The following is a 66,774-nucleotide window of genomic DNA, read 5'->3' as shown; positions in this document are numbered from 1 at the left end:
GGTAGGATTTAGGGTTAGGGGTCAGACATGGTAGGATGAGGGGTCAGGGTTAGGGGCCAGACATAGTAGGATTTAGGGTTAGGGGTCAGACATGGTAGGATTTAGGGTTAGGGGTCAGACATGGTAGGATTTAGGGTTAGGGTTAGGGGTCAGACATGGTAGGATGAGGGGTCAGGGTTAGGGGTCAGACATGGTAGGATTTAGGGTTAGGGGTCAGACATGGTAGGCTGAGGGGTTAGGGTTAGGGGTCAGACATGGTAGGATGAGGGGTCAGGGTTAGGGGTCAGACATAGTAGGATTTAGGGTTAGGGGTCAGACATGGTAGGATGAGGGGTCAGGGTTAGGGGTCAGACATGGTAGGATGAGGGGTCAGGGTTAGGGGTCAGACATGGTAGGATTTAGGGTTAGGGGTCAGACATGGTAGGATTTAGGGTTAGGGTTAGGGGTCAGACATGGTAGGATGAGGGGTTAGAGTTAGGGGTCAAACATGGTAGGATGATGGTTAGGGGTCAGACATAGTAGAATTTAGGGTTAGGGGTCAAACATGGTAGGATGAGGGGTCGGGGTTAGGGGTCAAACATGGTAGGATGATGGTTAGGGTTAGGGGTCAGACATGGTAGGATGAGGGGTTAGGGTTAGGGGTCAGACATAGTAGGATTTAGGGTTAGGGGTCAGACATGGTAGGATGAGGGGTTAGGGTTAGGGGTCAGACATAGTAGAATTTAGGGTTAGGGGTCAGACATGGTCTATGAGGGGTCAGGGTTAGGGGTCAGACATAGTAGAATTTAGAGTTAGGGGTCAGACATGGTAGGATGAGGGGTCAGGGTTAGGGGTCAGACATGGTAGGATGAGGGGTCAGGGTTAGGGGTCAGACATAGTAGAATTTAGGGTTAGGGGTCAGACATAGTAGAATTTAGGGTTAGGGGTCAGACATGGTAGGATGAGAGGTTAGGGTTAGGGGTCAGACATGGTAGGATGAGAGGTTAGAGTTAGGGGTCAGACATGGTAGGATGAGGGGTTAGGGTTAGGGGTCAGACATAGTAGGATTTAGAGTTAGGGATCAGACGTGGTAGGATGAGGGGTTAGGGTTAGGGGTCAGACATAGTAGGATTTAGGGTTAGGGGTCAGACATGGTAGGATGAGGGGTTAGGGTTAGGGGTCAGACATGGTAGGATGAGGGGTCAGGGTTAGGGGTCAGACATGGTAGGATGAGGGGTTAGGGTTAGGGGTCAGACATGGTAGGATGAGGGGTCAGGGTTAGGGGTCAGACATGGTAGGATGAGGGGTTAGGGTTAGGGGTCAGACATAGTAGGATTTAGAGTTAGGGGTCAGACGTGGTAGGATGAGGGGTTAGGGTTAGGGGTCAGACATAGTAGGATTTAGGGTTAGGGGTCAGACATGGTAGGATGAGGGGTCAGGGTTAGGGGTCAGACATAGTAGGATTTAGGGTTAGGGGTCAGACATGGTAGGATGAGGGGTCAGGGTTAAGGGTGGGTGGGTGAGTGAGTGAGTGTGTTTTTTAGTGATGACAGAGTGAGTGTGTTTTTTAGTGATGACAGAGTGAGTGTGTTTATTAGTGGTGACAGAGTGAGTGTGTTTATTAGTGATGACAGAGTGAGTGTGTTTATTAGTAATGACAGAGTGAGTGTATTTATTAGTGATGACAGAGTGAGTGTGTTTATTAGTAATGACAGAGTGAGTGTGTTTATTAGTAATGACAGAGTGAGTGTGTTTATTAGTGATGACAGAGTGAGTGTGTTTATTAGTGATGACAGAGTGAGTGTGTTTATTAGTAATGACAGAGTGAGTGTGTTTATTAGTGATGACAGAGTGAGTGTGTTTATTAGTGATGACAGAGTGAGTGTGTTTTTTAGTGATGACAGAGTGAGTGTGTTTTTTAGTGATGACATAGTGAGTGTGTTTATTAGTGATGACAGAGTGAGTGTGTTTATTAGTGATGACAGAGTGAGTGTGTTTATTAGTGATGACAGAGTGAGTGTGTTTTTTAGTGATGACAGAGTGAGTGTGTTTATTAGTGATGACAGAGTGAGTGTGTTTATTAGTGATGACAGAGTGAGTGTGTTTATTAGTGATGACAGAGTGAGTGTGTTTATTAGTGATTACAGAGTGAGTGTGTTTATTAGTGATGACAGAGTGAGTGTGTTTTTTAGTGATGACAGAGTGAGTGTGTTTTTTAGTGATGACAGAGTGAGTGTGTTTATTAGTGATGACAGAGTGAGTGTGTTTATTAGTGATGACAGAGTGAGTGTGTTTATTAGTGATGACAGAGTGAGTGTGTTTTTTAGTGATGACATAGTGAGTGTGTTTATTAGTGATGACAGAGTGAGTGTGTTTATTAGTGATGACAGAGTGAGTGTGTTTATTAGTGATGACAGAGTGAGTGTGTTTATTAGTGATGACAGAGTGAGTGTGTTTATTAGTGATGACAGAGTGAGTGTGTTTATTAGTGATGACAGAGTGAGTGTGTTTATTAGTGATGACAGAGTGAGTGTGTTTTTTAGTGATGACAGAGTGAGTGTGTTTATTAGTGATGACAGAGTGAGTGTGTTTTTTAGTGATGACAGAGTGAGTGTGTTTATTAGTGATGACAGAGTGAGTGTGTTTATTAGTGATGACAGAGTGAGTGTGTTTATTAGTGATGACAGAGTGAGTGTGTTTTTTAGTGATGACAGAGTGAGTGTGTTTATTAGTGATGACAGAGTGAGTGTGTTTTTTAGTGATGACAGAGTGAGTGTGTTTATTAGTGATGACAGAGTGAGTGTGTTTATTAGTGATGACAGAGTGAGTGTGTTTATTAGTGATGACAGAGTGAGTGTGTTTATTAGTGATGACAGAGTGAGTGTGTTTATTAGTGATGACAGAGTGAGTGTGTTTATTAGTGATGACAGAGTGAGTGTGTTTATTAGTGATGACAGAGTGAGTGTGTTTATTAGTGATGACAGAGTGAGTGTGTTTATTAGTGATGACAGAGTGAGTGTGTTTATTAGTGATGACAGAGTGAGTGTGTTTATTAGTGATGACAGAGTGAGTGTGTTTATTAGTGATGACAGAGTGAGTGTGTTTATTAGTGATGACAGAGTGAGTGTGTTTATTAGTGATGACAGAGTGAGTGTGTTTATTAGTGATGACAGAGTGAGTGTGTTTATTAGTGATGACAGAGTGAGTGCGTTTATTAGTGATGACAGAGTGAGTGTGTTTATTAGTGATGACAGAGTGAGTGCGTTTATTAGTGATGACAGAGTGAGTGCGTTTATTAGTGATGACAGAGTGAGTGTGTTTATTAGTGATGACAGAGTGAGTGTGTTTATTAGTGATGACAGAGTGAGTGTGTTTATTAGTGATGACAGAGTGAGTGTGTTTATTAGTGATGACAGAGTGAGTGTGTTTATTAGTGATGACAGAGTGAGTGTGTTTATTAGTGATGACTGAGGGTTTCTGTGGCTGCGGTCCCCGGCGTCATTGCCGTCCTGTGTGAAATGTGTGAAAGTTAGTGTATAAGCTAATGATCCATCATGTATGACATTCCTTGGAGTGTGTAAACTTAAATTTTGTATTACCATAGCATGTTTGTATGTTCTCTATAGTTATGTACTTGAAAATGTATCAATTTGGGCAGATTGATACAAAATATTGTCCAGTATTGCAATGCTTCATTGGATCAATCTTTCACACACACTGCTGCCTAAACTGCAATATTACATTATGGCCTTTCTCTTGCATTTCAAAGATGATGAATGAAAAAAAAAATATTAGTATTGTTTTTATTTTTATTATCTTTTACCAGATCTAATGTGTTATATTTTCCTACATTAATTTCACATTTCCACAAACTTCAAAGTGTTTACTTTCAAATTGTAACAAGAATATGCATATCCTTGCTTACATATCCTGAGCTACAGGCAGTTAGATTTGGGAATGTCATTTTAGGCGGAAATAGAAAGAAGAGGGTTCGATCCATATTAAGGAGCAACAATAAAATAACAGTAGCGAGGCTATATACAGGGTATTACGGTACAGAGTCAATGTGGAGACTATATACAGGGTATTACGGTACAGAGTCAGTGTGGAGGCTATATACAGGGTGTTACGGTACAGAGTCAATGTGGAGGCTATATACAGGGTATTACGGTACAGAGTCAATGTGGAGGCTATATACAGGGGGTACCTGTACAGAGTCAATGTGGAGGCTATATACAGGGTATTACGGTACAGAGTCAGTGTGGAGGCTATATACAGGGGGTACCTGTACAGAGTCAATGTGGAGGCTATATACAGGGGGTACCGGTACAGAGTCAATGTGGAGGCTATATACAGGGGGTACCTGTACAGAGTCAATGTGGAGGCTATATACAGGGGGTACCTGTACAGAGTCAATGTGGAGGCTATATACAGGGGGTACCTGTACAGAGTCAATGTGGAGGCTATATACAGGGGGTACCGGTACAGAGTCAATGTGGAGACTATATACAGGGGGTACCGGTACAGAGTCAATGTGGAGACTATATTCAGGGGGTACCGGTACAGAGTCAATGTGGAGACTATATTCAGGGGGTACCGGTACAGAGTCAATGTGGAGACTATATACAGGGGGTACCGGTACAGAGTCAATGTGGAGACTATATTCAGGGGGTACCGGTACAGAGTCAATGTGGAGGCTATATACAGGGGGTACCGGTACAGAGTCAATGTGGAGGCTATATACAGGGGGTACCGGTACAGAGTCAATGTGGAGGCTATATACAGGGGGTACCAGTACAGAGTCAATGTGGAGGCTATATACAGGGGGTACCAGTACAGAGTCAATGTGGAGGCTATATACAGGGGGTACCAGTACAGAGTCAATGTGGAGGCTATATACAGGGGGTACCAGTACAGAGTCAATGTGGAGGCTATATACAGGGGGTACTGGTACAGAGTCAATGTGGAGGCTATATACAGGGGGTACCGGTACAGAGTCAATGTGGAGGCTATATACAGGGTGTACCGGTACAGAGTCAATGTGGAGGCTATATACAGGGGGTACCGGTACAGAGTCAATGTGGAGGCTATATACAGGGGGTACCGGTACAGAGTCAATGTGGAGGCTATATACAGGGTATTACGGTACAGAGTCAATGTGGAGGCTATATACAGGGGGTACCAGTACAGAGTCAATGTGGAGGCTATATACAGGGGGTTCTGGTACAGAGTCAATGTGGAGGCTATTTTCAGGGGGTACCGGTACAGAGTCAATGTGGAGGCTATATACAGGGGGTTCTGGTACAGAGTCAATGTGGAGGCTATTTTCAGGGGGTACCGGTACAGAGTCAATGTGGAGGCTTTATTTATTTTTTTATTTCACCTTTATTTAAAACCTCTTAAGGATCAGCCACTTTTTTTTTCTCCTAAAATGACATATCCAAACACTACAGGCTGTAGACTAGTCTATGGTTAGTAATACAGACTGTAAACTAGTCTATGGTTAGTAATACAGACTGTAAACTAGTCTATGGTTAGTAATACAGACTGTAAAGTAGTCTATGGTTAGTAATACAGACTGTAAACTAGTCTATGGTTAGTAATACAGACTGTAGACTAGTCTATGGTTAGTAATACAGGCTGTAAACTAGTCTATGGTTAGTAATACAGACTGTAAACTAGTCTATGGTTAGTAATACAGACTGTAAACTAGTCTATGGTTAGTAATACAGACTGTAAACTAGTCTATGGTTAGTAATACAGACTGTAAACTAGTCTATGGTTAGTAATACAGGCTGTAGACTAGTCTATGGTTAGTAATACAGACTGTAGACTAGTCTATGGTTAGTAATACAGACTGTAAACTAGTCTATGGTTAGTAATACAGACTGTAAACTAGTCTATGGTTAGTAATACAGACTGTAAAGTAGTCTATGGTTAGTAATACAGACTGTAAACTAGTCTATGGTTAGTAATACAGACTGTAGACTAGTCTATGGTTAGTAATACAGGCTGTAAACTAGTCTATGGTTAGTAATACAGACTGTAAACTAGTCTATGGTTAGTAATACAGACTGTAAACTAGTCTATGGTTAGTAATACAGACTGTAAACTAGTCTATGGTTAGTAATACAGACTGTAAACTAGTCTATGGTTAGTAATACAGGCTGTAGACTAGTCTCTGGTTAGTAATACAGACTGTAGACTAGTCTATGGTTAGTAATACAGACTGTGAACTAGTCTATGGTTAGTAATACAGACTGTAGACTAGTCTATGGTTAGTAATACAGACTGTAGACTAGTCTATGGTTAGTAATACAGACTGTAGACTAGTCTATGGTTAGTAATACAGGCTGTAGACTAGTCTATGGTTAGTAATACAGACTGTAAACTAGTCTATGGTTAGTAATACAGACTGTAAACTAGTCTATGGTTAGTAATACAGACTGTAGACTAGTCTATGGTTAGTAATACAGACTGTAGACTAGTCTATGGTTAGTAATACAGACTGTAGACTAGTCTATGGTTAGTAATACAGACTGTAGACTAGTCTATGGTTAGTAATACAGACTGTAGACTAGGCTGTGGTTAGTATCTTAACTCTACAGGCTGTAGAATAGTATACGGATAATAACACAGAATGTAGACAGTATCTGGTTAGTATTTTACTTACTATTTGTCATATTTAAAATAAAAAATCCCTTCTATTGTTAAAACTGCATTGTTGGTTAATGGCTTGTAAGAAAGCTTTTCACTGTAATAATAATACGTGTTGTATTTGGCGCATATGACAAATAAAATTAGATTTGATTAGATTTTTTAGTTCTCCTAATCTGCCATGAAAGTTATATTTTTTCTGCTATGTTAATTATCCAAACCCGCTACGTTAATTCTCATAACCTGCTACGTAAATGTTCTTAACATGCAATGTAAACACTAAGCTGACCCGCGGTGGACCTGGCTATGGCCGATCTAACCAATAATGGAGCGCTGATGTTAAACCATCACTGTTGATCCACCCACTGATGTTACCATCGTTGTTGATCCACCAACTGATGTTACCATCGTTGTTGATCTACCCACTGATGTTACCATCACTGTTGATCCACCCACTGATGTTACCATTACTGATGATCCACCCACTGATGTTACCATCACTGTTGATCCACCAACTGATGTTACCATCACTGATGATACCAACTGATGTTACCATCGTTGTTGATCTACCCACTGATATTACCATCACTGTTGATCCACCAACTGATGTTACCATCACTGTTGATCCACCAACTGATGTTACCATCACTGTTGATCCACCCACTGATGTTACCATCGTTGTTGATCCACCCACTGATGTTACCATCACTGTTGATCCACCCACTGATGTTACCATCACTGTTGATCCACCCACTGATGTTACCATCACTGATGATCGACCAACTGATGTTACCATCACTGATGATCGACCAACTGATGTTACCATCACTGATGATCCACCCACTGATGTTACCATCACTGATGATCCACCCACTGATGTTACCATCACTGATGATCCACCCACTGATGTTACCATCACTGATGATCCACCCACTGATGTTACCATCACTGTTGATCCACCAACTGATGTTACCATCACTGTTGATCCACCCACTGATGTTACCATCGTTGTTGATCCACCCACTGATGTTACCATCACTGATGATCCACCCACTGATGTTACCATCACTGTTGATCCACCCACTGATGTTACCATCACTGATGATACCAACTGATGTTACCATCGTTGTTGATCTACCCACTTATGTTACACCATCACTGATAATCCACACACTGATGTTACCATCGTTGTTGATCCGCCCACTGATGTTACCATCACTGTTGATCCACCAACTGATGTTACCATCGTTGTTGATCCACCCACTGATGTTACCATCACTGTTGATCCACCAACTGATGTTAAACCATCACTGTTGATCCACCCACGGATGTTACACCATCGCTCTTGATCCACTCACTGATATTAGCATCACATTTGATCCACCCGCTTCTTTCACAATGCCCACTTTCAGACACACGCCAAGTATGCTGTCACCCATACTTGGCCATCGGGAGTTCTATTGGAATATGTGGATGACGTCATTCCTATCCAGTTCTTGACTTGGACTGAATTAGGTTTTGTATTTTGTGTGCCTGTACTGTTTATATTTAGGAGCAGGAGCACCACAATACTTTGGAGCTGATATTCTATAAGAGGAACAAGAGCTCAAGCAGTAGAACATTTGAGGTGCTGGTATTCAGCTCCTGGCCAAGTCACGAACTGGCTAAATGGCACAACCGGTTAAATGGCATCCCTTGAGAAGGCAAGAACAAGATTTATGTCAGGAGAAGTGCAGCATTATCGTAAGGAGACGTATACTTGGAAAACGGAGGAGGAATGGAGGGGAAAAGAGAGGCAGAGGAGGTCTAAGAGAGAGAGGGAGGAAGAGGGTGAACATGAGTTGGTTAAAAATTGTGGGGAAAAGGGAGATGGTTTGTTAAAGAAGAATGGTAGAAAGTGTAAGCAGAGTGAGCTGTACGCCAGATCGAAGACAGGAGGAGAAAATAAAGTGAATTAGGGCGAAGTATCGGAGGCGGTATGTGTGGTGAAGTTCTCAGAGCCCGAGGTTTGTGCTGAGGGTCAGGATAAAGATGAGTCTGTGACAATAGGAGTGAAATCTTTGGAAAAGTGGACCCCTGCCTTTTGGCTGACCTACTTGTGGGTTCAGGGTGGGTGAAAACAGAGTTGGGTGCTGTGGAATCTGTGAGGGTAACCAGAAGTGGTCTTGTGATAATAGTTTCTGTTTCTGCTGGTCAGAGGGAGTAGGCGCTCCGTGTTAAACGAATGGGGGCAAGAGATGTGAATTGTTTTGCTCTCAAGAAAAGGGAACCATTGAGAGGTTATTTATTTTACCAGGTAAGTTGACTGAGAGCACATTCTCATTTACAGCAACGACCTGGGGAATAGTTACAGGGGAGAGGAGGGGGGATGAATGAGCAAATTGTACGCTGGGGATTGTTGGGTGACCATGATGGTATGAGGGCCAGATTCGGAATTTAGCCAGGACACCAGGGTTAACACCCCTACTCTTACGATAAGTGCCATGGGATCTTTAGTGACCACAGAGAGTCAGGACACCCGTTTAACATCCCATCCAAAAGATAGCACCCTACACAGGGCAATGTCCCCAATCACTGCCCTGGGGGATTGAGATCTTTTTTTAGACGAGAGGAAAGGGTGCCTCCTACTGGCCCTCCAACACCACTTCCAGCAGAAGCTGGTCTTCCATCCAGGGACTGATCAGGACCAACCCTGCGTAGCTTCAGAAGCAAGCCAGCAGTGGAATGCAGGGTGGTATGCTGGGGTAGAGGTAAATGTCAAAGTTGACCAACTGAAGAGGAACATTCCTGGTGTTTGTGATGCGTTGTCTGTCCTTTTGAGTATTGACGTTGAGTCTTTGCCCAACAAAGAGATGTTAGGATATATAAGTTATCCTGTTTTAGCTTTGTGCCGATTACATTACGTTGTTACAGGTGTCAAGCTTATGGGCAGGTGGCAGCAGTGTGTAGGAGGAAGGTTCCTAGGTGTGAGAAGTGTGCCGAAGGGGATGAGACAAAGGAATGTGTAGCATTGGGGAAAGTATTGGTATGTGTTAACTGCAGGGGTGCCGATGGGACTGGGGATCAGAAATGTCCCGTGTGAGAGAGGCAGGTTGAGGTTTCCAGGGTTAGAGTGGGGTGGTGGGTTTCTAGTGAAGGGTTAGATGGTCGGGTATTTAAATAGTGGATTAGGGTGGGGGGTTTTAGTGAGTGTAGGGTTAGATGGTAGATGGTAATGAGTGTAGGGTTAGATGGTAGATGGTAGGGTATTTAAATAGTGGAGTAGGGTGGTGGGTTTTAGTGAAGGGTTAGATGGTCAGGTATTTAAATAGTGGAGTAGGGTGGGGGGTTTTACTGAGTGTAGGGTTAGATGGTAGATGGTAATGAGTGTAGGGTTAGATGGTAGATGGTAATGAGTGTAGGGTTAGATGGTAGATGGTAGGGTATTTAAATAGTGGAGTAGGGTGGTGGGTTTTAGTGAAGGGTTAGATGGTCGGGTATTTAAATAGTGGATTAGGGTGGGGGGTTTTAGTGAGTGTAGGGTTAGATGGTAGATGGTAATGAGTGTAGGGTTAGATGGTAGATGGTAGGGTATTTAAATAGTGGAGTAGGGTGGTGGGTTTTAGTGAAGGGTTAGATGGTCAGGTATTTAAATAGTGGAGTAGGGTGGGGGGTTTTACTGAGTGTAGGGTTAGATGGTAGATGGTAATGAGTGTAGGGTTAGATGGTAGATGGTAATGAGTGTAGGGTTAGATGGTAGATGGTAGGGTATTTAAATAGTGGAGTAGGGTGGTGGGTTTTAGTGAGTGTAGGGTTAGATGGTAGATGGTAATGAGTGTAGGGTTAGATGGTAGATGGTAATGAGTGTAGGGTTAGATGGTAGATGGTAATGAGTGTAGGGTTAGATGGTAGATGGTAGAGTATTTAAATAGTGGAGTAGGGTGGTGGGTTTTAGTGAAGGGTTAGATGGTCGGGTATTTAAATAGTGGATTAGGGTGGGGGGTTTCTAGTGAGTGTAGGGTTAGATGGTAGATGGTAATGAGTGTAGGGTTAGATGGTAGATGGTAATGAGTGTAGGGTTAGATGGTAGATGGTAGGGTATTTAAATAGTGGAGTAGGGAGGGGGGTTTTAGTGAAGGGTTAGATGGTCGGGTATTTAAATAGTGGAGTAGGGTGGTGGGTTTTAGTGAAGGGTTAGATGGTAGATGGTAATGAGTGTAGGGTTAGATGGTAGATGGTAGGGTATTTAAATAGTGGAGTATCGAGGGGGGTTTTAGTGAAGGGTTAGATGGTAGGGTATTTGTTGATTTATTCATTATTATTTGTATTTATTTTCAAGCAAAGTATAAGGGGGTTATATTCCAGTCTAGTAGCCCTTACAAAAAAGGTTGCAGTTTTGAAACTGCAGTAAAAGTGGAGTAACTGTATTTTGGATGCAATATTTGCAGAATAACTGCAGTTTACTGAAATTGAACTGCAGTTATACTGCACTGCAACTGCAACAGTTACACTGCAAAATTACTGCAGTAAAAAAAAGGATTTTGAATGCAGTATTTCCAGCATACTGCAGTTATACTGCAATATCTTTTCGTAAGGGAGGTGGCGACAATGCAACATTTATTAGATGCCAAACGCCGTTAAACCTCATCGAAGAAGAAGTTGTATTGTTTTGATTCGTTGTAGTCGCACAGCTGAAATACCGTTTGTCTGCAGGTAGGAATAGCTTAGATAGCTGTTCATCTTGCCATGCAATGTAGTATGTTTTACATGCGTTTTTACTTCATGCACATGTTTTTACTTTCGCAATGTTCATTAACGCTTTATAGCTAGCTAGCTAGTTAACTTGTCAACTGGCTAAAGGGTTAGTGCTATCTGGAGTCCTTGGGACATCCCTACCCCAAATCCTCCCCTTAACCCCTACCCTAAATCCTTTCCTAACTCCTCAATTGAACCCCTACCCATTTGAAATGTAAGCTTCAATGTGTTAGGGACGTCCCAAGGACTCCGGATTGCACGCATCCTGGCTAAAGCTAACAGGCTAGTGAAAGAGGTTCGGGTTAGCTGGCTACACATCACATTAGTTTGGTGGTAGCTGAGGAACGCTCTACTCCGTCCGTCCGACCCTTTCTATATGCAGGCGCAACCAAGGGGTTCGACCAGGACATTCCCGGAGCTGCAGCGCGCAATAATTACTAGCTAGTTAGCACAAAATGACAAGTTTCTTGAGCCAACCAAAAAATGGAACAAACAAGTTATACACACACATTGAGTTGTTGCTACCAAAAAGTGAATGTGGGTATTTATCTTGTCCATTCCCAGCGCGCATTTCCACCCTTTTAGTCAGAGTGCAGTGTAACTGCAGTTAATATGCAATTACTGCGTCCAAAATACCAGTTGACTGCAGTTTGAAAGCTGCAATCTTTTATTTTAAGGGCAGGGTACTGTTGCAGATATGGCATATGGTATAAAAGTATGTGGCCTTTTCTGTACGCTACTGGCTGGAGATAACATGTATGGCACTGTAATGAAATGCAAACTTGTGTAGGTTTCTCTGATCAAATAGCCTAATCTAAAACTGTGCTGACATGTTAACAAACAACATCCTAACAGATCAAAGTAAAATGGAAAATATGGAATTGACATCAGGCTACTCACAACTAATGTCCAGGAGTTTTGTCCTGTGGGCAAAATTGTCATGATCAGTGGTTTGAAGTTCGTATCTGTCAAATAAAATACTTCTGCATTTCCCGCTCTGTAAACACATTGCAAATAGGCTTAAGATAACTCCTCCTGATAAAGTTGGGTAGCTGATATTCATAGCTTTTAAATAGCCAAATTGATTAGTCACATTACTCCCGAGTGGCAGCAGCGGTCTAAGGCACTGCATCTCAGTGCTAGAGGCGTCACTACAGACCCTGGTTCGATTCCTGGCTGTATCACAACCGGCTGTGATTGGGAGACCCTTAGGGCGGTGCACATTGGCCCAGCGTCGTCCGGATTAGGGTTTGGCCCGGGTAGGCCGTCATTGTAAATAAGAATTGGTTCTTAAGGCCCGGGTAGGCCGTCATTGTAAATAAGAATTTGTTCTTAAGGCCCGGGTAGGCCGTCATTGTAAATAAGAATTGGTTCTTAAGGCCCGGGTAGGCCGTCATTGTAAATAAGAATTTGTTCTTAACTGACTTGCCTAGTTAAATAAATAAAAATAAACAGGAATCGGGACTAATAAAGCCAATGCAATGGCCTGTTTTTACAAATGGTGGGCCTGATGGGTATTTCTAACATTCCATTGCAGCTGACATGGTAGGCTACACCCCAGTAAGTCCTTTTTGGTCCTGTCTGTACATCTTTTTTTGGTCCGGCATTGATTCTCATGTCCACAGAGGTTTATTTATCGGTTAGGTCCGGACCAAATCTGATCCAATCATAGACGTTTATATTTGGTTCAGATTTTGTCCAGTCTGACCCAGCCTTGATTTGGCCCATACATAGACGTCTCACTTCAACACCTGGGAAATATGTATTGTAACGACCCTGGGTTTATATTCAAAGGCATGTTGCTTACTGGTGCTATTCTAGTTTTGGTGGGGGCCATTTTTTTCTCTCTCGTCATTCTAAATAATAATTTGTTCTGACTTGCCTAGTTAAATAAAAACATTTTCAAATTCCTTATATTAAGCAAAGCAGATTGACATATTTTTTTCCATATACGGATAGCCAGGGGCACGCTCCAACATTCAGACACCATTTACAAACGAAGCCTGTGTTTAGTGAGTCTGCCAGGTCAGCCAGTAGGGAGGACCAGGGATGTTCTCTTGATAAGTGCGTGAATTAGACCATTTTCCTGTTCTGTTAATATAATTATTACTTTTGGTCAGGGAACATTTATGGAGTAAAAAGTGCAAAATTTGCTTTAGGAATATAGTGAAGTAAAAGTTGTCAGATATAAAATGTGAAGTACAGATACTCAAACTTTTTGAAGTACTTAACACAACTAGTTGCAGCTTTACTCTAAAATTGATTAAATAAATAAAAATCCTCATCAATATACACACGATACTCGATAATGACAAAGTGAAAACGGGTTTTTTGACATTTTTAAATAAAAAAAATGTTTACATAAGTATTCAGACCCTTTGTTATGAGTCTCGAAATGGAGCTCAGCTGCATCCTGTTTCCATTGATCATCCTTGAGATGTTTCTACAACTTGATCGGAGTCCACCTGTGATAAATTCAATTGATTGGACATGATTTGGAAAGGCACACACCTGTTTACATAAGGTCCCACAGTTGACAATGCATGTCCGAGCAAAAACCTAGCCATGAGGTCGAAGGAATTGTGGCCTCCATCATTCTTAAATGGAAGAAGTTTGGAACCACCAAGACTCTTCCTAGACTTGTCCGCCTGGCCAAACTGAGCAATCGGGGGAGAAGGGTCTTGGTCAGAGAGGTGATCAAGAACCCGATGGTCACTCTGACAGAGCTCTAGATTTCCTCTGTCTAGATGGGAGAACCTTCCAGAAGGACAACCATTTCTGCAGCACTCCACCAATCAGGCCTGTATGGTAGAGTAACCAGACAGAAGCCGCTCCTCAGTAAAAGGCACATGACAGCCTGCTTGGAGTTTGCCAAAAGGCACCTAAAGGCCTCTCAGACCATGAGAAACAAGATTCTCTGGTCTGATGAAACCAAGATTAAACTCTTTGGCCTGAATGCCAAGCGTCACGTCTGGAGGAAACCTGCCACCATCCCTACGGGGAAGCGTGGTGGTGGCAGCACCATGCTGTGGGGATGTTTTTCAGCGGCAGGGATAAGGAGACTAGTCAGGATCAAGGGAAAGATGAACGGAGCAAAGTACAGAGAGATACTTGATGAAAACCTGCTCCAGAGCGCTCAGGACTTCAGACTGGGGGCTAAGGTTCACCTTCCAACAGGACAATGACTCTAAGCACACAGCCAAGACAACGCAGGAGTGGCTTCGGAACAAGTCTCAATGTCCTTGAGTGGCCCAGCCAGAGCCCGGACTTGAACCCGATCGAACATCTCTGGAGAGACCTAAAAATAGCTGTGCAGCAACGCTCCCCATCCAACCTGACAGAGCTTGAGAGGATCTGCAGAGAAGAACGGGAGAAACTCCCCAAATACAGGTGTGCCAAGCTTGTAGCGTCATACCCAAGAAGACTTGAGGCTGTAATCGTTGCCAAAGGTGCTTAAACAAAGTACTGAGTAAAGGGTCTGAATACTAAATGTGATATTTCAGTTTTTATATATATGTGTGCAAAATTACAAACTGTTGTTTGCTTTGTCATTATTGGGTATGGTGTGTAGATTGAGGATTTGAAATGTGTTTTTAGTCCATTTTAGAATAAGTATGTAACATTACAAAATGTGGAAAAAGTCAAGGGGTCTGAACTTTCCAAATGCACTGCATGGAGGAGACTTAATCAAGCTAGTCGTCTTGAGTACTTTCTTGTCTCTCTGTCTCTTGCGTCAAAGGTTAAAAAAGTATAGATAGAAAACCAAATGAGATCAAACGATGTAATTGGCCTTCACATAACTCTTACAGAATTTCCTCTTGGACAGGGATATTGGAGATGTAATTAGTCAACTGGAGGACAATTTGTTCTTAAGTATAATTTATAACTTAATTTTTCCAGTACAATATACAGTACCAGTCAAAGGTTGACACAGCTACTCATTCAAGGGTTTTTCTTTATTTTGACTATTTCCTACATTGTAGAATAATGGTGAAGACATCAAAACTATGAAATAACACATGGAATCATGTAGTAACCAAACGTGTTAAGCAAATCAAAGTATATTTTATATTTTAGATTCTTCAAAGTAGCCGCCCTTTGCCTTGATGACAGCTTTGCACACTCTTGGCATTCTCTTGAGACTGGTTGCTCCTGTGGGTCTCTGGGTGGGAGTCTGCTAGGTGACTGAATGTAATGTAAATGTTGAGCGGCTTCGTTGCAGGTAAATTGTATGTTTTAAAATTCAATAAAAATACATAATGGATAGGCTATTATTGTTGACCAAATGATTGTTTTATCAAAATCTACAGGAACGTTGTGTCGCAAAATCACAGGAAATTACCTACACAAAATGCTTCGGTAAGAGGAAGGAAATGTCGGGGGCGTCATTTTTGGTTTATTGTCCTCTATTAGCATGCCTTAATTTTGCTATTTGAACGGTTATAACGGGGCATTTGCGTGACAAATAACCATTACCAAAACTTCCATGACCGTCACAGCCCTAGTAGGCAGCCATCCAGATAGTTAGCTAGTTTATTAAAAACAGCCCTAGTAGGCAGCCATCCAGATAGTTAGCTAGTTTATTAAAAACAGCCCTAGTAGGCAGCCATCCAGATAGTTAGCTAGTTTATTAAAAACAGCCCTAGTAGGCAGCCATCCAGATAGTTAGCTAGTTTATTAAAAACAGCCCTAGTAGGCAGCCATCCAGATAGTTAGCTAGTTTATTAAAAACAGCCCTAGTAGGCAGCCATCCAGATAGTTAGCTAGTTTATAAAAACAGGCCTAGTAGGCAGCCATCCAGATAGTTAGCTAGTTTATTAAAAACAGCCCTAGTAGGCAGCCATCCAGATAGTTAGCTAGTTTATTAAAAACAGCCCTAGTAGGCAGCCATCCAGATAGTTAGCTAGTTTATTAAAAAAGACGCTTTGACACTCATTCCATGTTGTTTAGGTTACTATATTATGTTGTTGGTTGGTTACCATGCTACGGGAATATCTCCTCTCCATCTCTGCTTCTGCTCTTCCTCCTCTCCTTGTCTTCTCTCCTCCTCTTCTTTCTGTCTTCTCTCCCCGTCTAACTCTCCCTCTCTCTTCAAGTAATGAAGACCTCCCAGTCAGCGGCGACAGAAGGCGATAATGTCACTTCCTGGGTGTCTGTGTGCCCCAGGGGCTTGTGGGAGGTTTGTCAGAGGAGGAAACGAGGGGCGGAGCCAGCTGACCCCTCTGGAGACGTCTACCCCGGTATTGGCTCTCTGTGTCGGGTCAGAGTTCAACGCCAAGGAGAACCTACAGCTGACCCGGAGCTGTCACTCAAACCTGACCTGCCAATCACAGTCCTTTCAGATGCCCAGGTCCCACCCCTACAGCGCTCCCAGGGTACCATGCTGCAGGTCCCGCTTGGTGATTGGATCATTCTGAGGCTGGGGGAGGGGCAGTGTGACATCACAGAGGGGTGTGTGGAGGGGATGAGGGCTGGAGAGAAGTGTGAGGTAAGGATAGGCTCACACACCAATAGCACCACACTGAATCAGCATGTACCTGCTGTTACCCATTCACCCTTCATAAGCTGCTCTTAACCTTTCACCCCTTTGACCCTCGTGTCCCCAGGTAATGCTGACCCCACTAACAGACGGACTCCGGGGAGGAGAAGAGGAGCAGAAGAGAACAGGCCCTGACCAGTCCTTGAGTATAACAGTAGAGCTCCAGTCCTTCTCTCCTGGCCATGAGTCCTGGCAGCTGTCAGCTGGAGAGAAGTGGGGCTGGGTGATGTCACACAAGCAGAGGGGGGGGGACAGGTTCAGGGCGGGGGACATGTGGGGGGCGGCAGACAGCTACAGCCGAGCCATCAAACTCCTCATCACCCTAAAACGACACACACGGGGAGAAGGGGAGGAGATGACTCCGATAGAGGAGGAGGATGAGGAGACGGAGAAGAAAGATAGCCTAGAGGCCCCTACAGATCGTCAGTACCGTTCCATCAAGGCCTCTCTCTACTCCAACCTATCCCTATGTCAGCTGAACCTAGGCCAGTGGTCCCGGGCCAGGGGTTGTGCCTCCAGGTAAGGCTAGGAATTGCCAGGGACCTCACCAGTACTTACTTTGTAAATCGGGAATTCCCAGAACACATAGTGAGCGAGGGGGGGCTCTGAGGTGGTGGGGGGCTCTGAGGTACCGTCCCAAACACATTGAGAAATAAAGTGTCTAACACAACGTACCAAGTAGCCTCCTATCTGGTGGTGAAACGGACAGCGCTCTCCAAGTAGCCTCCTATCTGGTGGTGAAACGGACAGCACTCTCCAAGTAGCCTACTATCTATGGTGGTGAAACGGACAGCCCTCTCCAAGTAGCCTACTATCTATGGTGGTGAAACGGACAGCGCTCTCCAAGTAGCCTACTATCTATGGTGGTGAAACGGACAGCGCTCTCCAAGTAGCCTACTATCTGGTGGTGAAACGGACAGCACTCTCCAAGTAGCCTACTATCTATGGTGGTGAAACGGACAGCCCTCTCCAAGTAGCCTACTATCTGGTGGTGAAACGGACAGCCCTCTCCAAGTAGCCTACTATCTGGTGGTGAAACGGACAGCACTCTCCAAGTAGCCTACTATCTATGGTGGTGAAACGGACAGCCCTCTCCAAGTAGCCTACTATCTATGGTGGTGAAACGGACAGCCCTCTCCAAGTAGCCTACTATCTATGGTGGTGAAACGGACAGCACTCTCCAAGTAGCCTACTATCTATGGTGGTGAAACGGACAGCACTCTCCAAGTAGCCTACTATCTATGGTGGTGAAACGGACAGCCCTCTCCAAGTAGCCTACTATCTATGGTGGTGAAACGGACAGCCCTCTCCAAGTAGCCTACTATCTATGGTGGTGAAACGGACAGCGCTCTCCAAGTAGCCTACTATCTATGGTGGTGAAACGGACAGCGCTCTCCAAGTAGCCTCCTATCTGGTGGTGAAACGGACAGCGCTCTCCAAGTAGCCTCCTATCTGGTGGTGAAACGGACAGCACTCTCCAAGTAGCCTACTATCTATCGTGGTGAAACGGACAGCACTCTCCAAGTAGCCTACTATCTATGGTGGTGAAACGGACAGCACTCTCCAAGTAGCCTCCTATCTGGTGGTGAAACGGACAGCACTCTCCAAGTAGCCTACTATCTGGTGGTGAAACGGACAGCACTCTCCAAGTAGCCTACTATCTGGTGGTGAAACGGACAGCACTCTCCAAGTAGCCTACTATCTGGTGGTGAAACGGACAGCACTCTCAAAGTAGCCTACTATCTGGTGGTGAAACGGACAGCACTCTCCAAGTAGCCTACTATCTATGGTGGTGAAACGGACAGCGCTCTCCAAGTAGCCTACTATCTATGGTGGTGAAACGGACAGCCGCTCTCCAAGTAGCCTACTATCTATGGTGGTGAAACGGACAGCGCTCTCCAAGTAGCCTACTATCTATCGTGGTGAAACGGACAGCGCTCTCCAAGTAGCCTACTATCTATGGTGGTGAAACGGACAGCGCTCTCCAAGTAGCCTACTATCTATGGTGGTGAAACGGACAGCGCTCTCCAAGTAGCCTACTATCTATGGTGGTGAAACGGACAGCGCTCTCCAAGTAGCCTACTATCTATGGTGGTGAAACGGACAGCCCTCTCCTAGTAGCCTACTATCTATGGTGGTGAAACAAACAGCACTCTCCAAGTAGCCTACTATCTATGGTGGTGAAACGGACAGCACTCTCCAAGTAGGCTTCTATCTATGGTGGTGAAACGGACAGCACTCTCCAAGTAGCCTACTATCTGGTGGTGAAACGGACAGCACTCTCCAAGTAGCCTACTATCTGGTGGTGAAACGGACAGCCCTCTCCAAGTAGCCTACTATCTGGTGGTGAAACGGACAGCGCTCTCCAAGTAGCCTACTATCTATGGTGGTGAAACGGACAGCGCTCTCCAAGTAGCCTACTATCTGGTGGTGAAACGGACAGCGCTCTCCAAGTAGCCTACTATCTATGGTGGTGAAACGGACAGCGCTCTCCAAGTAGCCTGCTATCTATGGTGGTGAAACGGACAGCACTCTCCAAGTAGCCTACTATCTATGGTGGTGAAACGGACAGCGCTCTCCAAGTAGCCTACTATCTATGGTGGTGAAACGGACAGCGCTCTCCAAGTAGCCTACTATCTGGTGGTGAAACGGACAGCCCTCTCCAAGTAGCCTACTATCTGGTGGTGAAACGGACAGCGCTCTCCTAGTAGCCTACTATCTATGGTGGTGAAACGGACAGCGCTCTCCAAGTAGCCTACTATCTATGGTGGTGAAACGGACAGCCCTCTCCAAGTAGCCTACTATCTGGTGGTGAAACGGACAGCGCTCTCCAAGTAGCCTACTATCTATGGTGGTGAAACGGACAGCGCTCTCCAAGTAGCCTACTATCTGGTGGTGAAACGGACAGCGCTCTCCAAGTAGCCTACTATCTGGTGGTGAAACGGACAGCGCTCTCCAAGTAGCCTACTATCTGGTGGTGAAACGGACAGCGCTCTCCAAGTAGCCTACTATCTATGGTGGTGAAACGGACAGCGCTCTCCAAGTAGCCTACTATCTATGGTGGTGAAACGGACAGCACTCTCCAAGTAGCCTACTATCTATGGTGGTGAAACGGACAGCGCTCTCCAAGTAGCCTACTATCTGGTGGTGAAACGGACAGCACTCTCCAAGTAGCCTACTATCTATGGTGGTGAAACGGACAGCGCTCTCCAAGTAGCCTACTATCTATGGTGGTGAAACGGACAGCCCTCTCCAAGTAGCCTACTATCTATGGTGGTGAAACGGACAGCGCTCTCCAAGTAGCCTACTATCTGGTGGTGAAACGGACAGCGCTCTCCAAGTAGCCTACTATCTATGGTGGTGAAACGGACAGCACTCTCCAAGTAGCCTACTATCTATGGTGGTGAAACGGACAGCCCTCTCCAAGTAGCCTACTATCTGGTGGTGAAACGGACAGCACTCCAAGTAGCCTACTATCTGGTGGTGAAACGGAGAGCGCTCTCCAAGTAGCCTACTATCTGGTGGTGAAACGGACAGCGCTCTCCAAGTAGCCTACTATCTATGGTGGTGAAACGGACAGCCCTCTCCTAGTAGCCTACTATCTATGGTGGTGAAACGGACAGCGCTCTCCAAGTAGCCTACTATCTGGTGGTGAAACGGACAGCCCTCTCCAAGTAGCCTACTATCTATGGTGGTGAAACGGACAGCGCTCTCCAAGTAGCCTACTATCTGGTGGTGAAACGGACAGCGCTCTCCAAGTAGCCTACTATCTATGGTGGTGAAACGGACAGCGCTCTCCAAGTAGCCTACTATCTATGGTGGTGAAACGGACAGCGCTCTCCATGTAGCCTACTATCTGGTGGTGAAACGAACAGCACTCTCCAAGTAGCCTACTATCTATGGTGGTGAAACGGACAGCGCTCTCCAAGTAGCCTACTATCTATGGTGGTGAAACGGACAGCACTCTCCAAGTAGCCTACTATCTATGGTGGTGAAACGGACAGCCCTCTCCTAGTAGCCTACTATCTGGTGGTGAAACGGACAGCACTCTCCAAGTAGCCTACTATCTATGGTGGTGAAACGGACAGCCCTCTCCTAGTAGCCTACTATCTATGGTGGTGAAACGGACAGCGCTCTCCAAGTAGCCTACTATCTATGGTGGTGAAACGGACAGCGCTCTCCAAGTAGCCTACTATCTATGGTGGTGAAACGGACAGCCCTCTCCTAGTAGCCTACTATCTATGGTGGTGAAACGGACAGCGCTCTCCAAGTAGCCTACTATCTATGGTGGTGAAACGGACAGCCCTCTCCAAGTAGCCTACTATCTGGTGGTGAAACGGACAGCACTCTCCAAGTAGCCTACTATCTGGTGGTGAAACGGACAGCACTCTCCAAGTAGGCTTCTATCTATGGTGGTGAAACGGACAGCACTCTCCAAGTAGCCTACTATCTGGTGGTGAAACGGACAGCACTCTCCAAGTAGCCTACTATCTGGTGGTGAAACGGACAGCGCTCTCCAAGTAGCCTACTATCTGGTGGTGAAACGGACAGCGCTCTCCAAGTAGCCTACTATCTGGTGGTGAAACGGACAGCGCTCTCCAAGTAGCCTACTATCTGGTGGTGAAACGGACAGCGCTCTCCAAGTAGCCTCCTATCTGGTGGTGAAACGGACAGCACTCTCCAAGTAGCCTACTATCTATGGTGGTGAAACGGACAGCGCTCTCCAAGTAGCCTACTATCTATGGTGGTGAAACGGACAGCCCTCTCCAAGTAGCCTACTATCTATGGTGGTGAAACGGACAGCGCTCTCCAAGTAGCCTACTATCTATGGTGGTGAAACGGACAGCACTCTCCAAGTAGCCTCCTATCTGGTGGTGAAACGGACAGCGCTCTCCAAGTAGCCTACTATCTATGGTGGTGAAACGGACAGCCCTCTCCAAGTAGCCTCCTATCTGGTGGTGAAACGGACAGCGCTCTCCAAGTAGCCTACTATCTATGGTGGTGAAACGGACAGCGCTCTCCAAGTAGCCTCCTATCTGGTGGTGAAACGGACAGCGCTCTCCAAGTAGCCTACTATCTATGGTGGTGAAACGGACAGCGCTCTCCAAGTAGCCTCCTATCTGGTGGTGAAACGGACAGCGCTCTCCAAGTAGCCTACTATCTGGTGGTGAAACGGACAGCGCTCTCCAAGTAGCCTACTATCTGGTGGTGAAACGGACAGCCCTCTCCAAGTAGCCTACTATCTGGTGGTGAAACGGACAGCGCTCTCCAAGTAGCCTCCTATCTGGTGGTGAAACGGACAGCGCTCTCCAAGTAGCCTCCTATCTGGTGGTGAAACGGACAGCCCTCTCCAAGTAGCCTACTATCTATGGTGGTGAAACGGACAGCGCTCTCCAAGTAGCCTACTATCTATGGTGGTGAAACGGACAGCGCTCTCCAAGTAGCCTACTATCTATGGTGGTGAAACGGACAGCACTCTCCAAGTAGCCTACTATCTATGGTGGTGAAACGGACAGCACTCTCCAAGTAGCCTACTATCTATGGTGGTGAAACGGACAGCACTCTCCAAGTAGCCTACTATCTATGGTGGTGAAACGGACAGCACTCTCCAAGTAGCCTACTATCTATGGTGGTGAAACGGACAGCCCTCTCCAAGTAGCCTACTATCTATGGTGGTGAAACGGACAGCCCTCTCCAAGTAGCCTACTATCTATGGTGGTGAAACGGACAGCGCTCTCCAAGTAGCCTACTATCTATGGTGGTGAAACGGACAGCGCTCTCCAAGTAGCCTCCTATCTGGTGGTGAAACGGACAGCGCTCTCCAAGTAGCCTCCTATCTGGTGGTGAAACGGACAGCACTCTCCAAGTAGCCTACTATCTATCGTGGTGAAACGGACAGCACTCTCCAAGTAGCCTACTATCTATGGTGGTGAAACGGACAGCACTCTCCAAGTAGCCTCCTATCTGGTGGTGAAACGGACAGCACTCTCCAAGTAGCCTACTATCTGGTGGTGAAACGGACAGCACTCTCCAAGTAGCCTACTATCTGGTGGTGAAACGGACAGCACTCTCCAAGTAGCCTACTATCTGGTGGTGAAACGGACAGCACTCTCAAAGTAGCCTACTATCTGGTGGTGAAACGGACAGCACTCTCCAAGTAGCCTACTATCTATGGTGGTGAAACGGACAGCGCTCTCCAAGTAGCCTACTATCTATGGTGGTGAAACGGACAGCCGCTCTCCAAGTAGCCTACTATCTATGGTGGTGAAACGGACAGCGCTCTCCAAGTAGCCTACTATCTATCGTGGTGAAACGGACAGCGCTCTCCAAGTAGCCTACTATCTATGGTGGTGAAACGGACAGCGCTCTCCAAGTAGCCTACTATCTATGGTGGTGAAACGGACAGCGCTCTCCAAGTAGCCTACTATCTATGGTGGTGAAACGGACAGCGCTCTCCAAGTAGCCTACTATCTATGGTGGTGAAACGGACAGCCCTCTCCTAGTAGCCTACTATCTATGGTGGTGAAACAAACAGCACTCTCCAAGTAGCCTACTATCTATGGTGGTGAAACGGACAGCACTCTCCAAGTAGGCTTCTATCTATGGTGGTGAAACGGACAGCACTCTCCAAGTAGCCTACTATCTGGTGGTGAAACGGACAGCACTCTCCAAGTAGCCTACTATCTGGTGGTGAAACGGACAGCCCTCTCCAAGTAGCCTACTATCTGGTGGTGAAACGGACAGCGCTCTCCAAGTAGCCTACTATCTATGGTGGTGAAACGGACAGCGCTCTCCAAGTAGCCTACTATCTGGTGGTGAAACGGACAGCGCTCTCCAAGTAGCCTACTATCTATGGTGGTGAAACGGACAGCGCTCTCCAAGTAGCCTGCTATCTATGGTGGTGAAACGGACAGCACTCTCCAAGTAGCCTACTATCTATGGTGGTGAAACGGACAGCGCTCTCCAAGTAGCCTACTATCTATGGTGGTGAAACGGACAGCGCTCTCCAAGTAGCCTACTATCTGGTGGTGAAACGGACAGCCCTCTCCAAGTAGCCTACTATCTGGTGGTGAAACGGACAGCGCTCTCCTAGTAGCCTACTATCTATGGTGGTGAAACGGACAGCGCTCTCCAAGTAGCCTACTATCTATGGTGGTGAAACGGACAGCCCTCTCCAAGTAGCCTACTATCTGGTGGTGAAACGGACAGCGCTCTCCAAGTAGCCTACTATCTATGGTGGTGAAACGGACAGCGCTCTCCAAGTAGCCTACTATCTGGTGGTGAAACGGACAGCGCTCTCCAAGTAGCCTACTATCTGGTGGTGAAACGGACAGCGCTCTCCAAGTAGCCTACTATCTGGTGGTGAAACGGACAGCGCTCTCCAAGTAGCCTACTATCTATGGTGGTGAAACGGACAGCGCTCTCCAAGTAGCCTACTATCTATGGTGGTGAAACGGACAGCACTCTCCAAGTAGCCTACTATCTATGGTGGTGAAACGGACAGCGCTCTCCAAGTAGCCTACTATCTGGTGGTGAAACGGACAGCACTCTCCAAGTAGCCTACTATCTATGGTGGTGAAACGGACAGCGCTCTCCAAGTAGCCTACTATCTATGGTGGTGAAACGGACAGCCCTCTCCAAGTAGCCTACTATCTATGGTGGTGAAACGGACAGCGCTCTCCAAGTAGCCTACTATCTGGTGGTGAAACGGACAGCGCTCTCCAAGTAGCCTACTATCTATGGTGGTGAAACGGACAGCACTCTCCAAGTAGCCTACTATCTATGGTGGTGAAACGGACAGCCCTCTCCAAGTAGCCTACTATCTGGTGGTGAAACGGACAGCACTCCAAGTAGCCTACTATCTGGTGGTGAAACGGAGAGCGCTCTCCAAGTAGCCTACTATCTGGTGGTGAAACGGACAGCGCTCTCCAAGTAGCCTACTATCTATGGTGGTGAAACGGACAGCCCTCTCCTAGTAGCCTACTATCTATGGTGGTGAAACGGACAGCGCTCTCCAAGTAGCCTACTATCTGGTGGTGAAACGGACAGCCCTCTCCAAGTAGCCTACTATCTATGGTGGTGAAACGGACAGCGCTCTCCAAGTAGCCTACTATCTGGTGGTGAAACGGACAGCGCTCTCCAAGTAGCCTACTATCTATGGTGGTGAAACGGACAGCGCTCTCCAAGTAGCCTACTATCTATGGTGGTGAAACGGACAGCGCTCTCCATGTAGCCTACTATCTGGTGGTGAAACGAACAGCACTCTCCAAGTAGCCTACTATCTATGGTGGTGAAACGGACAGCGCTCTCCAAGTAGCCTACTATCTATGGTGGTGAAACGGACAGCACTCTCCAAGTAGCCTACTATCTATGGTGGTGAAACGGACAGCCCTCTCCTAGTAGCCTACTATCTGGTGGTGAAACGGACAGCACTCTCCAAGTAGCCTACTATCTATGGTGGTGAAACGGACAGCCCTCTCCTAGTAGCCTACTATCTATGGTGGTGAAACGGACAGCGCTCTCCAAGTAGCCTACTATCTATGGTGGTGAAACGGACAGCGCTCTCCAAGTAGCCTACTATCTATGGTGGTGAAACGGACAGCCCTCTCCTAGTAGCCTACTATCTATGGTGGTGAAACGGACAGCGCTCTCCAAGTAGCCTACTATCTATGGTGGTGAAACGGACAGCCCTCTCCAAGTAGCCTACTATCTGGTGGTGAAACGGACAGCACTCTCCAAGTAGCCTACTATCTGGTGGTGAAACGGACAGCACTCTCCAAGTAGGCTTCTATCTATGGTGGTGAAACGGACAGCACTCTCCAAGTAGCCTACTATCTGGTGGTGAAACGGACAGCACTCTCCAAGTAGCCTACTATCTGGTGGTGAAACGGACAGCGCTCTCCAAGTAGCCTACTATCTGGTGGTGAAACGGACAGCGCTCTCCAAGTAGCCTACTATCTGGTGGTGAAACGGACAGCGCTCTCCAAGTAGCCTACTATCTGGTGGTGAAACGGACAGCGCTCTCCAAGTAGCCTCCTATCTGGTGGTGAAACGGACAGCACTCTCCAAGTAGCCTACTATCTATGGTGGTGAAACGGACAGCGCTCTCCAAGTAGCCTACTATCTATGGTGGTGAAACGGACAGCCCTCTCCAAGTAGCCTACTATCTATGGTGGTGAAACGGACAGCGCTCTCCAAGTAGCCTACTATCTATGGTGGTGAAACGGACAGCACTCTCCAAGTAGCCTCCTATCTGGTGGTGAAACGGACAGCGCTCTCCAAGTAGCCTACTATCTATGGTGGTGAAACGGACAGCCCTCTCCAAGTAGCCTCCTATCTGGTGGTGAAACGGACAGCGCTCTCCAAGTAGCCTACTATCTATGGTGGTGAAACGGACAGCGCTCTCCAAGTAGCCTCCTATCTGGTGGTGAAACGGACAGCGCTCTCCAAGTAGCCTACTATCTATGGTGGTGAAACGGACAGCGCTCTCCAAGTAGCCTCCTATCTGGTGGTGAAACGGACAGCGCTCTCCAAGTAGCCTACTATCTGGTGGTGAAACGGACAGCGCTCTCCAAGTAGCCTACTATCTGGTGGTGAAACGGACAGCCCTCTCCAAGTAGCCTACTATCTGGTGGTGAAACGGACAGCGCTCTCCAAGTAGCCTCCTATCTGGTGGTGAAACGGACAGCGCTCTCCAAGTAGCCTCCTATCTGGTGGTGAAACGGACAGCCCTCTCCAAGTAGCCTACTATCTATGGTGGTGAAACGGACAGCGCTCTCCAAGTAGCCTACTATCTATGGTGGTGAAACGGACAGCGCTCTCCAAGTAGCCTACTATCTATGGTGGTGAAACGGACAGCACTCTCCAAGTAGCCTACTATCTATGGTGGTGAAACGGACAGCACTCTCCAAGTAGCCTACTATCTGGTGGTGAAACGGACAGCCCTCTCCAAGTAGCCTACTATCTATGGTGGTGAAACGGACAGCGCTCTCCAAGTAGCCTACTATCTGGTGGTGAAACGGACAGCCCTCTCCAAGTAGCCTACTATCTATGGTGGTGAAACGGACAGCGCTCTCCAAGTAGCCTACTATCTGGTGGTGAAACGGACAGCACTCTCCAAGTAGCCTACTATCTATGGTGGTGAAACGGACAGCACTCTCCAAGTAGCCTACTATCTATGGTGGTGAAACGGACAGCGCTCTCCAAGGTGCTGATTAATTCAAAGCATTTTAGACGTCACTGCAGTATGCTCACATACTTGAGTATAGCTGCGGGGCTTAGACAAGTCCACATGTCTTAGAGACTAATTTTCTAGACATCAGTGTACAGCAACATTTTTAGACGACACTGCAGAACACCTGCCATATGCATATACCCACATACTCAGCTGTGGGGTTTACAAGACCTACATTTCATATCATTTTCAAGACATCAATGTAGCTGTAGAATAAATGTTGTAATAAATCTTCAAATCAAATAAATATATGTAGGATACAGCAGAACACACATGAGAATATATAGGCCTCCTGCCAATGTGATAGTATGAAGCACATATTCAGATTACCTTCACAGTACAGAACAAGTTTGTAAAGGAAGAAAAATCTACTACCTTAGTTTTCAAAACCTCCCACAACGACTCCCCATGTCAAATCCATTTAACTCTTGAGATTCCTGCTCAAAGCCATGAGTGGGCCTGTGATGTGTAGTCTCCTTCTCAGGCTGTTCTGAAGACTCTGGCTGTACTGTCTATTTTTTCATTTTGAGTGTGAACTATAACCTGGGTGTCCTCTCTAGCCTTGTCTACAAATACGCCTGTTCAAAAACAGGGCTATTTGTTGTTTCTTTATATTGTTTCTTTGCTAGTTTAATCCCTCCAGTTGTTCCTAGACCTAAGCTCCCTACCTTGTTGCATTTTGTACAGCCCAACTTTGGATTCTGCATGACAAACCAGGGGTTGTACGTTTGCTTGTTCTTGAACTGCAAATTGCACCTGCTCTGAGCACTTCGTAGGTGGATGCACTGCCCCCCTCTCCCCCAGCCCCCCATCTCCCTCTCCCCCAGCCCCCCATCTCCCTCTCCCCCAGCCCCCCACCTCCCTCTCCCCCAGCCCCCCACCTCCCTCTCCCCCAGCCCCCCATCTCCTTCTCCCCCAGCCCCCCACCTCCCTCTCCCCCAGCCCCCCATCTCCCTCTGCCCCAGCCCCCCATCTCCCTCTCCCCCAGCCCCCCATCTCCCTCTGCCCCAGCCCCCCACCTCCCTCTCCCCCAGCCCCCCATCTCCCTCTCCCCCAGCCCCCCACCTCCCTCTCCCCCAGCCCCCCACCTCCCTCTCCTCCAGCCCCCCATCTCCCTCTCCCCCAGCCCCCCACCTCCCTCTCCCCCAGCCCCCCACCTCCCTCTCCCCCAGCCCCCCACCTCCCTCTCCCCCAGCCCCCCATCTCCCTCACCCCCAGCCCCCCACCTCCCTCTCCCCCAGCCCCCCATATCCCTCTCCCCCAGCCCCCCACCTCCCTCTCCCCCAGCCCCCCATCTCCCTCTCCCCCAGCCCCCCACCTCCCTCTCCTCCAGCCCCCCATCTCCCTCTCCCCCAGCCCCCCACCTCCCTCTCCCCCAGCCCCCCATCTCCTTCTCCCCCAGCCCCCCACCTCCCTCTCCCCCAGCCCCCCATCTCCCTCTGCCCCAGCCCCCCATCTCCCTCTCCCCCAGCCCCCCATCTCCCTCTGCCCCAGCCCCCCACCTCCCTCTCCCCCAGCCCCCCATCTCCCTCTCCCCCAGCCCCCCACCTCCCTCTCCCCCAGCCCCCCACCTCCCTCTCCTCCAGCCCCCATCTCCCTCTCCCCCAGCCCCCCACCTCCCTCTCCCCCAGCCCCCCACCTCCCTCTCCCCCAGCCCCCCACCTCCCTCTCCCCCAGCCCCCCATCTCCCTCACCCCCAGCCCCCCACTTCCCTCTCCCCCAGCCCCCCATATCCCTCTCCCCCAGCCCCCCACCTCCCTCTCCCCCAGCCCCCCATCTCCCTCTCCCCCAGCCCCCCACCTCCCTCTCCTCCAGCCCCCCATCTCCCTCTCCCCCAGCCCCCCACCTCCCTCTCCCCCAGCCCCCCACCTCCCTCTCCCCCAGCCCCCCACCTCCCTCTCCCCCAGCCCCCCATCTCCCTCACCCCCAGCCCCCCACCTCCCTCTCCCCCAGCCCCCCATATCCCTCTCCCCCAGCCCCCCATCTCCCTCTCCCCCAGCCCCCCATCTCCCTCTCCCCCAGCCCCCCATCTCCCTCTCCCCCAGCCCCCCATCTCCCTCTCCCCCAGCCCCCCATCTCCTTCTCCCCCAGCCCCCCACCTCCCTCTCCCCCAGCCCCCCATCTCCTTCTCCCCCAGCCCCCCACCTCCCTCTCCCCCAGCCCCCCATCTCCCTCTGCCCCAGCCCCCCACCTCCCTCTCCCCCAGCCCCCCATCTCCCTCTCCCCCAGCCCCCCATCTCCCTCTCCCCCAGCCCCCCATCTCCTTCTCCCCCAGCCCCCCACCTCCCTCTCCCCCAGCCCCCCATCTCCCTCTGCCCCAGCCCCCCACCTCCCTCTCCCCCAGCCCCCCATCTCCCTCTCCCCCAGCCCCCCACCTCCCTCTCCCCCAGCCCCCCATCTCCCTCTCCCCCAGCCCCCCACCTCCCTCTCCCCCAGCCCCCCACCTCCCTCTCCCCCAGCCCCCCACCTCCCTCTCCCCCAGCCCCCCACCTCCCTCACCCCCAGCCCCCCACCTCCCTCTCCCCCAGCCCCCCATCTCCCTCTCCCCCAGCCCCCCACCTCCCTCTCCCCCAGCCCCCCATCTCCCTCTCCCCCAGCCCCCCATCTCCTTCTCCCCCAGCCCCCCACCTCCCTCTCCCCCAGCCCCCCATCTCCCTCTCCCCCAGCCCCCCATCTCCTTCTCCCCCAGCCCCCCACCTCCCTCTCCCCCAGCCCCCCATCTCCCTCTCCCCCAGCCCCCCACCTCGCTCTCCCCCAGCCCCCCACCTCCCTCTCCCCCAGCCCCCCATCTCCCTCTCCCCCAGCCCCCATCTCCCTCTCCCCCAGCCCCCCATCTCCCTCTCCCCCAGCCCCCCATCTCCCTCTCCCCCAGCCCCCCATCTCCCTCTCCCCCAGCCCCCATCTCCCTCTCCCCCAGCCCCCATCTCCCTCTCCCCCAGCCCCCCATCTCCCTCTCCCCCAGCCCCCCATCTCCCTCACCCCCAGCCCCCCACCTCCCTCTCCCCCAGCCCCCCATCTCCCTCTCCCCCAGCCCCCCACCTCCCTCTCCCCCAGCCCCCCATCTCCCTCTCCCCCAGCCCCCCATCTCCTTCTCCCCCAGCCCCCCACCTCCCTCTCCCCCAGCCCCCCATCTCCCTCTCCCCCAGCCCCCCATCTCCTTCTCCCCCAGCCCCCCACCTCCCTCTCCCCCAGCCCCCATCTCCCTCTCCCCCAGCCCCCCACCTCGCTCTCTCCCCCAGCCCCCCACCTCGCTCTCCCCCAGCCCCCCACCTCCCTCTCCCCCAGCCCCCCATCTCCCTCTGCCCCAGCCCCCCATCTCCCTCTCCCCCAGCCCCCCATCTCCCTCTCCCCCAGCCCCCCATCTCCCTCTCCCCCAGCCCCCCACCTCCCTCTCCCCCAGCCCCCCACCTCCCTCTCCCCCAGCCCCCCATCTCCCTCACCCCCAGCCCCCCACCTCCCTCTCCCCCAGCCCCCCATCTCCCTCTCCCCCAGTCCCCCACCTCCCTCTCCCCCAGCCCCCCATCTCTCTCTCCCCCAGCCCCCCATCTCCTTCTCCCCCAGCCCCCCACCTCCCTCTCCCCCAGCCCCCCACCTCCCTCTCCCCCAGCCCCCCATCTCCCTCTCCCCCAGCCCCCCATCTCCTTCTCCCCCAGCCCCCCACCTCCCTCTCCCCCAGCCCCCCATCTCCCTCTCCCCCAGCCCCCCACCTCGCTCTCCCCCAGCCCCCCACCTCCCTCTCCCCCAGCCCCCCATCTCCCTCTGCCCCAGCCCCCCATCTCCCTCTCCCCCAGCCCCACATCTCCCTCTGCCCCAGCCCCCCACCTCCCTCTCCCCCAGCCCCCCATCTCCCTCTCCCCCAGCCCCCCATCTCCCTCTCCCCCAGCCCCCCATCTCCCTCTCCCCCAGCCCCCATCTCCCTCTCCCCCAGCCCCCCATCTCCCTCTCCCCCAGCCCCCCATCTCCCTCTCCCCCAGCCCCCCACCTCCCTCTCCCCCAGCCCCCCATCTCCCTCTCCCCCAGCCCCCCATCTCCCTCTCCCCCAGCCCCCCATCTCCCTCTCCCCCAGCCCCCCATCTCCCACTCCCCCAGCCCCCCATCTCCCTCTCCCCCAGCCCCCCATCTCCCTCTCCCCCAGCCCCCCATCTCCTTCTCCCCCAGCCCCCCACCTCCCTCTCCCCCAGCCCCCCATCTCCCTCACCCCCAGCCCCCCACCTCCCTCTCCCCCAGCCCCCCATCTCCCTCTCCCCCAGCCCCCCATCTCCCTCTCCCCCAGCCCCCCACCTCCCTCTCCCCCAGCCCCCCACCTCCCTCTCCCCCAGCCCCCCATCTCCCTCTCCCCCAGCCCCCCATCTCCCTCTCCCCCAGCCCCCATCTCCCTCTCCCCCAGCCCCCCATCTCCCTCTCCCCCAGCCCCCCATCTCCCTCTCCCCAGCCCCCCATCTCCTTCTCCCCCAGCCCCCCACCTCCCTCTCCCCCAGCCCCCCATCTCCCTCTGCCCCAGCCCCCCACCTCCCTCTCCCCCAGCCCCCCATCTCCCTCTCCCCCAGCCCCCCATCTCCCTCTCCCCCAGCCCCCCATCTCCCTCTCCCCCAGCCCCCCATCTCCCTCTCCCCCAGCCCCCCATCTCCCTCTCCCCCAGCCCCCCATCTCCTTCTCCCCCAGCCCCCCATCTCCTTCTCCCCCAGCCCCCCACCTCCCTCTCCCCCAGCCCCCCACCTCCCTCTCCCCCAGCCCCCCATCTCCCTCTGCCCCAGCCCCCCACCTCCCTCTCCCCCAGCCCCCCATCTCCCTCTCCCCCAGCCCCCCATCTCCCTCTCCCCCAGCCCCCCATCTCCTTCTCCCCCAGCCCCCCACCTCCCTCTCCCCCAGCCCCCCACCTCCCTCTGCCCCAGCCCCCCACCTCCCTCTCCCCCAGCCCCCCATCTCCCTCTCCCCCAGCCCCCCACCTCCCTCTCCCCCAGCCCCCCATCTCCCTCTCCCCCAGCCCCCCACCTCCCTCTCCCCCAGCCCCCCATCTCCCTCTCCCCCAGCCCCCCACCTCCCTCTCCCCCAGCCCCCCACCTCCCTCTCCCCCAGCCCCCCACCTCCCTCTCCCCCAGCCCCCCATCTCCCTCACCCCCAGCCCCCCACCTCCCTCTCCCCCAGCCCCCCATCTCCCTCTCCCCCAGCCCCCCACCTCCCTCTCCCCCAGCCCCCCATCTCCCTCTCCCCCAGCCCCCCATCTCCTTCTCCCCCAGCCCCCCACCTCCCTCTCCCCCAGCCCCCCATCTCCCTCTCCCCCAGCCCCCCATCTCCTTCTCCCCCAGCCCCCCACCTCCCTCTCCCCCAGCCCCCATCTCCCTCTCCCCCAGCCCCCCACCTCGCTCTCTCCCCCAGCCCCCCACCTCGCTCTCCCCCAGCCCCCCACCTCCCTCTCCCCCAGCCCCCCATCTCCCTCTGCCCCAGCCCCCCATCTCCCTCTGCCCCAGCCCCCCATCTCCCTCTGCCCCAGCCCCCCATCTCCCTCTCCCCCAGCCCCCCATCTCCCTCTCCCCCAGCCCCCCACCTCCCTCTCCCCCAGCCCCCCACCTCCCTCTCCCCCAGCCCCCCATCTCCCTCACCCCCAGCCCCCCACCTCCCTCTCCCCCAGCCCCCCATCTCCCTCTCCCCCAGTCCCCCACCTCCCTCTCCCCCAGCCCCCCATCTCTCTCTCCCCCAGCCCCCCACCTCCCTCTCCCCCAGCCCCCCACCTCCCTCTCCCCCAGCCCCCCATCTCCCTCTCCCCCAGCCCCCCATCTCCTTCTCCCCCAGCCCCCCACCTCCCTCTCCCCCAGCCCCCCATCTCCCTCTCCCCCAGCCCCCCACCTCGCTCTCCCCCAGCCCCCCACCTCCCTCTCCCCCAGCCCCCCATCTCCCTCTGCCCCAGCCCCCCATCTCCCTCTCCCCCAGCCCCACATCTCCCTCTGCCCCAGCCCCCCACCTCCCTCTCCCCCAGCCCCCCATCTCCCTCTCCCCCAGCCCCCCATCTCCCTCTCCCCCAGCCCCCCATCTCCCTCTCCCCCAGCCCCCATCTCCCTCTCCCCCAGCCCCCCATCTCCCTCTCCCCCAGCCCCCCATCTCCCTCTCCCCCAGCCCCCCATCTCCCTCTCCCCCAGCCCCCCACCTCCCTCTCCCCCAGCCCCCCATCTCCCTCTCCCCCAGCCCCCCATCTCCTTCTCCCCCAGCCCCCCATCTCCCTCTCCCCCAGCCCCCCATCTCCCTCTCCCCCAGCCCCCCATCTCCCTCTCCCCCAGCCCCCCATCTCCCTCTCCCCCAGCCCCCATCTCCCTCTCCCCCAGCCCCCCATCTCCCTCTCCCCCAGCCCCCCACCTCCCTCTCCCCCAGCCCCCCATCTCCCTCTCCCCCAGCCCCCCATCTCCCTCTCCCCCAGCCCCCCATCTCCCTCTCCCCCAGCCCCCCATCTCCCTCTCCCCCAGCCCCCCATCTCCCTCTCCCCCAGCCCCCCATCTCCCTCTCCCCCAGCCCCCCTTCTCCTTCTCCCCCAGCCCCCCACCTCCCTCTCCCCCAGCCCCCCACCTCCCTCTGCCCCAGCCCCCCACCTCCCTCTCCCCCAGCCCCCCATCTCCCTCTCCCCCAGCCCCCCACCTCCCTCTCCCCCAGCCCCCCATCTCCCTCTCCCCCAGCCCCCCACCTCCCTCTCCCCCAGCCCCCCACCTCCCTCTCCCCCAGCCCCCCACCTCCCTCTCCCCCAGCCCCCCACCTCCCTCTCCCCCAGCCCCCCATCTCCCTCACCCCCAGCCCCCCACCTCCCTCTCCCCCAGCCCCCCATCTCCCTCTCCCCCAGCCCCCCACCTCCCTCTCCCCCAGCCCCCCACCTCCCTCTCCCCCAGCCCCCCATCTCCCTCTCCCCCAGCCCCCCATCTCCTTCTCCCCCAGCCCCCCACCTCCCTCTCCCCCAGCCCCCCATCTCCCTCTCCCCCAGCCCCCCATCTCCTTCTCCCCCAGCCCCCCACCTCCCTCTCCCCCAGCCCCCATCTCCCTCTCCCCCAGCCCCCCACCTCGCTCTCTCCCCCAGCCGCCCACCTCGCTCTCCCCCAGCCCCCCACCTCCCTCTCCCCCAGCCCCCCATCTCCCTCTGCCCCAGCCCCCCATCTCCCTCTCCCCCAGCCCCCCATCTCCCTCTCCCCCAGCCCCCCATCTCCCTCTCCCCCAGCCCCCCACCTCCTTCTCCCCCAGCCCCCCACCTCCCTCTCCCCCAGCCCCCCACCTCCCTCTCCCCCAGCCCCCCATCTCCCTCTCCCCCAGCCCCCCATCTCCTTCTCCCCCAGCCCCCCACCTCCCTCTCCCCCAGCCCCCCATCTCCCTCTCCCCCAGCCCCCCACCTCGCTCTCCCCCAGCCCCCCACCTCCCTCTCCCCCAGCCCCCCATCTCCCTCTGCCCCAGCCCCCCATCTCCCTCTCCCCCAGCCCCACATCTCCCTCTGCCCCAGCCCCCCACCTCCCTCTCCCCCAGCCCCCCATCTCCCTCTCCCCCAGCCCCCCATCTCCCTCTCCCCCAGCCCCCCATCTCCCTCTCCCCCAGCCCCCATCTCCCTCTCCCCCAGCCCCCCATCTCCCTCTCCCCCAGCCCCCCATCTCCCTCTCCCCCAGCCCCCCACCTCCCTCTCCCCCAGCCCCCCATCTCCCTCTCCCCCAGCCCCCCATCTCCCTCTCCCCCAGCCCCCCATCTCCCTCTCCCCCAGCCCCCCATCTCCCTCTCCCCCAGCCCCCATCTCCCTCTCCCCCAGCCCCCCATCTCCCTCTCCCCCAGCCCCCCACCTCCCTCTCCCCCAGCCCCCCATCTCCCTCTCCCCCAGCCCCCCATCTCCCTCTCCCCCAGCCCCCCATCTCCCTCTCCCCCAGCCCCCCATCTCCCTCTCCCCCAGCCCCCCATCTCCCTCTCCCCCAGCCCCCCATCTCCCTCTCCCCCAGCCCCCCATCTCCTTCTCCCCCAGCCCCCCACCTCCCTCTCCCCCAGCCCCCCAACTCCCTCACCCCCAGCCCCCCACCTCCCTCTCCCCCAGCCCCCCATCTCCCTCTCCCCCAGCCCCCCATCTCCCTCTCCCCCAGCCCCCCACCTCCCTCTCCCCCAGCCCCCCATCTCCCTCTCCCCCAGCCCCCCATCTCCCTCTCCCCCAGCCCCCCATCTCCCTCTCCCCCAGCCCCCCATCTCCTTCTCCCCCAGCCCCCCACCTCCCTCTGCCCCAGCCCCCCACCTCCCTCTCCCCCAGCCCCCCATCTCCCTCTCCCCCAGCCCCCCACCTCCCTCTCCCCCAGCCCCCCATCTCCCTCTCCCCCAGCCCCCCATCTCCCTCTCCCCCAGCCCCCCATCTCCCTCTCCCCCAGCCCCCCATCTCCCTCTCCCCCAGCCCCCCATCTCCTTCTCCCCCAGCCCCCCACCTCCCTCTCCCCCAGCCCCCCACCTCCTTCTCCCCCAGCCCCCCACCTCCCTCTCCCCCAGCCCCCCATCTCCCTCTGCCCCAGCCCCCCACCTCCCTCTCCCCCAGCCCCCCACCTCCCTCTCCCCCAGCCCCCCATCTCCCTCTCCCCCAGCCCCCCATCTCCTTCTCCCCCAGCCCCCCATCTCCTTCTCCCCCAGCCCCCCACCTCCCTCTCCCCCAGCCCCCCATCTCCCTCTGCCCCAGCCCCCCACCTCCCTCTCCCCCAGCCCCCCATCTCCCTCTCCCCCAGCCCCCCACCTCCCTCTCCCCCAGCCCCCCATCTCCCTCTCCCCCAGCCCCCCACCTCCCTCTCCCCCAGCCCCCCACCTCCCTCTCCCCCAGCCCCCCACCTCCCTCTCCCCCAGCCCCCCATCTCCCTCACCCCCAGCCCCCCACCTCCCTCTCCCCCAGCCCCCCATCTCCCTCTCCCCCAGCCCCCCACCTCCCTCTCCCCCAGCCCCCCATCTCCCTCTCCCCCAGCCCCCCATCTCCCTCTCCCCCAGCCCCCCACCTCCCTCTCCCCCAGCCCCCCATCTCCCTCTCCCCCAGCCCCCCATCTCCTTCTCCCCCAGCCCCCCACCTCCCTCTCCCCCAGCCCCCATCTCCCTCTCCCCCAGCCCCCCACCTCGCTCTCTCCCCCAGCCCCCCACCTCGCTCTCCCCCAGCCCCCCACCTCCCTCTCCCCCAGCCCCCCATCTCCCTCTGCCCCAGCCCCCCATCTCCCTCTCCCCCAGCCCCCCATCTCCCTCTCCCCCAGCCCCCCATCTCCCTCTCCCCCAGCCCCCCACCTCCCTCTCCCCCAGCCCCCCACCTCCCTCTCCCCCAGCCCCCCATCTCCCTCACCCCCAGCCCCCCACCTCCCTCTCCCCCAGCCCCCCATCTCCCTCTCCCCCAGCCCCCCACCTCCCTCTCCCCCAGCCCCCCATCTCCCTCTCCCCCAGCCCCCCATCTCCCTCTCCCCCAGCCCCCCACCTCCCTCTCCCCCAGCCCCCCATCTCTCTCTCCCCCAGCCCCCCATCTCCTTCTCCCCCAGCCCCCCACCTCCCTCTCCCCCAGCCCCCCATCTCCCTCTCCCCCAGCCCCCCATCTCCTTCTCCCCCAGCCCCCCACCTCCCTCTCCCCCAGCCCCCCATCTCCCTCTCCCCCAGCCCCCCACCTCGCTCTCCCCCAGCCCCCCACCTCCCTCTCCCCCAGCCCCCCATCTCCCTCTGCCCCAGCCCCCCATCTCCCTCTCCCCCAGCCCCACATCTCCCTCTGCCCCAGCCCCCCACCTCCCTCTCCCCCAGCCCCCCATCTCCCTCTCCCCCAGCCCCCCATCTCCCTCTCCCCCAGCCCCCCATCTCCCTCTCCCCCAGCCCCCATCTCCCTCTCCCCCAGCCCCCCATCTCCCTCTCCCCCAGCCCCCCACCTCCCTCTCCCCCAGCCCCCCATCTCCCTCTCCCCCAGCCCCCCATCTCCCTCTCCCCCAGCCCCCCATCTCCCTCTCCCCCAGCCCCCCATCTCCCTCTCCCCCAGCCCCCCATCTCCTTCTCCCCCAGCCCCCCACCCCCCTCTCCCCCAGCCCCCCACCTCCCTCTCCCCCAGCCCCCCATCTCCCTCTCCCCCAGCCCCCACCTCCCTCTCCCCCAGCCCCCACCTCCCTCTCCCCCAGCCCCCCATCTCCCTCTCCCCCAGCCCCCCATCTCCCTCTCCCCCAGCCCCCCATCTCCCTCTCCCCCAGCCCCCCATCTCCCTCTCCCCCAGCCCCCCACCTCCCTCTCCCCCAGCCCCCCATCCCCCTCTCCAGCTGAGTCTGACTCTCTTTTAGGTCTACTAGCTAGTGAAGGTATCTGAACTGGCAGGATTAATAGCTGCGCTGCTAGCTAAAATATCTCTATCAGGAACTAACCCAATGTAAAAAAAAAAAAAAAAAAAAAAAAAAAACACCATTTAAAATGTTGATACATACGGCAAAATCGACCCGGTCGGTCACATATGCTCACAATCGTAACGATTCTCTATATATTGCGATTAGATACTGTGATTTGTTTATTACGATTCGACATTCACATATTGTTCGCCATGTCTGCTGCAGAGAGACAAGAGAGCATGACAACATTTGTTTTGATCAGTCATGGAAAAACATGTTGGTTCCTTATTTCAAAAGAAAATGAATAACAAAAAATACTCGTTTTGGGCACAGCTGACTAATGCAAAAATAATATTGAGATATATTGTCAAATAATATCCCAATATGTAACTCTTTTTTCCCCGCCAGATCCACCCTGCTGGAGCCCCAAGGCCTGAAGGCCTGGTACCGCCTTGGGCAGGCCAACCTGGAGGCAGGGGAGCTGGAGGAAGCCAACAGGGCCTTCAGGAAACTACAGGAGCTCCAGCCTGACTCTCCCTACGCCCTGAGAGGACTGAGAGAGGTGGGGAGGAGGGAGCGAGAGACGAATAGCAGACTGGGACAGAGACTCGGCAAGATGTTCAGCTGAAGAGGGAGAGCGAGAGAGGACTGATAGCCAATTGGGACAGCGACTGAGTCAAATGTTCAGGGGATGGAGGCAAGAAGGAGAGGGTGACAATTAGCAGACTATCTTTTCATATCCACAAATAGTCGTAGGCTGCGTTTATATAAGTAGTCCAATTCTGATATTTTGACCAATCACAAATAAAATCCATATCAGAATTGGGATGTCTGTAAATATGAGCACTGGATTATGGGATTTAACTGTCAGCCATTTTTTTTCTTTTTTTTTTCTTGAACTGTTAAGACCCTGGAGCTGTTCTATAAACTACATCTAAGAAGTGGTATAGAAATTAGCTGGAATTATGGGTAGGACGGCTTTTCACTAACTCGGTCCTGGGGACGCCAAGAGCCACACATTTAGGTTTTTGCCCAAGCACTACATTACTAATTCAAATAACCAAAGCTTGACGATGAGTTGGTTATTTGAATCAGCTGTGTAGCGTCAGGGCACCACAGTTAAGAACGCTGGGGCAGGATTATGGTTGTAAAGGGAGGGTATATTACTGGAAACCTTCAAAGTTTACCAGTAAACTACCAGAATTTTGGTAACTTTCAGGTTTTGAGGAATTTAAACAAATTAGTTATCATTTTAGGTACCTCTGATTTTCTGTGGCCGCGTTTAGTCACATCAGACTTCTGCTTAATCAGATCTTTTCACATTACATCTCTTTTCAGAGCTGATCTATTTAGTGGAAAAATACCAATTAGTGAAAAAAAGACCAGAATTGGGCTGTGTGGCCTTAACACATTCAGGGCCGGATTAAGGAATCATAGATCATTTTATAGATTTCCACACATGGGGAACATTTATTAGCAGGGTCCCCCCCCCCCTCATTTTTTTGTGCCTTTTAAAAAAAAATACAATTCTACATCATTTACATGACAGAAGACAGCTGAGTCTTTTTTAATACAACACAAATGAGTGGCTACTCTAACAAATCAGTCTGGTCTTGACATCAAACAAACATTAGCCAATGATGTGAAAAAAAATATTGTACATCTTAGGAGGAGATATTTATGTTTGTCTATCTACACACATACATACAGTTGAAGTCAGAAGTTTATATACCTTAGCCAAATACATTTAAACTCAGTTTTTCACATTTCCTGACATTTAATCCTAGTAAACATTCCCTGTCTTAGGTTAGTTAGGATCACCACTTTATTTTAAGAATGTGAAATGTCAGAATAATAGTAGAGTGATTTATTTCAGCTTTTATTTCTTTCATCACATTCCCAGTGGGTCAGAAGTGTACATACATTCAATTAGTATTTGGTAGCATTGCCTTTAAATTGTTTAACTTGGGTCAAACGTTTCGGGTAGCCTTCCACAAACTTCCCACAATAAGTTGGGTGAATTTTGGCCCATTCCTCCTGACAGAGCTGGTGTAATTGAGTCAGGTTTGTAGGCCTCCTTGCTCGCACACACTTTTTCAATTCTGCCCACAAATTGTCTATAGGATTGAGGTCAGGACTTTGTGATGGCCACTCCAATACCTTGACTTTGTTGTCCTTAAGCCATTTTGTCACAACTTTGGAAGTATGCTTGGGGTCCTTGTCCATTTGGAAGACCCATTTGCGACCAGGCTTTAACTTCCTGACGGATGTCTTGAGATATTGCTTCAATAAATCCACATCATTTTCCTCCCTCATGATGCCATCTATTTTGTGAAGTGCACCAGTCCCTCCTGCAGCAAAGCACCCCCACAACATGATGCTGCCACCCCCGTGCTTCACGGTTGGGATGGTGTTCTTCAAAAAGTACGATTTCTCCAAAAAGTACGATCTTTGTCCCCATGTGCAGTTGCAAACCGTAGTCTGGCTTTTTTATGGCGGTTTTGGAACAGTGGCTTCTTCCTTGCTGAGCGGCCTTTCAGGTTATGTCGATATAGGACTCGTTTTACTGTAGATATAGATACTTTTGTACCTGTTTCCTCCAGCATCTTCACAAGGTCCTTTGCTGTTGTTCTGGGATTGATTTGCACTTTTCTCACCAAAGTACGTTCATCTCTAGGAGACAGAACGCGTCTCCTTCCTGAGTGGTATGACGGCTGCGTGGTCCCATGGTGTTTATACTTGCGTACTATTGTTTGTACAGATGAACGTGGTACCTTCAGGCGTTGGACCAGACTTGTGGAGGTCCAAAAAAAAAAATCTGGGGTCTTGGCTGATTTCTTTAGATTTTTCCATGATGTCAAGCAAAGAGGCACTGAGTTTGAAGGTAGGTCTTGAAATACATCCACAGGTTCACCTCCAATTGACTCAAACGATGTCAATTAGCCTATCAGAATCTTCTAAAGCCATGACATATTTTTCTGGAATTTTCCAAGCTGTTTAAAGGCACAGTCAACTTAGTGTATGTAAACTTCTGAACTTCTAATATAGTGAATTATAAGTGAAATAATCTGTCTGTAAACAATTGTTGGAAAAATTACTTGTCATGCAGAAAGTACATGCCCTAACCAACTTGCCAAATCTATAGTTTGTTAACAAGACATTTGTGGAGTGTACACACACATACATGTATTCAGACCCCTTGACTTACATTACAGCCCTATTCTAAAATTGATTAAATATTTTTTTCCCTCAATCTACACACACTATCCCATAGTGACAATTTTGCAAATGTATTACAAATAAAACTTATTTACATAAGTATTCAGACCCTTTGTTAATGAGACTCATCTTTACTAATGTTGCAGAAATCAGTAAAGATAGCACACAGCTCAGACACCCATGCATACCCCACAAGACATGCCACCAGAGGTCTCTTCACAGTCCACCCATGCATACCCCACAAGACATGCCACCAGAGGTCTCTTCACAGTCCACCCATGCATACCCCACAAGACATGCCACCAGAGGTCTCTTCACAGTCCCCAAGTCCAGAACAGACTCTGGGAGGAGCACAGTACTACATAGAGCCATGACTACATGGAACTCTGTTCCACATCAGGTAACTGATGCAAGCAGTAAAACTAGATTTAAAAAACAAATACACGTTATTGAACAGCAGGACTGTGAAGAGACACAAGCACGCATACACATCTCATATACTGTCTAACGTATACTACACATCTCATATACTGCCTAACGTATACTACACATCTAATATACACTGCCTAATGTATACTACACATCTGATATATACTGCCTAACGTATACTACACATCTCATATACTGCCTAATGTATACTACACATCTAATATATACTGCATAACGTATACTACACATCTGATATACTAATGTATACTACACATCTACTGTATACTACACATCTGATATACTAATGTATACTACACATCTACTGTATACTACACATCTGATATACTAATGTATACTACACATCTACTGTATACTACACATCTGATATATACTGCATAACGTATACTACACATCTGATATACTAATGTATACTACACATCTACTGTATACTACACATCTGATATACTAATGTATACTACACATCTACTGTATACTACACATCTGATATACTAACGTATACTACACATCTGATATATACTGTCTAACGTATACTACACATCTAATATACTGCCTAATGTATACTACGCATCTCATATACTGTCTAACGTATACTACACATCTCATATACCGTCTAACGTATACTACACATCTGATATAAACTGCCTAACGTATACTACACATCTCATATACTGTCTAACGTATACTACACATCTCATATACTGTCTAACGTATACAACACATCTCATATACCGTCTAACGTATACTACACATCTCATATACTGTCTAACGTATACAACACATCTGATATACTAATGTATACTACACATCTCATATACTGTCTAACGTATACAACACATTTCATATACTGCCTAATGCATACTACACATCTGAAATATACTGCCTATACCACACATTTAATATACTAATGTATACTACACATCTAATATACTGCCTAATGTATACTACACATCTGATATATACTGCCTATACCACACATTTAATATACTAATGTATACTACACATCTTGTATATACTGCCTAATGCATACTACACATCTGATATATACTGCCTATACCACACATTTAATATACTAATGTATACTACACATCTGATATATACTGTCTAACGTATACTACACATCTAATATACACTGCCTATACCACACATCTAATATACTAATGTATACTACACATCTACTGTATACTACACATCTGATATATACTGCCTAATGTATACTACACATCTAATATATACTGCATAACGTATACTACACATCTGATATACTAATGTATACTACACATCTACTGTATACTACACATCTCACTGTCTACTACACTTATCATACTGTGTATAACCTGCAATGCTGCAGACATTTTTTGGTACCCTTCCCCAGATCTGTGCCTCGACGTAATCCTGTCTTGATGCTCTACGGACAATTCCTTCGACCCCATGGCTGGTTTTTGCTCTGACATGCACTGTCAACTGTGGGACCGTATATAGACAGGTGTGTGCCTTTCAAAATCATGTCCAATCAATTGAATTTACCACAAGTAGAGTCCAGTCAAGTTGTAGTAACATCTCAAGGATTTTCAATGGAAACAGGATGCACCTGAGCTCAATTTCGAGTCTCACAGCAAAAGGTCTGAATATTTATTTTTAAAACCCTGTTTTCGCTTTGTCATTATGGGGTATTGTGTGTAGATTGATGGGGAACATGTTTTATTAAATCCATTTTAGAATAGGGTTAGGGGTAAGGGTTAGAGGTTAGGGTTAGGTATTAGGGGTTAGGGTTAGAGGTTAGGTATTAGGGGTAAGGGTTAGGTATTAGGGGTAAGGGTTAGAGGTTAGGGTTAGGTATTAGGGGTAAGGGTTAGAGGTTAGGGTTAGGGGTAAGGGTTAGAGGTTAGGGTTAGGTATTAGGGGTTAGGGGTAAGGGTTAGAGGTTAGGGTTAGGTATTAGGGGTTAGGGGTAAGGGTTAGGGGTAAGAGTTAGAGGTTAGGGGTAAGGGTTAGAGGTTAGGTATTAGGGGTTAGGGGTAAGGGTTAGGTATTAAGGGTTAGGGGTAAGAGGTTAGGGTTAGGGGTAAGGGTTAGAGGTTAGGGGTTAGAGGTTAGGGTTAGGTATTAGGGGTTAGGGGTAAGGGTTAGAGGTTAGGGTTAGGTATTAGGGGTTAGGGGTAAGGGTTAGAGGTTAGGGTTAGGGGTAAGGGTTAGAGGTTAGGGGTTAGAGGTTAGGGTTAGGTATTAGGGGTTAGGGGTAAGGATTAGAGGTTAGGTATTAGGGGTTAGGGGTAAGGGTTAGAGGTTAGGGTTAGGGGTAAGGGTTAGAGGTTAGGGGTTAGAGGTTAGGGTTAGGTATTAGGGGTAAGGGTTAGAGGTTAGGGTTAGGGGTAAGGGTTAGAGGTTAGGGTTAGAGGTTAGGGTTAGAGGTTAGGGTTAGGGGTTAGAGGTTAGGGTTAGGTATTAGGGGTTAGGGGTAAGGGTTAGAGGTTAGGGGTTAGAGGTTAGGGTTAGGTATTAGGGGTAAGGGTTAGGGGTTAGGGGTTAGGGGTAAGGGTTAGAGGTTAGGGTTAGGGGTTAGGTATTAGGGGTTAGAGGTTATGGGTTAGAGGTTAGGTTTAGGGGTAAGGGTTAGAGGTTAGGGTTAGGTATTAAGGGTTAGGGGTAAGGGTTAGAGGTTAGGGGTTAGGGGTAAGGGTTAGGTATTAAGGGTTAGGGGTAAGGGTTAATTATTAGGGGTAAGGGTTAGGTAATAGGGGTTAGGTATTTATTGGTTAGGTATTAGGGGTAAGGGTTAGGTAATAGGGGTTAGGTGTAAGGGATAAGGATTAGGTAATAGTGGTTAGGGTTAGGTATTAAGGGTTAGGGGCTATGGTTAGGTAATAGGGGTTAGGTATTTATTGGTTAGGTATTAGGGGTAAGGGTTAGGTAATAGGGGTTAGGTAATAGGGTTTAGGGTTAGGTGTAAGGGATAAGGGATAAGGGTTAGGTAATAGTGGTTAGGGTTAGGTATTAAGGGTTAGGGGTTAGGGTTAATTATTAGGAGTTAGGGGTAAGGGTTAGGTAATAGGGGTAAGGGTTAGGTATTAGGGGTTAGGGTTAGGTAATAGGGATTAGGTAATAGTGGTTAGGGTTAGGTATTAAGGTTTAGGGTTTAGGGGTAGGGTTAGGTAATAGGGGTAGGGTTAGGTAATAGGGGTTGGGGTTAGGTAATAGGGGTTGGGGTTAGGTATTAGGGGTAAGGGTTAGGTATTAGGGGTTAGGGGTTAGGGTTAGGTAATAGGGGTTAGGGTTAGGTATTAAGGGTTAGGGGTTAGGGGTAGGGTTAGGTAATAGGGGTTGGGTTTAGGTATTAAGGGTTAGGGGTTAGGGGTAGGGTTAGGTAATAGGGGTTAGGGTTAGGTAATAGGGGTTGGGGTTAGGTAATAGGGGTTGGGGTTAGGTATTAGGGGTTAGGGGTTAGGGTTAGGTAATAGGGGTTAGGGTTAGGTATTAAGGGTTAGGGGTTAGGGGTAGGGTTAGGTAATAGGGGTTGGGTTTAGGTATTAAGGGTTAGGGGTTAGGGGTAGGGTTAGGTAATAGGGGTTAGGGTTAGGTAATAGGGGTTGGGGTTAGGTATTAGGGGTTAGGGTTAGGTAATAGGGGTTAGGGTTAGGTAATAGGGGTTGGGGTTAGGTAATAGGGGTTAGCGTTAGGGTTAGGGTTAGGTAATAGGGGTTAGGGTTAGGTAATAGGGGTTAGGGTTAGGGTTAGGTAATAGGGGTTAGGGTTAGGTAATAGGGGTTAGGGTTAGGGTTAGGTAATAGGGGTAGGGTAAGGGTTAGGTAATAGGGGTTGGGGTTAGGTAATAGGGGTAGGGTAAGGGTTAGGTAATAGGGGTTGGGGTTAGGTATTAAGGGTAGGGTAAGGGTTAGGTAATAGGGGTTGGGGTTAGGTATTAGGGGTTGGGGTTAGGTAATAGGGGTTGGGGTTAGGTAATAGGGGTTGGGGTTAGGTAATAGGGGTTGGGGTTAGGTAATAGGGGTAAGGGTTAGATAATAGGGGTTAGGGTTAGGTATTAGGGGTTAGAGTAAGGGTTAGGTAATAGGGGTTAGGGTTACTACAATACACTATAATCCCTGTACTGTATATCCCCCCACTATAATCCCTGTACTGTATATCCCTCCACTATAATCCCTGTACTGTATATCTCCCCCACTACAATCCCTGTACTGTATATCTCCCCACTATATCCCCCCACTATAATCCCTGTACTGTATATCCCCCCACTATAATCCCTGTACTGTATATCCCCCCACTACAATCCCTGTACTGTATATCTCCCCCCTATAATCCCTGTACTGTATATCTCCCCACTATATCCCCCCACTATAATCCCTGTACTGTATATCTCCCCCACTACAATCCCCGTACTGTATATCCCCCCACTACAATCCCTGTACTGTATATCTCCCCCCTATAATCCCTGTACTGTATATCTCCCCCACTACAATCCCCGTACTGTATATCTCCCCACTATAATCCCTGTACTGTATGTCCCCCCACTATAATCTCTGTACTGTATATCCCCCCACTACAATCCCTGTACTGTATATCTCCCCCACTATAATCCCTGTACTGTATATCTCCCCCACTACAATCCCCGTACTGTATATCTCCCCACTATAATCCCTGTACTGTATATCTTCAAGGGGACTCCTAAGGTAGGTACACCGATCTCAGCCCAGAGTCTCAGAGTGTTCAGTCAGCCCACTGACACCCCTATCAGATCACAGCAAAATCACAGTCTACTTGAACAGAGCAATAGTCAATCATGAGGCATCAAAGCCAAATGAACTGCACCATATTAAGAAATGCTTTAGACTGAAGGAAAGTAGTGTAGAAACCAACCAAAAAACAATTAGGCAACAACAAATTCAATCTCTTTTAGACAACTTCCTGGACAAAATGTTTCACTGTAATAGTGAAGTTTTAAACTTGGCAGTAGAAAGGCTGAATATTATTATTGTCCATTCAGCTTCCCTATCAAATTAAGAAATGTCAAGCAGACAACCTAAGAAAATGTGTAACAATAACAAATTGTTTGATGCAAAACCCAGTTGTCTGCGCGCCGTTGCTTTTTGTTTTTACACGTTATCCGATAATTTCATCCAAACTGCTTGTGCATGTCAACGGCCGTCTGCGCAGCCAGGCACTAAAATTGAACTTGGTTCATTTTTAAACGCTTGCCTCGCTGCAAGTCCTGCCTCGCCCATTCTCTCATTGGTTTTTAGGAACATACTAACCCACCTGGTTGATTGAAAGATGAATGAAGTTCACACTCCAGTCCAGTTGGTGGCGGTAATGCACCTAAAGTTAGTGGCTAACTGCCATGTAAAATCCACAGAAGATGGAGGATATATGAGGAGAGATTTATCAAAGAAACTAAATAAAAACAAATTCGGTTCCCCCTTTTATCTGTGGATTATAGAGGAAAAATCATAGCCACATCGTCTCTCAAGAAAAAGATTAAAGCACAGAAACTGCTGAAATTACAGGAAACCCTAAGAAACTTAGAACGATCTCATTGTCACGTTCCTGACCTGTTTTCTGTTGTTTTGTATGTGTTTAGTTGGTCAGGACGTGAGCTGGGTGGGAATTCTATGTTGTGTGTCTAGTTTGTCTGTTTCTATGTCAGCCTAGTGTGGGTTCTCAATCAGAGACAGATGGTAGTCGTTGTCTCTGATTGAGACTCATATATAGGAGGCTTGTTTTGTGTTGGGATTTGGTGGGTGTTTGTTACCTGTCTCTGTGTTTGTGTTCTGCACCAGATAGGACTGTATCGGTTTTGCACATTTGTTATTTTGTATGTTGTTTGTAGTGTTTCACTTGTGTTTGTATTAAACATGTTTAACACTAGCCGCGCTGCACTTTGGTCCAATCCTTGCTACTCCTCTTCGGATGAAGAGATGGAAGAAGCCCGTTACACTCATAGTCAATACAAAAACCCTCTTATATTACGAGAGATTCAAAAGGTAAAACAGGAAATTGACCAGATTTATAGAGAAGAAGTAGAGAAAAAGCTTAGGTTCCTGAAACAACGATATTATGAAGCAGGCTCAAAGGCAACCAAATTACTAGCATGGAGACTCAGGAAACAACAAGCACAGAATACCATTTTCAAAATAAAAGACCCCAAAACAAAGAAGATCACATGCAAATTAGATGAAATACAGAATGCCTTTGAATCATATTACACAAATCTGTACAAGCAACCAGAGAAGGCAGATGCACAGACAATAGAGCACTTTTTGAACTCACTTGATCTCCCCTCAATTGGGACAGAGCAAAATGATAGACTAACTTTAGAAATATTCACCGAAGAAATTAATAAAGCAATATCTCAACAAAAAGTCAACAAGTCTCCAGGCACTGATGGCTTCCCTTCAGAATGGTTCAAGACCTTCAGAGAACAACTAACACCTCTACTTAAGGCCTGTTTTAACTGGACTCTGAGGGAGGGTGGTCTGAGGGAGGGTGGTCTGAGGGAGGGTGGTCTCCCACCGTCATGGAGAGAGGCCATCATATCTGTAATCCCAAAAGAGGGTAAAGATAAGAAAGAATGCAGTTCATATAGACCTATCGCAATTTTTAACACAGATTATAAACTATATGCATCAATAATAGCCAAAAGAATGGAGAACATAATCCCAGAATTTATTGACGGAGATCAAACTGGTTTCATACAAAATAGGCAGACACAGGACAATATAAGGAGAACACTACATGTCATGGACCACATTACTCAGAATAAGACAAGTGCAGTATTAATCAGTCTAGATGCAGCAAAAGCATTTGATTCAGTGGGATGGGATTACGTATTCCAAGTTATGGAAAGATTTGGTTTCAACAAAGAAGTGATACAGTGCATCAAAACACTGTATTCATGTCCGACTGCTAGAATAAAGATAAACGGACATTTGACACGAACGATAAAATTAGAGCGAGGGGCAAGACAAGGCTGTAATCTTTCACCCACGCTCTTCTCCTTGTACCTCGAACCATTAGCACAGGCAATAAAACAGGACCCAACCTTAGAGGGAATAACAATAAGAGACAGTGAACATAAGATATGCTGATATATAAGATATCTTAGTAGTAAAATTGAAACAATCAAAATGAACATCCTGCAACTCAGGACAGCAGATTTAAACAGTGGACGCAGAAAGGCATCATTCAGTACAATTATAAGGAATGGGAACCTAGATAACTTCCAGGACTTAAGTAAAAAACATGGCTTGGATAAACAAGATTTTTACAGATACCTACAAGTCCGACACTATTTCTTAAGGGAGATAAAAGTGACTGACCCTCGAGCACCTCCAAAATTAATCCAAGTATTCACTAACACATACAACTTGGGGAGTAACAAAAAAACGATTTCAAATCTCTACTTGGGTATTCAATCCTCAAAGAAACATTCTACAAACTATATTAAAAAGAAATGGGAGGAGGAACTTAACATTGAAATAACTGATGAAACATGGTTGAACCTATCAGAGACTCAACAAAGCTCCACCAACTCAAGGTCATGGAGAGAATTCTGTTGGAAGAATGTTATACGTTTCTTCATAACACCTAAACTGAAATCAGAACAGACTGGCTCACCACACCCTTGTTGGAGAGAATGCGGTCTATTGAGGGCGGACCACTCTCATAGCTTTTGGTCCTGCCCCACAATCGAAACTTACTGGGGAGAAATAAGATCTAACATTGGAAAAATAATAGGATTTGACATAGAACAAACATTCATTTCTTTGTACTTGGGTGAAATACCAGATAACTTACACAATAGAGAAAAGTACCTCTTGAAAGTCCTACTGGCAGCCAGTAAAAAGGCTATCACTAGGAAATGGCTACAAAAAGACCCTCCCACAGTGACACAATGGATAGACATTGTAGAAGAAATACACCACATGGAGCGTATGACCTTTGCTTTAAGAACTCAACAGGAGAGAGGTCAGGACTACTGGGAGAAATGGGTTTCATACTTGGAAAAGGTCTAATTCAAAGATGCCAATGTAACTAATATGATGAATATGATATTATGATGATGATGAAGGTATGAAGTGCACTGTGACTGCCAGATCATTTTTGTTCTTTTATTTTACTTTATTTGTACTTTCTTTGTGTTCCTACAATAAAAACAAAGTATATAAAAAAGAATTTGTTCTCAACTGACTTTCCTAGTTAAATAAAGGTTAAATAAAATAAATAAAAATATGAAGTAGTTCTAAAATCCCAGATGCAAAAGTTAATGGGTAAAAAAGGATTGGAACAATTACCGGGTTTTATGGGTATATGACAAGTCCACTGTGCCGGAATATAGTGATTCACACTGAAAAAGTTGGCAACACTTCAGGGTGCAATCAAGAAGCAACTCAGGGGCAGGCTACAAAAATTACGTGCAAGTTGCGACGCACTTAGCCGTGCTACGAGTGGTCTGAGGCAATCGGTAAATAACGAGCCTTTTCATGTACAACATTACTAACGATGATTTTGGGACACAGCTCGGAGATTTAACGAGGCTCCTAAGAAGATTCTAACAATGAATAAGCATTAAGATGCTTTTGTGAAACCGGGCGCTGGTTCCTCTCTGTTTCCTTTCTAGGGAGGCAAGGTAAAACATGAATCCAGCTAAACTGAAAAAGTAAAAATTATTCTAACCAGATAAATTGTTCTTGAAACATTTTGTAGTCTACAGAGTTGCAGTAGCATTATTCAGCCACCGAATTTCGCTATCGGCCTGTTTAACATCAGAACCATAGCTCCCTTTCATTACAGTCATATGCTTCCCTCTGTAAGGAAATCATCAAGTCTCTGTGGCGCAATTGGTTAGCGCGTTAGACTGTTAATCTAAAGGTTGGTGGTTCGAGCCCACCCAGGGACGGTTGACTTTTTAGAATTTTGAGCCTGACTTGCTACAATGTGCTACAATACTATTAAAATCCACATTTTGGAAAATAGTCCAAAATGTACCAGTACTAAATCAATGTGACGCTATATACATGGAGTACCAGTACCAGATCAATGTACAGAGGTATGAGGTATTTGAGGTAGATATGTACATGAAGGCAGGGTAAAGTGACTAGGCATCAGGATAGATAATAATAAGGTATTAGAGGTAGATATGTACATGAAGGCAGGGTAAAGTGACTAAGCATCAGGATAGATAATAATAAGGTATTAGAGGTAGATATGTACATGAAGGCAGGGTAAAGTGACTAGACATCAGGATAGATAATAATAAGGTATTAGAGGTAGATATGTACATGAAGGCAGGGTAAAGTGACTAGACATCAGGATAGATAATAATAAGAGTAAAATAAAGAACAGAGAAGCAGCAGCATATGATGAGTGTAAAAGTGAGTATGCGTGTGTGTGTGTGTGTGTGTGTGTGTGTTGTGTCGGTATGTGTGTGTGTGTTGTGTCGGTATGCGTGTGTGTGTGTGTTGTGTCGGTATGCGTGTGTGTGTGTGTTGTGTCGGTATGCGTGTGTGTGTTGTGTCGGTATGTGTGTGTGTGTTGTGTCGGTATGCGTGTGTGTGTGTGTTGTGTCGGTATGCGTGTGTGTGTGTTGTGTCGGTATGCGTGTGTGTGTTGTGACGGTATGTGTGTGTGTGTGTGTTGGGTCGGTATGCGTGTGTGTGTTGTGTCGGTATGCGTGTGTGTGTTGTGTCGGTATGCGTGTGTGTGTTGTGACGGTATGCGTGTGTGTGTGTGTTGTGTCGGTATGCGTGTGTGTGTTGTGTCGGTATGCGTGTGTGTGTTGTGTCGGTATGCGTGTGTGTTTTGTGTCGGTATGCGTGTGTGTTTTGTGTCGGTATGCGTGTGTGTTTTGTGACGGTATGCGTGTGTGTGTTGTGACGGTATGCGTGTGTGTGTTGTGTCGGTATGCGTGTGTGTGTTGTGTCGGTATGCGTGTGTGTGTTGTGACGGTATGCGTGTGTGTGTTGTGTTGGTATGCGTGTGTGTGTTGTGTCGGCATGCCTGTGTGTGTTGTGTCGGTATGTGTGTGTGTGTGTGTTGTGTCGGTATGCGTGTGTGTGTTGTGTCGGTATGCGTGTGTGTGTTGTGTCGGTATGCGTGTGTGTTTTGTGACAGTATGCGTGTGTGTGTTGTGTCGGTATGCGTGTGTGTTTTGTGTCGGTATGTGTGTGTGTGTTGTGACGGTATGCGTGTGTGTGTTGTGTCGGCATGCGTGTGTGTTTTGTGTCGGTATGCGTGTGTGTGTTGTGTCGGTATGCGTGTGTGTTTTGTGTTGGTATGCGTGTGTGTTTTGTGTTGGTATGCGTGTGTGTGTTTTGTGTTGGTATGCGTGTGTGTTTTGTGTCGGTATGCGTGTGTGTTTTGTGTCGGTATGCGTGTGTGTTTTGTGTTGGTATGCGTGTGTGTTTTGTGTTGGTATGCGTGTGTGTTTTGTGTCGGTATGCGTGTGTGTTTTGTGACGGTATGCGTGTATGTGTTGTGTCGGTATGCGTGTGTGTTTTGTGACGGTATGCGTGTTTGTTTTGTGACGGTATGCGTGTGTGTTTTGTGACGGTATGCGTGTATGTGTTGTGTCGGTATGCGTGTGTGTTTTGTGACGGTATGCGTGTTTGTTTTGTGACGGTATGCGTGTGTGTTTTGTGACGGTATGCGTGTATGTGTTGTGTCGGTATGCGTGTGTGTGTTGTGTCGGTATGCGTGTGTGTTTTGTGTCGGTATGCGTGTGTGTTTTGTGTCAGTATGCGTGTGTGTGTTGTGACGGTATGCGTGTGTGTTTTGTGACGGTATGCGTGTGTGTTTTGTGTTGGTATGCGTGTGTGTTTTGTGTTGGTATGCGTGTGTGTTTTGTGTCGGTATGCGTGTGTGTTTTGTGTCGGTATGCGTGTGTGTTTTGTGTTGGTATGCGTGTGTGTTTTGTGTTGGTATGCGTGTGTGTTTTGTGTCGGTATGCGTGTGTGTTTTGTGACGGTATGCGTGTATGTGTTGTGTCGGTATGCGTGTGTGTTTTGTGTCGGTATGCGTGTGTGTTTTGTGTCGGTATGCGTGTGTGTTTTGTGACGGTATGCGTGTGTGTTTTGTGACGGTATGCGTGTATGTGTTGTGTCGGTATGCGTGTGTGGGTATATGTAGTGTATGTGTATGGGCCTGGTGTGGGCATGTCACTGTAGTGTGTGTGAGTGTGTATATGGTGTGTATACAATGAGTATACCAAACATTAGGATCACCTTCCTAATATTGAGTTTCCCCCCCTTTTCCCTCAGAACATCCTCAATTCATTGGGGCATGGAGTACAAGGTGTCGAAAATGTTCCACAGGGATGCTGGCCCATAACTCCGATCCTTCCCACAGTTGTGTCAAGTTGGCTGGATGTCCTTTTGGTTGTGGGCCCTTCTTGATACACGGGAAACTGTTGAGCGTGAAAAACCCAGCAGTGTTGCAGTTCTTGATACAAACCGGTGCGCCTGGCACCTACTACCATACCCTGTTCAAAGGTACTTAAATCTTTTGTCTTGCCCATTCACCCTCTGAATGGCACACATACACAATCCATGTCTCAAGGCTTAAAAATCCTTCTTTAACCCGTCTCTTCCTCTTCATCTCCACTGATTGAAGAGAATTTAACAGGTGACATCAGTAAGGGATCATAGCTTTCACCTGGATTCACCTGGTCAGTGTGTGTGATGGAAGGAGCAGGTGTTCTTAATGTTTTGTATACTCAGTATATACAGTAGAAGCTCAATTTCAAGTATCATAGCAAATGGTCTGTATACTTATGTAAATAAGGTATTTCTATTTTCTATTTGCCAAAAAAATTCATTCGCAAAACAAAATCAAAAAACCTGTTTTCGTTTTGTCATTATGGGGTATTTTGTTTAGATTGCTGAATATTTGTATTATTTAATCCATGCTACAATAAGGCTGAACGTAACAAAATGTGGGAAAAGTCAAGGGGTCTGAATACTTTCTGAATGCACTGTAGTCTAGTCCAGGGGTCTGAATACTTTCTGAATGCACTGTAGCCTAGTCCAGGGGTCTGAATACTTTCTGAATGAACTGTAGTCTAGTCCAGAGGTCTGAATACTTTCTGAATGCACTGTAGCCTAGTCCAGGGGTCTGAATACTTTCTGAATGAACTGTAGTCTAGTCCAGGGGTCTGAATACTTTCTGAATGAACTGTAGTCTAGTCCAGAGGTCTGAATACTTTCTGAATGCACTGTAGCCTAGTCCAGGGGTCTGAATACTTTCTGAATGAACTGTAGTCTAGTCCAGGGGGTCTGAATACTTTCTGAATGCACTGTAGTCTAGTCCAGAGGTCTGAATACTTTCTGAATGCACTGTAGCCTAGTCCAGGGGTCTGAATACTTTCTGAATGAACTGTAGTCTAGTCCAGGGGTCTGAATACTTTCTGAATGCACTGTAGTCTAGTCCAGGGGGTCTGAATACTTTCTGAATGAACTGTAGTCTAGTCCAGGGGGTCTGAATACTTTCTGAATGCACTGTAGTCTAGTCCAGGGGGTCTGAATACTTTCTGAATGCACTGTAGTCTAGTCCAGAGGTCTGAATACTTTCTGAATGCACTGTAGCCTAGTCCAGGGGTCTGAATACTTTCTGAATGAACTGTAGTCTAGTCCAGGGGTCTGAATACTTTCTGAATGCACTGTAGTCTAGTCCAGGGGGTCTGAATACTTTCTGAATGAACTGTAGTCTAGTCCAGGGGGTCTGAATACTTTCTGAATGCACTGTAGTCTAGTCCAGGGGTCTGAATACTTTCTGAATGCACTGTAGCCTAGTCCAGGGGTCTGAATACTTTCTGAATGAACTGTAGTCTAGTCCAGGGGGTCTGAATACTTTCTGAATGCACTGTAGTCTAGTCCAGGGGGTCTGAATACTTTCTGAATGAACTGTAGTCTAGTCCAGGGGTCTGAATACTTTCTGAATGCACTGTAGCCTAGTCCAGAGGTCTGAATACTTTCTGAATGCACTGTAGTCTAGTCCAGGGGGTCTGAATACTTTCTGAATGAACTGTAGTCTAGTCCAGGGGTCTGAATACTTTCTGAATGCACTGTAGTCTAGTCCAGGGGTCATGAGTTACACTTTTTTTTCTATCTTTCAAATAGGCCCATTCTTCTCTTCTCCCCTGTAACTGCTCCCCAGGCCCATTCTTCTCTTCTCCCCTGTAACTGTTCCCCAGGCCCATTCTTCTCTTCTCCCCTGTAACTGTTCCCCGGGTCCTTAGTGTACTAGATTAAGTAGTGCACTATGTTTCTGTCAATATACCTGGTAAAATAATGACTATTAAACAACTAAGGGAGGCCCTATAAAATCTGTTTTTCTTCTCCCCAAAATCAGTTTTATATTTTCCCAAATTATATTTTCCGGTTTTTTTTCCTGGTTTTAGATTATTTACTTTGGTTTTCACTCAAAATCACAGTTGTTCATAGAGAAACAGTGAAATGGGAAGCTCATATCAACTTTTATTGGTCACATACATATAAATATTAGGATGAGCAATGTCGGCGTGGCATTGACTAAATACAGTATATACATATGAGATAAGTAAAGCAGTATGTTAACAGAGCTAGAAGTAATTATTATGTTGCCAGCAAGCTACAAGAACCCTACATAAATGCTTCTATAATAGTATTGCTATTAGTCCCATATGGTCTAGCGGTTAGGATTCCTGGTTTTCACCCAGGCGGCCCGGGTTCGACTCCCGGTATGGGAACAACATTTTTTCCCATCAATCTATTGTTTTCGCACTGTGATATTTAGAATTTTATGGAAATATTTCATATATTTAATGAAAGAGTGTCCATTTCCATTCAGCAAAACCATATAAAAAATCAAATTGGTTAGCCATCATCATCTAACGTGGGTCACGGTGAATTACCGTACTCCTAGCAGCAGGATATTATCATAGAGCTTCTAAACCAAGAGGCGCAGCATCGCGAGATTTAACGAACGCTTTCGAAAAAGACCATACAAACCGGGTTTGGGATTTGAGAAGGTAATGGTCGTTTTCGAGAGGATCAAAACCACAATGTATCATGGAAAATCGACTCTGCCGCTGGAGAATGCTTTTGCGGCACAGTCGATAGCGCGCCGGAATTCGGGCTAGAAGGTCGAGGGTTCGAGACCTGCTCCCTGCCTGTTTCATTACACTGGTGTCGGAAGTGATCGGACCTTGCATCCACGACAGTGCGTGTGCTTGGCCGATGAGCGCGTTCCTGTAAGACGTAGAGTCGCGAGGACGTACTCGTGGAAAGGAGGGAGTAGTGTAACGACCCTTGATTTATAACCGCGGAAATCGACTATGCGGCTCGAGCATGCTTTTTGCGGCACCGTCGATAGCGCACCGGACTTCGGGCTAGAAGGTCGAGGGTTCGAGACCTGCTCCCTGCCTGTTTCATTACACTATTATGAAACGCCGACTTTGTACCTATGTTTGTCCTCTGTAGTCGGCTGCCTTTCTTTGTTTGTTTGCTGAATCCATACTTTTTCAATAAACATTGACTGCAACCACCGACTGTTTCCTTTTTGAGATTCAATTTGTCACGTGCACATTTGCGCTGAGTTGCCATCTTAGAGCAAGAGCAATGAGCAAACTGTTGGTGGTTGTATTTGATTAACGATTGTTTAAAAAAAAGTATGGGTTTAAATCATTTAAAAAATATTAAAAAATATATATTTATTTTTTTAAGGGTAGGGTTCTTGTATAAATATGTGTGTGTGTTTTCGGCTCCACTACGTTGGTGAAGTCATATCCAGTGTCTCATATCCAGCTTTATCACAACCGGCGGTGTTTGGGAGCCCCATAGGGCGGCGCACAATTGGCCAAGTGTCGTCCGGGTTTGGCCGGTGTAGGACGTCATTGTAAGTAAGAATGTGTTCTTAACTGACTTGCCTAGTTAAATAACGGTCATTAAATATATATATATATATATATGTATATATATATATAACATTTTGAATGAGTTATCCACATTGCAATGTTTTGAAATTCGGGCTTTTATTTTGAAGGTTTATTCAAGCCATACAGACGTGACGTCATCATTTGTGCTTCTAGTGATCCCCTCACATGACCAGAAAACGGAAGTGGCATTTGAAGCCTCGTAAACAATCGCTCTCCGACTGTCTCTTTCAAACAAACCGTGATACAAACGCCTAGATTATAAGAAAACCACTATTTAATCGTGTTTTATCTAGATCTAAGTTGGGATAGTCACCGGGATCTCTGCTCGTCGAACTGTGAGACGGTAGGAGAGAGAGAGAGCGAGAGAAACAGAAACAGATAGAGAGATGGGTCTGTCAGAGAAAGAAGAGTGTGTCTTGTTGGATAAAAAGCTGCTTGTCTTTATGGACCAACTGGAGCTGCTGGAGGAGAAACGAGAGAGACTCAACTCTCTAATAGAACAGGTATAGGATGTAAAGTATATGATGTATCAAGGGCTAGACTGTCTTTGATGACTTGATCAGGGGCTTTATATTGTGGCTTTACATTGTGTGTGTGTGTGTGTGTGTGTGTGTGTGTGTGTGTGTGTGTGTGTGTGTGTGTGTGTGTGTGTGTGTGTGTGTGTGTGTGTGTCTCTCTGTCTCTCTGTCTGTCTGCTCGTGTTACAGGGATGGTTCTCCATGTCCAAAGCGAGGTATTCGATGGGCAACAAGCAGGTGTCTGCTCTGCAGTATGGGAGTGAGATGGAACCTCTGGTCCGAGTCCACACCAGGTACGAAGAAGATGCGCTTAGCCAAAGACTGTATTAACCTTATAGACTATCTATAACCAGGGATGCAAACTAGTCACCTTTCAGCAAAATTCGCCGTTTTGAATCCAAAATGTGTGACCTACGAGATTTGTGTAGATCTTATGAGAAACGTTTGGCGGTGGGATTTGGATCACTACTAACTGTAAGCGAGCGAGTGATCCGCGTTTGGAGTAATACTGTCTGTATCCAAGGCTCAGCCAATGAACTGGCTGCTGTATCCAAGGCTCAGCCAATGAACTGGCTGCTGTATCCAAGGCTCAGCCAATGAACTGGCTGCTGTATCCAAGGCTCAGCCAATATACTGGCTGCTGTATCCAAGGCTCAGCCAATATACTGGCTGCTGTATCCAAGGCTCAGCCAATATACTGGCTGCTGTATCCAAGGCTCAGCCAATATACTGGCTGCTGTATCCAAGGCTCAGCCAATATACTGGCTGCTGTATCCAAGGCTCAGCCAATATACTGGCTGCTGTATCCAAGGCTCAGCCAATGAACTGGCTGCTGTATCCAAGGCTCAGCCAATATACTGGCTGCTGTATCCAAGGCTCAGCCAATATACTGGCTGCTGTATCCAAGGCTCAGCCAATGAACTGGCTGCTGTATCCAAGGCTCAGCCAATATACTGGCTGCTGTATCCAAGGCTCAGCCAATGTACTGGCTGCTGTATCCAAGGCTCAGCCAATATACTGGCTGCTGTATCCAAGGCTCAGCCAATGTACTGGCTGCTGTATCCAAGGCTCAGCCAATGAACTGGCTGCTGTATCCAAGGCTCAGCCAATATACTGGCTGCTGTATCCAAGGCTCGGCCAATATACTGGCTGCTGTATCCAAGGCTCAGCCAATGTACTGGCTGCTGTATCCAAGGCTCAGCCAATATACTGGCTGCTGTATCCAAGGCTCAGCCAATATACTGGCTGCTGTATCCAAGGCTCAGCCAATGAACTGGCTGCTGTATCCAAGGCTCAGCCAATGTACTGGCTGCTGTATCCAAGGCTCAGCCAATGAACTGGCTGCTGTATCCAAGGCTCAGCCAATGTACTGGCTGCTGTATCCAAGGCTCAGCTAATGAACTGGCTGCTGTATCCAAGGCTCGGCCAATATACTGGCTGCTGTATCCAAGGCTCAGCCAATATACTGGCTGCTGTATCCAAGGCTCAGCCAATGAACTGGCTGCTGTATCCAAGGCTCAGCCAATGAACTGGCTGCTGTATCCAAGGCTCAGCCAATATACTGGCTGCTGTATCCAAGGCTCAGCCAATATACTGGCTGCTGTATCCAAGGCTCAGCCAATATACTGGCTGCTGTATCCAAGGCTCAGCCAATATACTGGCTGCTGTATCCAAGGCTCAGCCAATGAACTGGCTGCTGTATCCAAGGCTCAGCCAATGAACTGGCTGCTGTATCCAAGGCTCAGCCAATGAACTGGCTGCTGTATCCAAGGCTCAGCCAATGTACTGGCTGCTGTATCCAAGGCTCAGCCAATATACTGGCTGCTGTATCCAAGGCTCAGCCAATATACTGGCTGCTGTATCCAAGGCTCAGCCAATATACTGGCTGCTGTATCCAAGGCTCAGCCAATGAACTGGCTGCTGTATCCAAGGCTCAGCCAATATACTGGCTGCTGTATCCAAGGCTCAGCCAATATACTGGCTGCTGTATCCAAGGCTCAGCCAATATACTGGCTGCTGTATCCAAGGCTCAGCCAATATACTGGCTGCTGTATCCAAGGCTCAGCCAATGAACTGGCTGCTGTATCCAAGGCTCAGCCAATATACTGGCTGCTGTATCCAAGGCTCAGCCAATGTACTGGCTGCTGTATCCAAGGCTCAGCCAATATACTGGCTGCTGTATCCAAGGCTCAGCCAATGTACTGGCTGCTGTATCCAAGGCTCAGCCAATGAACTGGCTGCTGTATCCAAGGCTCAGCCAATATACTGGCTGCTGTATCCAAGGCTCAGCCAATATACTGGCTGCTGAATCCAAGGCTCAGCCAATGAACTGGCTGCTGTATCCAAGGCTCAGCCAATGTACTGGCTGCTGTATCCAAGGCTCAGCCAATGAACTGGCTGCTGTATCCAAGGCTCAGCCAATGTACTGGCTGCTGTATCCAAGGCTCAGCCAATGAACTGGCTGCTGTATCCAAGGCTCGGCCAATATACTGGCTGCTGTATCCAAGGCTCAGCCAATGAACTGGCTGCTGTATCCAAGGCTCAGCCAATGAACTGGCTGCTGTATCCAAGGCTCAGCCAATATACTGGCTGCTGTATCCAAGGCTCAGCCAATATACTGGCTGCTGTATCCAAGGCTCAGCCAATATACTGGCTGCTGTATCCAAGGCTCAGCCAATGAACTGGCTGCTGTATCCAAGGCTCAGCCAATGAACTGGCTGCTGTATCCAAGGCTCAGCCAATGAACTGGCTGCTGTATCCAAGGCTCAGCCAATGTACTGGCTGCTGTATCCAAGGCTCAGCCAATATACTGGCTGCTGTATCCAAGGCTCAGCCAATATACTGGCTGCTGTATCCAAGGCTCAGCCAATATACTGGCTGCTGTATCCAAGGCTCAGCCAATATACTGGCTGCTGTATCCAAGGCTCAGCCAATATACTGGCTGCTGTATCCAAGGCTCAGCCAATATACTGGCTGCTGTATCCAAGGCTCAGCCAATGAACTGGCTGCTGTATCCAAGGCTCAGCCAATATACTGGCTGCTGTATCCAAGGCTCAGCCAATGAACTGGCTGCTGTATCCAAGGCTCAGCCAATGAACTGGCTGCTGTATCCAAGGCTCAGCCAATGTACTGGCTGCTGTATCCAAGGCTCAGCCAATATACTGGCTACTGTATCCAAGGCTCAGCCAATGAACTGGCTGCTGTATCCAAGGCTCAGCCAATCATTCACATAACAACAGAATGCAGCACCCGACTGAAGAAAGAAGAGAGAAGAGAACCAATTTGCCAGTTACAGCAGCGCGTCCCCTGAACGATAACGAAGAGGTAGGTGAGAAGTCTGACCACGGAGACGGGGGTGAGAAGGTTACAGCAGCACGTCCCTGAACGATAACGAAGAGGTAGGTGAGAAGTCTGACCACGGAGACGGGGGTGAGAAGGTTACAGCAGCGCGTCCCTGAACGATAACGAGGAGGTAACGTTAGGTGAGAAGCCTGACCACGGAGACGGGGGTGAGAAGGTTACAGCAGCGCGTCCCTGAACGATAACGAGGAGGTAACGTTAGGTGAGAAGTCTGACCACGGAGACGGGGGTGAGAAGGTTACAGCAGCACGTCCCCTGAACGATAACGAAGAGGTAGGTGAGAAGTCTGACCACGGAGACGGGGGTGAGAAGGTTACAGCAGCGCGTCCCTGAACGATAACGAGGAGGTAGGTGAGAAGCCTGACCACGGAGACGGGGGTGAGAAGGTTACAGCAGCGCGTCCCTGAACGATAACGAGGAGGTAACGTTAGGTGAGAAGCCTGACCACGGAGACGGGGGTGAGAAGGTTACAGCAGCACGTCCCCTGAACGATAACGAGGAGGTAGGTGAGAAGTCTGACCACGGAGACGGGGGTGAGAAGGTTACAGCAGCGCGTCCCTGAACGATAACGAAGAGGTAGGTGAGAAGCCTGACCACGGAGACGGGGGTGAGAAGGTTACAGCAGCGCGTCCCTGAACGATAACGAGGAGGTAACGTTAGGTGAGAAGCCTGACCACGGAGACGGGGGTGAGAAGGTTACAGCAGCACGTCCCCTGAACGATAACGAGGAGGTAGGTGAGAAGTCTGACCACGGAGACGGGGGTGAGAAGGTTACAGCAGCACGTCCCCTGAACGATAACGAGGAGGTAGGTGAGAAGTCTGACCACGGAGACGGGGGTGAGAAGGTTACAGCAGCGCGTCCCCTGAACGATAACGAAGAGGTAGGTGAGAAGTCTGACCACGGAGACGGGGGTGAGAAGGTTACAGCAGCGCGTCCCTGAACAATAACGAAGAGGTAGGTGAGAAGTCTGACCACGGAGACGGGGGTGAGAAGGTTACAGCAGCGCGTCCCTGAACGATAACGAGGAGGTAACGTTAGGTGAGAAGTCTGACCACGGAGACGGGGGTGAGAAGGTTACAGCAGCACGTCCCCTGAACGATAACGAGGAGGTAGGTGAGAAGCCTGACCACGGAGACGGGGGTGAGAAGGTTACAGCAGCGCGTCCCTGAACGATAACGAGGAGGTAACGTTAGGTGAGAAGTCTGACCACGGAGACGGGGGTGAGAAGGTTACAGCAGCACGTCCCCTGAACGATAACGAGGAGGTAGGTGAGAAGTCTGACCACGGAGACGGGGGTGAGAAGGTTACAGCAGCACGTCCCCTGAACGATAACGAAGAGGTAGGTGAGAAGTCTGACCACGGAGACGGGGGTGAGAAGGTTACAGCAGCGCGTCCCCTGAACGATAACGAGGAGGTAGGTGAGAAGTCTGACCACGGAGACGGGGGTGAGAAGGTTACAGCAGCGCGTCCCTGAACGATAACGAGGAGGTAACGTTAGGTGAGAAGTCTGACCACGGAGACGGGGGTGAGAAGGTTACAGCAGCGCGTCCCTGAACGATAACGAGGAGGTAACGTTAGGTGAGAAGCCTGACCACGGAGACGGGGGTGAGAAGGTTACAGCAGCACGTCCCCTGAACGATAACGAGGAGGTAGGTGAGAAGCCTGACCACGGAGACGGGGGTGAGAAGGTTACAGCAGCGCGTCCCTGAACGATAACGAGGAGGTAACGTTAGGTGAGAAGCCTGACCACGGAGACGGGGGTGAGAAGGTTACAGCAGCACGTCCCCTGAACGATAACGAGGAGGTAGGTGAGAAGTCTGACCACGGAGACGGGGGTGAGAAGGTTACAGCAGCGCGTCCCTGAACAATAACGAAGAGGTAGGTGAGAAGCCTGACCACGGAGACGGGGGTGAGAAGGTTACAGCAGCGCGTCCCTGAACGATAACGAGGAGGTAGGTGAGAAGTCTGACCACGGAGACGGGGGTGAGAAGGTTACAGCAGCACGTCCCCTGAACGATAACGAAGAGGTAGGTGAGAAGTCTGACCACGGAGACGGGGGTGAGAAGGTTACAGCAGCACGTCCCCTGAACGATAACGAAGAGGTAGGTGAGAAGTCTGACCACGGAGACGGGGGTGAGAAGGTTACAGCAGCGCGTCCCCTGAACGATAACGAAGAGGTAGGTGAGAAGTCTGACCACGGAGACGGGGGTGAGAAGGTTACAGCAGCACGTCCCCTGAACGATAACGAGGAGGTAGGTGAGAAGTCTGACCACGGAGACGGGGGTGAGAAGGTTACAGCAGCACGTCCCCTGAACGATAACGAGGAGGTAGGTGAGAAGTCTGACCACGGAGACGGGGGTGAGAAGGTTACAGCAGCACGTCCCCTGAACGATAACGAAGAGGTAGGTGAGAAGTCTGACCACGGAGACGGGGGTGAGAAGGTTACAGCAGCGCGTCCCTGAACAATAACGAAGAGGTAGGTGAGAAGCCTGACCACGAACGGGTTGAGAAGGTGATGAAACTCCATTTTGAAAGTTTGAGGTGAGGAAGAAAGTGTGGTGGAAAAAGTATTGTTAGCATTGTTTAGTATCTTGCTATAGTAGCTGGATCCAATTATTTGTCAGCTAACAAGAGTAATGTTGAGCAACATTAGCCAACTTTTCGGAACAAATAATTGGGTCTATTGTTTGAAAATGAGCTAGCTAATAAAGTCAGAAAGCTAGCTAGCTAACGTTACAACATCAGATGAGCTAACGTTAGTAACCTAACCAATTCGCTACAGTATTAACCTAGCTAACGTTACAACATCAGATGAGCTAACGTTAGTAACCTAACCAATTCGCTACAGTATTAACCTAGCTAACGTTACAACATCAGATGAGCTAACGTTAGTAACCTAACCAATTCGCTACAGTATTAACCTAGCTAACGTTACAACATCAGATGAGCTAACGTTAGTAACCAAACCAATTCGCTATAGTATTAACCGGTACTCCTTGCCGTTCCTCAAGTATTAACGCGTTAGCTGTTTAATGGACTTTAGCAATCTGTGTGAACTATTAACTAAACTCAGCAAAAAAAGAGACGTCCCTTTTTCAGGACCTTGTATTTCAAATATAATTCATAAAAATCCAAATAACTTCACAGATCTTCGTTGTAAAGGGTTTAAACACTGTTTCCCATGCTTGTTCAATGAACCATAAACAATTAATGAACATACACCTGTGGAACGGTCGTTAAGACACTAACAGCTTACAGACAGACGGTAGGGTAATTAAGAAAGATGCCCAGGGTCCCTGCTCATCTGCGTGAACATGCCTTAGGCATGCTGCAAGGAGGCATGAGGACTGCAGATGTCCGTACTGTGAGGACAGCGCTACAGGGAGACAGGACGGACAGCTGATCGTCCTCGCAGTGGCAGACCACGTGTAACAACACCTGCACAGGATCGGTACATCCGAACCTCACACCTGCGGGACAGGTACAGGCTGGACCAGGAACGCACAATCCCTCCATCAGTGCTCAGACTGTCTGCAATAGGCTGAGATGCTGGACTGAGGGCTTGTAGGCCTGTTGTAAGGCAGGCCCTCACCAGACGTCACCGGCAACAACGTCGCCTATGGACACAAACCCACCGTCGCTGGACCAGACAGGACTGGCAAAAAGTGCTCTTCACTGACGAGTCGTGGTTTTGTCTCACCAGGGTTGATATTCGTGTTTACCCTTCCTGCAGGCTCATCCTGACATGACCCTTCAGCATGACAATGCCACCAGCCGTACTGCTCGTTCTGTGCGTGATTTCCTGCATGACAGAAATGTCAGTGTTCTGCCATGGCCAGCGAAGAGCCCGGATCTCAATCCCATTGAGCACGTCTGGGACCTCAATGGGATTGAGATCAATTATGCCAACAAACGGTATCATGCTCTGCTGGCACATTGTAGAACAGATGTCCACAGGCAGAAAATGTAATAATGTGTAGTGTAGCCCAAAGATATTGCTTTCGTTGTGTTGAATTTGACAGTAACACTTGTGTGTGAGTGAGGGGGGATTATTAAATGTTTTACTCAGTTAAGGTTATTTTTGCACACATGTAGCCTTGTGCACTTGATCGATGTCTACTATTGTGGCCACTATAATAGAGCAACAACACAATGCCTGTTTGTTTCATCCTGTTTCTACCGTAAGATGTTTTTTTTCTCCTAAATTCAATATTTATATGTGTGGTCACAAGTGTTCTATTATAAAGGCTGTCATGGTAACAAGCCTTCTATTATAAAGGCTGTCATGGTAACAAGCGTTCTATTATAAAGGCTGTCATGGTAACAAGCGTTCTATTATAAAGGCTGTCATGGTAACAAGTGTTCTATTATAAAGGCGGTCATGGTTACAAGCCTTCTATTATAAAGGCTGTCATGGTAACAAGCGTTCTATTATAAAGGCTGTCATGGTAACAAGCATTCTATTATAAAGGCTGTCATGGTAACAAGCCTTCTATTATAAAGGCTGTCATGGTTAACTGTAATATTAGGGTATTGTTTTTTCTCAAGACTTGAGTGTCATTTGCAGTAAAGTCTAGGTAACAACATTGGATTGCTTTCTTTACATTTTGTAGCCATGAGTTAGGTTCACATGAATCACTTTATTTTACACACAGAGACTGATAATGTAGATCATATTTTAGTTGAAACCTACATTTACCCCTAGCAGGGATTTTTCGCATGCAAAACAAAAAGTGTCACCTCTTTGGGCCCTCACCAGTTTGCATCCCTGACTATAACTTAGCTACATCTATACAATATAACTTTATTTAGGCTGTCAGTACTCACCATTCAATGGACTCAAACTTCCAAGGCATGTCTGTTTATCAACTCTGTGCACTGTGTGGTAGAGGGTGTATGTGGGATAATAATGATGTCAGTGTGCCATAGGACTCTGGAGAGTGGTGAGGCCGAGTTCCAGACAAAGAGAAGAACGCTGAAGTGTCCTGAAGAGAGACAGGTGGAGGACATTGGACCTAAAGACAAGGAGGGTAATGGAGCGCCACTGACTAGTGTAGGCTGTGTCTTCTCCATATGCCAACTACAGGCCTTTAAAAGGGATAGGTCAATAGTACTGTATACAGTGCATTCAGAAGGTATTCACACCTTCCAACAGACCCTCAGTACTTTGTTGAAGCACCTTTGGCAGCGATTACAGCCTCGAGTCAAATCAAACTTTATTTGTCACATGCGCCGAATACAACAAGTGTAGACCGTACCGTGAAATGCTTACTTACAAGCCCTAAACCAACAGTGCAGTTCAAGAAGTGTTAAGAAAATATTTACCAAATAAACAAATGTAAAATATGATAAAAAGTAACACAATAAAATAACAATAACGAGGCTATATACAGGGGGTACCGGTACCGAGTCAATGTGGGGGGAGGAGTACAGGTTAGTCGAGGTAATTTGTACATGTAGGTAGGGATGAAGTGACTATGTATAGATAATAAACAGCGAGTAGCAGCAGTGGACATGTAGGTAGGGGTAAAGTAAATATACATAGATAATAAACAGAGAGTAGCAGCAGTGTACATGTAGGTCGGGGTAAAGTGACTATGTATAGATAATAAACAGAGAGTAGCAGCAGTGTACATGTAGGTCGGGGTAAAGTGACTATGTATAGATAATAAACAGAGAGTAGCAGCAGTGTACATGTAGGTAGGGGTGAAGTGACTATGTATAGATAATAACAGCGATTAGCAGCAGTGTACATGTAGGTAGGGGTAAAGAGACTATGTATAGATAATAAACAGAGAGTAGCAGCAGTGTACATGTAGGTAGGGGTGAAGTGACTATGTATAGATAATAAACAGAGAGTAGCAGCAGTGTACATGTAGGTGGGGGTAAAGTGACTATGTATAGATAATAAACAGAGAGTAGCAGCAGTGTACATGTAGGTAGGGGTAAAGTGACTATGTATAGATAATAAACAGAGAGTAGCAGCAGTGTACATGTAGGTAGGGGTAAAGTGACTATGTATAGATAATAAACAGAGAGTAGCAGCAGTGTACATGTAGGTAGGGGTAAAGTGACTATGTATAGATAATAAACAGAGAGTAGCAGCAGTGGACATGTAGGTAGGGGTAAAGTGACTATGTATAGATAATAAACAGAGAGTAGCAGCAGTGTACATGTAGGTAGGGGTAAAGTGACTATGTATAGATAATAAACAGAGAGTAGCAGCAGTGTACATGTAGGTAGGGGTAAAGTGACTATGTATAGATAATAAACAGAGAGTAGCAGCAGTGTACATGTAGGTAGGGGTAAAGTGACTATGTATAGATAATAAACAGAGAGTAGCAGCAGTGTACATGTAGGTAGGGGTAAAGTGACTATGTATAGATAATAAACAGAGAGTAGCAGCAGTGGACATGTAGGTAGGGGTAAAGTGACTATGTATAGATAATAAACAGAGAGTAACAGCAGTGGACATGTAGGTAAAGTGACTATGTATAGATAATAAACAGCGAGTAGCAGCAGTGTACAAAACCAATGGAGGGGGGGGGGGGTCAATGTAAATAGTCTGGTGGCCATTTGATTCATTGTTCAGCAGTCTTATGGCTTGGGGGTAGAAGCTGTTAAGGAGCCTTTTGGTCCTAGACTTGGTGCTCCGGTACCGCTTGCCGTATGGTAACAGAAAAAACAGTATGACTTGGGTGACTGGAGTCTCTGACAATTTTCTGGGCTTTCCTCTGACACTGCCTATTATATAGGTCCTGGATGGCAGGAAGCTTGGCCCCAGTGATGTACTGGGCTGCTCGCACTACCCTCTGTAGTGCCTTACGGTCAGATGCTAAGCAGTTGCCATATCAGG

At 49.2% G+C, this 66,774-nt stretch overlaps 2 protein-coding genes and 2 non-coding genes across 21 annotated transcripts in view; all 4 read left to right on the top strand.

Annotated features, from left to right (window-relative positions):
- The first annotated feature begins 11,245 nt into the window (after positions 1-11,245).
- On the top strand, positions 11,246-38,703 carry fkbpl (FKBP prolyl isomerase like). Of its 3 annotated transcripts, XM_055932782.1 has the most exons (6): positions 11,259-11,328; positions 15,448-15,592; positions 15,681-15,729; positions 16,467-16,858; positions 16,977-17,428; positions 37,859-38,703. In XM_055932782.1, the coding sequence occupies exons 4-6, from the start codon at positions 16,469-16,471 to the stop codon at positions 38,076-38,078; spliced, it is 1,062 nt and encodes a 353-aa protein (XP_055788757.1). In that variant the 5' UTR covers positions 11,259-11,328; positions 15,448-15,592; positions 15,681-15,729; positions 16,467-16,468; the 3' UTR covers positions 38,079-38,703. The 3 variants fall into 3 exon arrangements, with proteins under 3 accessions (XP_055788758.1, XP_055788757.1, XP_055788759.1); XM_055932784.1 differs by lacking the exon at positions 15,448-15,592 and having other exon boundaries at positions 11,262-11,328; XM_055932783.1 differs by lacking the exons at positions 15,448-15,592; positions 15,681-15,729 and having other exon boundaries at positions 11,246-11,328.
- An 11,250-nt stretch (positions 38,704-49,953) lies between these two features.
- On the top strand, positions 49,954-50,027 carry trnan-guu (transfer RNA asparagine (anticodon GUU)). Its single transcript has one exon. It is a non-coding gene; the product is annotated as a tRNA-Asn (tRNA).
- A 4,752-nt stretch (positions 50,028-54,779) lies between these two features.
- On the top strand, positions 54,780-54,851 carry trnae-uuc (transfer RNA glutamic acid (anticodon UUC)). The gene has a single exon. It is a non-coding gene; the product is annotated as a tRNA-Glu (tRNA).
- A 305-nt stretch (positions 54,852-55,156) lies between these two features.
- ccdc115 (coiled-coil domain containing 115) overlaps positions 55,157-66,774 on the top strand; it is a 22,862-nt gene continuing 11,244 nt past the window's right edge. For 15 of the 16 annotated variants that reach the window (XR_008760581.1, XR_008760573.1, XR_008760584.1 and 12 more), the window contains exons 1-4: positions 55,166-55,999; positions 56,147-56,542; positions 56,747-56,850; positions 64,848-64,948. Coding sequence is in view for 2 of the 16 variants with exons in the window: in XM_055932779.1 (XP_055788754.1) it covers positions 56,426-56,542; positions 56,747-56,850; positions 64,848-64,948 (322 nt within the window). In the remaining 14 variants the exon portion in view is untranslated. Of the gene's footprint in view, positions 56,000-56,146; positions 56,543-56,746; positions 56,851-64,837; positions 64,949-66,774 lie in introns of all 16 variants that reach the window. The other variant, XM_055932781.1, reaches the window with a different exon arrangement.

The sequence above is a fragment of the Salvelinus fontinalis genome, chromosome 8, assembly GCF_029448725.1.
Source record: "Salvelinus fontinalis isolate EN_2023a chromosome 8, ASM2944872v1, whole genome shotgun sequence".
In the NCBI taxonomy this organism is placed as follows: domain Eukaryota; kingdom Metazoa; phylum Chordata; class Actinopteri; order Salmoniformes; family Salmonidae; genus Salvelinus; species Salvelinus fontinalis.
Note: the sequence above shows the minus strand (reverse complement) of the source record. Positions and strands in the feature narration are given on the sequence as shown.

Excerpts from the sequence above, each read along its gene's own strand:
- fkbpl (XM_055932783.1), top strand. The coding sequence starts at position 16,469 with ATGAAGACCTCCCAGTCAGCGGCGACAGAAGGCGATAATGTCACTTCC. Across the intron at positions 16,859-16,976 it reads GGGCTGGAGAGAAGTGTGAG|GTAATGCTGACCCCACTAAC; the intron begins GTAAGGATAGGC and ends TCGTGTCCCCAG. Across the intron at positions 17,429-37,858 it reads GCCAGGGGTTGTGCCTCCAG|ATCCACCCTGCTGGAGCCCC; the intron begins GTAAGGCTAGGA and ends TTTCCCCGCCAG.